We start from the raw sequence: 72089 nt of genomic DNA, 5'->3' as shown, positions 1-72089 counted from the left end.
AGAGAAAACAAGAGAGACTGAGAGAGAGAGACAGATCCTATTGGTTCTGTTTTTCAGTAGAACTCAGACTAACACCACTACAAACTGGCTGTGTAACTTCTCTGTGCCTCAGTTTCCTCATCTCTAAAATGGGAGAAGTGATAATCCTCTACTAAACGTTAGTACTATTATTATTTTATCATTACAACACAAGGACTGCAGAACACTATTGGGGGGAAAATACACTGTGCAGGCATGTACAGGAGGACACTTCAGATTCAGTTTCCAGCCTTGCTCAGCCCTCAGCTCACAGCGCAGCCCTTTTACACATCTCTGATCATCCCCCCTTCCTGCTCCCCTCAGCAGCCCACGTGCTTCAAACCCACATGTCTACCTCCTCATGGCCCCTAAATTAGCCCAGTCCCCTTGGATTAGACCCTGCCTTCTATTTCAGAGAGAAAATTATGGCTTTCAGGCATGAACTTGTTAAAGCAATAATTAATTATTAATATTAAAATAATTTTGTTTCATCCACTCATGCTTTTGATCTGTGCCCTCTCTCTCCTTGGGGACATTCTCTCCGCATTAACTTTTCTCTCTTTCTTGGGTTCATAGGCTCTCCCTTTCCCACAGCTCTTTCTACTTTAACCAAAAAAATCATGCCTGGGGCCATTTTATTGTTAAAAGCTTCCCTCCATCGTGTCTCTTCCTAGAACCCCGGGGTCCTCTCTCCTCTCTGCCAGGCTTCCTCCAGATGTGTCTGCTTCTAGTGTTCATGTACCTATTACCACTCCCTCCAGAGCTGCACTGGAAAGGGAATGAGCCATGCAGATTGCTGGGGGAAGGATGTCCAGACAGAGGATGAGAGGGTACAGGCTCTGATGGGCGTGGAGTGACATGCTGGGACAGGTTGAGGAGCAACAAGGCCACTGGGGAACAGAGTGAGCAACGGGGTGAGTGGTCAAATGTGAAATCAGAACAGAAGCTCTGGTCCAAGTGCGCTGGGGACTTGGCTTTGACTCTGAGTGGGGTGGGGAGCCATCAGGACATTTTGAGCAGAGAAGTGATGTACTCTGACTTCCACTTGAGAAGCCTCCTTTTGCAGAGAAGCAAGAACAGAAAGAGGGAGCCCCGCTGGAAGTCATTGACTATCATCCTGGAAGAGAAATTCGAGGCCCCACCAGAATGGAAGCCCCGGGGGCAGTGGGAGACACTGTCACACTCTGGACGTGTTTAGTGTTCAGAAGTGCAACCCCTAGATCACAGGGTAGTTCTTTCCTTCATTTTTCCAGCTGTAGTGTATACAGAAGCAGAAATATAATGTACCTATGAAACATATAGTGTTATAAACCAATGTTAACTCAAATATGTTTATATATACATATATATACACGTACATATGAATAAAACAACCAAACACAACCCTCTGGCTGTATCTTGAAGGCAGAGCCAAGAGAATCTGCCAGTGCTTCAGATGTGAACTGGAAGAGAAAAAGAAGCAGACCTCTCGGTGGCTCAGTGATAAAGAATCTGCCTGCCAATGCAGGAGACACAGGTTCAATCCCTGATCCAGGAAGACCCCACGTGCCACAGAGCAGCTAAACCCGTGTGTGACAGTTACTGAGCCTGTCCTCTAGAGCCCAGGAACCACAACTACCGAAACCCATGCAGCCTAGAGCCTGCGTTCTGCAACAAGAGAAGCCACTGCAATGGCCCGAGCACCACAACTAGAGAGCAGCCCCCGCTCTCTGAAAATAAAGAAAGCCCACGCAGCAACAAAGACCCAACGCAGCCAAAAATAAGCAAATGAAATGTTTTTAAAAAGGTCGTCCCCAAAGCTCTGTCCATTCACTCCTTCCGTGGCCTCTTGATCTCCTTCCAGGATTGTCAGAGGCCTCACATCTATGAGGGCTTCAAATTTTAAATTGTGGCCTCGATTTATTCCTAAAATTGCCAAGGGAAACACACACATATATAAGAAGATAATTGTAACAGGAAGATGGACAGAGAAGAAGGGATGCCGTGAAACATGAGTTAAATTCCTGTCCTTCAGCACTGGCAGTTAGGAAAAGGGTCTACAGTGGATAAACCAAGAAATGGCCATTTTTGCTTGTTATTTAGAGAAATGGAGGCGGCCATTAGAAGAAATAGTTGTCTGTGTATTTGTGTTAATCACTCAGTCGTGTCCGACTCTTTGTGATTCCATGGACTGCAGCCTGAGGCTCTTCTGTCCACGGAACTCTCCAGGCAAGAATACTGGAGTGGGTAGCCATGCCCTTCTCCAAGGGGTCTTCCTCACCCAGGTGTCCTGCTTTGCAGGCAGATTCTTTACTGTCTGAGCCACAAGGGAAGCCCAGAAGAAACAGTTACAAAGAGTTAAAATTGGTTGCCTCTGAGAAATAAGATTGAGAGTGGGAAGGGGTAGGGCACAAATATCATTTATCATTAAAAGCTATTCTGCATCCTTTGTTTCCTTGTTTTTCTTTTCTTTTTTCATTTCAAAATAATGAGCATGTAGTATTTTCATCAAAATTATTTTAAGAGGCTCTTCTTCTGTACCAGTAAATCTGTAGCATAGAACTTGTCACAGTCTCTTATGTTCAACTGGTGGTTACATTTCTTTACTTGTTTGGGTTTTTAAAAATTCCCTTTATTGGCATTATAATGTTGATCTTGCTATAAATTTTTTAAAGGGCTTCAGCGAAACAGAAATGCTTTAGCTCCCAAATGACACTGCCTGCAAACACCGTTTTTAAACTTGTTTCCCGTAACGCATTTTGAATGAAATTGCTGAGTGCTTCAGATCGAATGAGCCATTTGCATGTTTGGGTTTTCTCTGACATGGAGCATGGCACTTCTGTGAAATGTATAGCTGTTATAGGGAGGCTATGGCAGAGAGCTGCTTGGCATTATTTCCAATGTTAATCCACTTGTTAAATATTCATGCAAAACAAAACCGGTTTTGGTTGGCTCCGCGTTGCCCAGAGTTCAGGGTGTGAACTAAATGGCTTTTACCATGGACATAAAATCTTTCCTGTGTTTCTTCCTACAACTCCCACACACCCCATCACACCCTCTGCCTCCAGTCCTGCTGGTACCCTTGAGATCCCTGCCGCTCTGGACAGCAAGCACGCACCTCCAAGCCCTTGTCTGTGCAGGCTTTTCTGCCTGGTGACCTCTTCTTTTAAGGACTAAGTAAAACCTCATCTGGTCTACCGTTCAGCCAGATGCCACTGTCCCTAGCCCAGACTGGTTCCCTGAGCTTTTCCTCTGTGGAGCTTCAGACTCTTGGAAAACATTGCAACTGTCACCCAGCCACCTCCCCCCGAAGGCTGCCCGATGAATGGGGAACTCAGAGCTCTCCCTTTCTGCGCTGCCCGGAAGGTACGCGTTCACTCACTCATTCATTCATCCATTTTGCAAATCTTCACGGGCATCTTCACAGGCAGGCAGCAGGCACTGTGCTAAGTGTGAGGAATACACAGTGAGCGGGGTTCCTGAGGCACGGTCTCATGGGTAAAGTGGGTCACGAAACAAGAAGAGTCAACAGTGGCATGGGTACCTGAAGAGAGGATTCACAATGTGGAGAGAGTCTGTGAATAAGATGACTAAACACGGCCGCAGAGAGAGTTAAAAGAAAGCGGCATTTTGCTGGTACCTCAACGCTGCGTAGGAGTTTGTGAGGCACGAGAAAAGCGTGTCCCAGCCGAGACAACGGCGTGTGCAGGAGTCCAGGATGGCCCCGGGGTGGGGGAGTGCACGACCGGAATGGCCGTGGGATGAAGGGCAGGGCACAGCAGAGGACAGAGGGGTAGGCAAAGCCAGCTCACTGAAGGCCTTGTGAATCTGCTGAGGGAGTTTGGACTTGATTCTACAGCAATAGGGAGAGATGGAAGGATTCTAAGCAGGGGAGTGGCCTGATCAAAGTTGTGCTTTCTCAATATTACTATTTTTAGGCCTTTGCCTAAAATAGTCAGGACACAAAAAAGATAACAAGCATGAAAAGGTTGAAGTTGTAAAATCTTTACAAAATATTTCCAGAAATGTTTCCTGACCCCTGAGCGCCGAAAAATTGATGCTTTTGAAATGTGGTGTTGGAGAAGACTCTTGAGAGTCCCTTGGACTGCAAGGAGATCCAACCAGTCCATCCTAAAGGGGATCAATCCTGGGTGCTCATTGGAAGGGCTGATGCTGAAGCTGAAACTCCAGTACTTTGGCCACCTCATGCAAAGAGTTGACTCACTGGAAAAGACCCTGATGCTGAGAGAGATTGGGGGCAGGAGGAGAAGAGGACGACAGAGGATGAGATGGCTGGATGGCATCACCGACTCAATGGGCATGAGTTTGAGTAAACTCCGGGAGCTGGTGATGAACAGGGAGGCCTGGCATGCTGCAATTCATGGGGTCGCAAAGAGTCGGACACCACTGAGCGACTGAACTGAACTGAACTGAACTGAATACTTCTCTATAGGTACTCCTATTTAAATAATCTTAATTACAAAGTAACATGTAGATTTAACATCATGTGCGTATAATAATACAATGTAGATACAATAACAGAATATAGATATAATAAACATGTAATGTAACAAATATACACAATGTAGATACTATAACAGGAAATGTTATTAATTTTAAAAATTTATTAGAACATTAATTTTAGTTATTGTACCCAAATATACAGAAAAAGAATATCAGAATCTTTCCTAGACTCACCAGCTAGAGATAACCACTGTTTTTTCCTGTGCACGGATGCGCAGACCTATAAATTACTATAAGCATGGTACCATTTCATATGTAACAAATTTTACAATCTACTTTTCTCACTTAACAAATATCATCATCATTTTCTGTGCTATTGAGCATGTTATTCAAAACTTCACGTTGGGAACGTTCATACTGAGTTATATTTATTGTGGGCTTTTTTATTCCTCAAGTAATAATTTTTCATGCAGACACTTCAGAAAGAAAGAAAAACACAAAAGGTCAATTGTAACCAGGTAAACATTTTAGTGAAAGCCCTTGCAATCTTTTATTTTCTATACATCTGTTTATTTCTAAGAAAAACTCATTTTTTAGAAAGGGAAAGAAAAACACATTTTTCTTATAAAGAAACACTGTACGTATCATTTTCTAGCCAGATTTTCATTTAGCAACATGTTGTGAACATTTTTCCACATTTGATAAATATTTTTATGTGGAGCCAGAAGCCCCTTTGGACATCTGACCTTATTTATTTCAATAAAATGAAGAAGTTTTCATTTTATTGAGGGCGGGACTTATCAAACCTCTCTCATTGTTCTTCCTTACCTCAAGAGCTCTTACTTTTAAGAAAAGTACTCTGTCTAGGTCTTGAGCCTGTAATAAGGTAAAAATCCCCTTTGTTTTAAGTAGCATCTTAAGAACTCCAAAATGGTTACCTTGTTTCCTCGGCTCCACCTGATTTTAAGGCTCTCTGTCCATCTCCCTGTGAAACCCTCGTAATGTCTCTCCTGGGAATAGCTTATTTCTCCCTTCACTCTGCATTTAGGTTCACATATTTCTCCAGTCTATACTTACTATACTGTGTAGAAGTTAGTTTTGTCTCTTTCCTTAGTTATCACTATTAAAAAATTTTTTTTCATTTATTTTTATTAGTTGGAGGCTAATTACTTTACAATATTGTAGTGGGTTTTGTCATACATTGACATGAATCAGCCATGGATTTAACCCCTTTCTAGCCACACTACTAAGACCACTGTGCAGGCTGCTATACAAATAATTAAGTTATAGTCTCAACACTCTACAGACTCAAGGAGGATACAGAGAAGTGTAGACGATGTAACATACCATCCATTCTACATGTGGCCTTGGATAGGGCTTGAGCGATAACTCTGCACAGCCCCTGAATGGTGGGTACCATGCGCATAGTCTGCAATGAGAATGAGACCCTCGACAGTTGAACAGTGCCCCACCTAAACATCCGTACATGGCAGTCCACTGGACTCCATGCAGGGCTAAGAAAGTGATAGGCTGGAACTGATCAGCCCTGATGGCCCCCTTTGGTGGTTTCCCTGGTGGTCATTCTCTGCTTGGATCAGCAGGTTGGACATGCATTATATTTCCCCACTTTGACCATAGATTCCTTTAGGAGTTGAGTTCTGAAAATACCAGTCTCCTCTTAATAAGAAAGGAGAAACAAAGCCCCAGGGCTTTGGGACCCAATATTTAACCTTCTCTATTTTTGTTAGGGTCTCCAGGAGATGTAAAACACCAAGATAAAAGAATTTCTTCACCTTCCAGTCTAGACCCAAGGTGGCAAGCAGGTGGACTGCAGCGTTTATGTCCCATGTCACCTGCAGAGGTGTTGCAAATTTATCTGCCAACTAATTCCATGTAAAAATCCAGATGCTCAGCCTCTTTCAGAAAAGCTGGAAGACAGGGCAACGCTGAGCCCATATTCCCACCTGGTAGAAGTCAGCCAGAGGTGAGCAGTAGCCGTCCCCTGACACAGGGCCCTGGTTTTCTAATTCTTCTCGGCCCCAATTCTGTCTCCCGCCTCCCTGCCCCGCCTGGCCTCCTTCTGTCACTTCCCTGACCCCTTAGTCAGTCATATTAACTTCAACTCTGAAAATATTTTCATCCAGAAATGAATTACCAATCATTTCACTGATTTGCAGCGTTCATTCACTTATTGAATTTTCTAATGATAACAAATCTTGGCTTTAGAATAAATAATGAAAAGCTAGAACCGATTTCAAGAGCTATTTTTCTCATTGCACACAAACAACCAATTAGTCCTGAGGAAGTCCTCCGTCCCCTCCCTCACTTCTCCCACGACAGCCATGCAGCGATGAATACGTTTTCAGAAATCATCTCTGATCTACCTTGAAATGAGCTCAGAGATCTCCCAGAGCCAGTATAATTAGTTGTATTTCCAAGGCAGGGCTCCCCTGCGGAGGGTGGGGAGGGAGGGTGGGGGACATCAGGCCACTTTAAATTAACCCTTTGTGACCTGAACAGACATCAGAGAAAGAGGAAATGCAATTCATAAGTGAGCTCACAAAAGAATAGCAAATCCACACATTTTCCTCCAAAAGCGTGGCAGATATTTTAAAAAAAATACCCAGTGAAGAAACAGAGCTGGCATGCTTGTTACTGTTTTCAGCTATGTAAAATGACTTCCCAGGTGGCTCAGTGGAGGAATCTGCCTACCAATGCAGGAGACATGGGTTCTATCCTTGAGTCGGGAAGATCACCTGGAGAAGGAAATGGCAACCCACTCCAGTATTCTTGCCTGGAGAATCCCACGGACAGAGGAGCCTGGTGGGTTATGGGGTCACAAAGAGTTGGACATGTCTGAGAATGCACGAATGCAAACAGGTTTACTCCTTAGGAAATGTTATTTAGACAAATGTCTCAAGAGAAATAATTTTTGTGTTCAAAATTCTCAATGTTGAGTACAGCTTTCCAGCTTCTCCACTCACCAGTGCCTAAGAGAGGATACAGGCAGGGTACAATTGACATGCCAGGAGCTTCAAAAATGCATGCCTAGTAGAGCATGGACAAGACCAGATAAAAAGAATTCTTCGAGACCTGACATGGGATTACCCTCCTTGCAGAGGTGTTCTGTTGGAGCAGTGAAGGGGAGAACCTGGTAGAACCTCCCCCTGACCCCGTGTACCCTAAGCCAGAAGGGTATGGGCTCCAGGCACCATAGGCTGAGAGGCATGGACTCCTGGTCCCTTCCTGGAGGGCTGAGGAAGCCCTGAACAGCCTGCAAGATGGGCTTCCATCAAGACCAACCCGGTGGGCTCACCTCCATAGGTTCCATCAGGGGAGGTCATCTTCCACACCTTATGAAGGAGGATTGGATCAGTAAGCCTCAGCAAAGTAACTGATTTCCCCCCACCTGTCCTCACACACACTGGGACAAACCATCTGACACAGGTAGCTTTTCACACAGGAAAAACAAAAACCCTTCAAGAGCAGGCACATCCTCCATAGGCACCCCTACAGGCAAACAGCAAGATTATCTCTCAGGCCCCAATGGATCTTTACCCCCTCCTACTAGTCCTCCCCCAGCCTGGAGATTCTCTACTTCTGGAGTTCCTTTTCCAAAAGGCAAATCTGATCTTGTCATTACCCTTTCCAGCTCTATTCTCCAAAGAAATTCTCCCAGGGCTCTCCTTGCCCTTAACTCTGCCCTTAACAACTCCTCTGATCCCCCCGGTACCATTCCCCAGCCCCCACCCCTCCTGCTCACACTCCACATTCACACAGAAGCAGTTTTTTTCATATTCCTTCCACACAAAGCTTTGCACAGGCTCCCTCTGCCTGGCCTGCTCTTCCAATTGCTCCCACTTTGGTTTTCTTCATCCCCATCCATCTTTCACATCACAGCTCAAATGCCACTTCCTCCAGGAAGCCACCCTTGACCTCCCTTCCCATTCCCAGTTACACACTCTCAGTTTGTGATTACATGTCCCTTGCACCTATTAGTATGATTGTTGGATTAACATCCAATAACTATGCTATAGCCCATAGGTTACAAATTCCATGAGAGCAAAGACTATGTTTTCCTCAGCATTGCAACCCAGCACCCAGAGCAGTGTAACTGAACCCATTTTCAAACTATAAATTAAGGGAAGACCAAGCTTAGAACCAATCTTCCTAGTTAAGGTAGGAATGGGAGGGTGTATTTAAAAACTCAAAACTTCTTAGCCAAACCAATTCTCAACTGGTGATGGATAGAGTAAAACCATCCACTTGTAGATAGATGTTTGGTGAGATCATACGTTTGTGGAAATAAACTTCTACTTTCCCTTACACATTGTATAGCTGAGTCCGGGGTGTGCCAGAGTCCCTAGGTTTTGTTTCTAGGGTCTGTGATAAAGCCTCCTGAGGAGGCTACACACACACATGCTTCTGGATCCCTAAACTTGGCCATGACTGATAATCTTTTAGCTTTCTTTACTTTTTCTCCTAAAGTATAGACCTGTAGGTCCTTCTTTATAAAAATTCAGGCAAATATGACAAGCAACATCATGTCTATGCAAATTGTCTGCAGTTCAAAGGAAGGAAGCTTACTCCAAAGTCAGAGGAAGTTCATTTATAACCAGACAAAAATACAAAGAAGAAAAAGAAAGAAGAGGAAAAGGAAGACAATGAGAGGAAGGAAGACAGGGAGAAAATGTTTCTTACATACCTAATCTGTGATCTCAGCAAGATCCCAAAAGTCTTTTTAGTCTATAAAATGGGAACAAGAGGTCACAATGAGGAATTAATTTTGGATTAAGAAGGATTATCTAAAGACGGAAAGCACAATAACTAAATTAGAAGCCACACATAGGAGATAAGGCCATGTGGAAGAAAGACTCGCAAAGTGGAAGAAAAACTTGCCTCCCTCACCCACTACACTCAGAGGAAATGGTAACATGATAAAAAAGCATGAGAAGAAACAAAAGTAGAAATCTCCAAGGAGCAGACACACTATGAAATAATAGAAGGGAAATTCTGTCTTTAAATAAAGATAATTTAAGAATAGAGACTGGACTTTTGTTTAGACAAATAAGAAGATCCACAGGTAGAAATACTGGGGGCAATTTTTTTTTTAATTTCTATAAGTATCCAAGGGAAATATGTTGGCTTCAGACCTGCACTTTACAATACTAAATGGTAGCAAACAATGGAACGTCATTTACAAAGCACTAATAGCCTACATCCAACCAAGTTGTCATCTGGGGGAAATCACCAAAAAGATTTTCTCGAACATGCAAAGACCCATCCTGAATAAAACATTTGAAGACTCATGCCAAAAAATGAATTAGGAATCAGAGGTAAATGCTCAAGAATAAGGAAATGTGGCTAGCAAACATGTGCTTTTCTGTTGAAGCCAGTTAAATAGAATAGAAATAATAACTCTAAAGCATTGTTGTAGTATGGCTACTAGGTTGATCGTACTCCAATAGGTTTTATTATAATTACAACAGTGACAGGGCTAAATTCACAAGGAAAAAATCCTCAAAAGTTCTCATCTTCCACAAAAAGGAGCCCCCCAAAATTGCATTTCTGTAATGGATTTTGATCATTTATTAACAAATATAGATTTAAGAATTTCTTTTAGAATATATATGTGTGCTATATGTATACACACACACACACACACACACATATATATGAATCACTAGGCTGTATACCAGAAACTAACACAACATTGTAAATTGACTATACTGCAATTAAAAAAAAATGAATTTTCTTTAAAATCTCTGAGGTTGCTACTAATAGAATTTAAATCAAGGTGTCTGCCTTTCAGGTTTTCACAAAAGATGAGAGACATCAAAACCATTTGTAAAGGGAAAAAGGACAATTAAAAAGAAAGAAAACAGGAGCTTCCTTGGTGGCTCAGTGATAAAGAATCCGCCTGCCAATGCAGGAAGCATGCGTTTGATCCCTAGTCTGGGAAGATCCCACATGCCGCAGAGCAGCTAAGCCCAGGCATCACAACTATTGAGCCTGTGCTCCAGAGCCCAGGAGTCACAACCACTGAAATCCACCCACCTAGAGCCGGTGCTCGCAGCAGGAGAAGCCACCGCAATGAGAAGCCCGTGCACCACAAGAGAGTAGCCCCTGATGTCTGCAACTAGAGAAAAGTCTGCACAGCAAGAAAAACCCAGCAGAGTCACAAATACATAAAAACTTTTTTTTTTTAAAAAGAATGGAAACAAAAGCAAGATGACAAAAACCGAGCCAGATCACTAGTTGGAAAGCGGCTGCTACAGTAGTCACAGAATCGTCTGAGGACTTCACTAGGCTGGCAGCGGCAGGGACGCAGCCAGCGCCAGGTCTGGGGACTCTTTAAGAAATGGCATCTGATGCTTCTGATGACCAGTTGGACACGAGGGTGGGGACTAAAAGGGAGGACCCTAGGTTCATGGTCTGGGCGACTGGAAGCATGCTGGTGCCACAAACTGAAGAAGGAGACTCAGAATAAGTGTCAGTCTGGCTTTGGGCATGCTCATCTCATGGGCCTGAGACACCTCAGTGGGCCGATGAAGTAGGCCATGTAGATATACAGCGTGGGCGACAGAGTTTTCACTGCAGTAGCAGGACAGAATCCGCCCTGCCAAGGGTTTCTCCAATTACTGCACCTAGATGGAATTTTCAGCTCAAGACTTTATGAAGACCACAAAAAGATTTATTTAGAATTATATAGCCCCCACCAAGGAATGGGAACTATATACATTTCACTCCAAATGGAGGAATAACTTGAATCAACAAAGCATGAATGATTTACACCTGCAGTTCTGGTTTTAGTTTCTATAAAGGAAAATAGTAAGGGCTACAATGGCATTCATCCTCAGTCTTCAGGCTTATTCAGTCTGACTCGACTACCTATTAGCTCTTGTGCTTCGGTTTCCTCACTAATACGATGGGGAAAACATTATACCTGTGTCATCGGGTTGTTATGAGGCTCATAGGGCTCATATGTTAAAGGCATATATGGTGCCTGGCTCTCAATATTACCTGTTGTTGTTATAACTGAGGTTCAGTCTAGATTCTGTTTGTTGCATAGGCTAAGTTTTCTTCGTCCTCAACTTGCTGCTTAAGGTGGGTGCCATGTTTAAGACTTTATTAAGGCTTAAACTTTTCGGCTTTACAGATATTTGCAACAATTTTTATTTCTTGTCTATGCACTTGCTTAAAGGTCTGGTCATGGTATAGTGAAGTGTTACCTCCCTCCCAAAGGGTCCCAGAAAGTTTCAACAAAATACTAGACATACTTGGTTTACAGATGTATTGATCAAAATATCTAATTACATATTTAAATGTGTGTGTATGTGTATAGTGTTTTCCATTTATTTCTCCCCAATTACCAGACTTTGGGGTTCAAAACCTGACACCAGTAAGGCTACCCTCCAAAATGTTCTATTGAATGCTACTGCCTGCTTTATCTTTTAGTCTGCAAATGACTCCACCAGGTTAGAGCGTCCAGAAACCACTCCCTAGCCTGTAGGTTAAGTATGCTTGTTGACTCTTTTTGTAAGGTACAGTTCAGGCGAGGCAGAAAAGGAAAGATGACCTCAACAGAAGCAGGTTACCTTTATTCAGGCAAGGAGGGGCGACAGTCGGCCTAACGACCAGGCTGAGCGCCTAGAGGGATCAGGGAGGCTTCATGCTTATAGGGAGGTTTGTGGAAGCGATAAGGGAAACATTGATCAGACGGGATATTTTGAGAATTCTTTTGTTGAGATGACATTTGTAGTTGGGCAGGGGGTGATAAGTCTTCTGGGCAGGTGTAGGGGGTGGAAAGTTTCCGGACAGGGGGTGATAAGTCTTGTGGGCAGGCGTAGGGGGTGGAAGGTTTCTGGACAGGGGTTGATAAGTCCCAGATAGATGCAAGCAGCCTGGAGCATCAGGGTGGAACTAAAGTTCTGTTTCGTTTCCTCCGAAGTTAGATGATTCAGCAAGGGGCCTTTGAGACTGTTGTTCTCTTTTCTAGGCCCAGAAGACTCCTTCACTTTTGCTACACAGAAGCAATGTTCTCAGATTTGAGTTGGGTGAGATACTTCTCAATGAAATCCAGGGGACAATGAACTTCCCTCACTGGAATTCAGTTCTGACACTAACCACCCAGAGTTGGTGCAGACACCACAGGTCAAGGTCTTAGTCACGCAGGGCTGCCACCACTTCAGATTCCATTCCCAAGAAGTGGGGTCCCCAGATTGCCTATATTTTTGTTCAAGCTGGCTACAAACCAGGGGTTCCCAAGCCTCCCTCCTTGAGTTCAATAAATTGCTTTCATGGTTCATAGAACCCAGGGAAACACTTCACTTACTATTTGCAGTTTATTATTAATATAAATATATTGTAAAGGATTCCAATGAGCAGCTAGGTGAAGAGGTACATAAGATGGGGTCCAGAAGGGTTCAAGCGCAGGACTTTCTGTCCCCATGGGGATCGGGCACACCACCCTTGCAGCATGCAGATGAAAGCCAGTCAAGTCTCCTTCCAGCCCCTCCCCACAGACACACACACTCCTCTTCCCCGAGGTCAGTGGATGCAGCTGAAAGTGCCAGCTTTCAGATCACTTGGTTTTGTTGGTGACCAGCTCCACTCTACATCGCCTCATTAGGAAAACTCAGGGGTCATCTAAAGGGCACCCTTATGAATAACAAAAGACACTTACCACTCAGGAAATTCCAAGGTTAGGAGTTCTGCACTAGGAAACTGTGTTAGTCACTCAGTCACGTCCAATTCTTTGTGACCTCATGGACTGCAGCCCTCCAGGCTCCTCTGTCCATGGAGTGGTTGCCATTCCCTTCTCCAGGGGAGCTTCCCAGCCCAGGGATTGAACCTGGGTCTCCTGCATGGTCGGCAGACTCTTTAGCATCTGAGCTACCCCAGGAGCTGGGGATTTATTATATCACACCTGCAAAACTAAATCAGTCACCATGACCTAGGCTGCAGGACCTCATGGGACTTCCCACTCCAGCCCCACCCAGCACCTCCCCTCCTTCCACTTCTCTTTCAGGGCAAAAAATGAGAATCTGGATACTTTCTTATTGGTTTTCTTTTTTAGCTAAAATTCTTTGAGCAAGAACACAGTGCCAGACAATTGCACTTCTAAAGGTCTAATCTTATGAAACCTCAAAATTAGATGCTATTATTAATCTCCATTTTCAAGTTGGTAAAACTAAGGCACAGAGGGATCAAGTAACTTGTCCAAGGTCATACAGTCTATTGTTCTAAGCAGTGAAGCCAGGAATCCAAGCCAGTTGTCCTGCTCCATCATCAATGTCAGTATATTCAGCTTTCACCCTCCCTGCCATCCGACCTGTAAACCCACCTGACTTTTCAAAAGGCCCTCCTCCACCTTGAGAAACAGGGTACACGTCGTATCCAGGACACAATAGCACTTAAGGCACCCGAATACAGTGTCTAAGTGCTCCTGGCTTCCTCTGAGATCTTAATTGGCCACAGGCATTCCTCAGTGTATGTGGGCTTGTTTTACACACATTTGGAATGATGAAGACTTTCTATTTAGGGCTTCTCCAGTACTAAACCCAATGCTCTTAATCATTTCCATAATATTTGGAGATGAGCTCCAAACAAGAATCTCCTGGGTTGGAGATCATCTGGCAGGACACTGAGGGTGAGTGGGGCTGCGGGTGCATTGTACACGCACAGGGGATGCACGTGGGTGGCACTTGGCCGTGTGGCATGCCGTGATATATAGTGTCATTGAAGCAGAGTCGACAAGGCCTTTGCAGGCAAGACAGGACACACCTTCTTGCCCTTGCCCCGAGCTCTGCTGGGAACCTCATTGTTTACTAGTCGCTGAACTGGAGGCCTTACCTGTAACTTAGCTGCACCCATCTCTGACCAGCAGCCACCAAAATCGGGGTGTCTGCCAAGCAGCAATGTCCGTCCTGCAGTCCCCTCGCACAGGACAAGGACCTTTAGGCATCACAATCAAAGCAGTTATTTTTTAATGTGTTCTTGGCTCTAACCGGGCATTGCACGACAGGGGCCCAGGGTGGCATCTTTAACAGATGACTCAAGCGCTCTATTTCAATCTGTTCCAAGTTCTGCGGTGACAGTCGATTTTTTAAGCCTTGTCATCCTTCAGAGCCATTAAGTCAGCAGGCGCAGTTGTCTGGCACCGAGACTCAGCTACAGCTTCACAGGTTTAGCAGACGATCCATAAAAGGCATTTCTCTCCACTTTGCACCCACCCACCTCCCACCCCCATCTCTTCACACACACAAAAAAGAAAAACACAGTATTGCCTCCCAAAAAATAAAGAAAAAGCATACCTTCGATACCCTTAATGTGGTACTGCACAAAGAATCTGCAAAGACATCCCAGTTATTCTTAGGGTTTTAATTCAAAGGTGGCAGTTCGGGCACTCAGTCGTGTCTGACTCTTTGCGACCCCATGGACTGCAGCACACTAGGCTTCCCTGTCCATCACCAACTCCTGGAGCTTGCTCAAACTCATGTCCATTTAGTTGGTGATACCATCCAACAGTCTCATCCTCTGTCGTCCCTTTCTCCTCCTACCTTCAATCTTTCCCAACCTCAGGGTCTTTACCAAGGAGTCAGTTCTTTGCATCAGGTGGCCAAAGTATCAGAGCTTCAGCTTTAGCATCAGTCCTCTCAATGAATACTCAGGACTGATCTCCTTTAGGACTGACTGGTTGGATCTCTTTGCAATTCAAGCGACTCTCAAGAGTCTTCTCCAACACCACAGTTCAAAAGCATTAGTTCTTCGGCACTCAGCTTTCTTCATGGTCCAACTCTCACATCCAAACATGACTACTGGAAAAACCATAGCCTTGACTGGACAGACCTTTGTCGGCAAAGTAATGTCTCTGCTTTTTAATACACTGTCTAGGTTTGTCATAGCTTTTCTTCCAAAGGAGGCAGTAGATGGTAATGTTTCATCATGTGCACTGAAGGTGTCAAATTGCCTGGGTCCAGATCCCAGCCCTTCCTCTTATAAGTAACATGATCTCAGGAAGCGAGTTGGCTTCTTCGAGCCTCGGTTTCCTCATCTATGACATTCATGGAAAAACAGTCACCTTTGTACATTTTCAAATAAATGACATGATGTGTGTAGAGTGTCTGGCTATTGTTAGGAAAAAAACAGAGAGAGAAAGAAATTAACTGGATGAAAATCCTCAGCAAACATCCAAATTCTCAAAAGAAAGAAAGTGGAGTCAAGGTTAAGGATCTGGGATAGACTGAAGGGTGCAGCTTCTGACAACTGGATTCCCCAAGGTTGCCAAGAAACCTTTGGTGTAAGTTCTTGCATGTTTGAAAAGATAAAAATGAAAAGGGAGTGGGTTTCTTGCCTACTTCACAGCAAGGCAAGAAGATCAAACTCTTCGCTGTGGAGTTGAGTGAGTTCTCTAGAGAAAGGTATTGCCTAAACAAAAGTTATTTTTTAATCTTTTTATAGGCAGTGAAGGTAAAAGACTTTCTTTGAAATTAATTACAGAGTCAGAACTGGCCCTGTTTCCAAGTCCCTCTTTGGCCTTATAAAAATGGAAGTCAGATTTCCCAGCAGGGCAGGAGAAAGAAATGTTTCTTTTGCAGGGGACCGCGGGCCATTTCTCATTCAGCCTCCTCTGGGCAAAAATCCCAGGTACTCAGACCTCCATTTAGAAAGCCTCAATGGGGAAATAACAATAATATATTCCTGTTTCTCCAAGATTTTTGAGTGTCATGTAGATATTAACTAATTAATTCTCCGAAGTCAGCAGAGAAAATTGCTTTCAAAGGTTTCTGAGCACTCTTGAAATGTAAATTAAGTCTCAACCCGGACTGTCCCTCCCACGCCGAGAGTGGTCCAACAGCATCCATGTACCTGGAGGAAGGGCTGTCAGTGGGCTCTGGCTGCTCCTCTGATTGGCTCCAGCTCTCCTCACCTTAAGGCCTTTGAACCTGCAGTTCCCTCTGCCTGGAACTCTGTTCTCCTGCCTTTGGACCTGCGTCTCCTCACCCTGCAGGTTTCATCTCAGATGTTGTGTTCTCAGAGAGACCTCCCACTCGCTTGAGCACACTAGCCCCCTCTCTATCCTATTTTCCATTAAATTCCCTTATGTGTTTACTGGTTTATTGGCCTACTTGTTTATTTGTTTACCCCAGCTAGAATGTGAGCCCCAAGAGGACTTCTGTTCCCTGCTATATCACCAGCAGCTTTCACCATGCCTGGCACATAATAGGCACTCATAAAGTTTATTGGCAAGCAAATAAATGAAGATAAGAGCAATCTGACTCATTTACCCATGCTTAAATTCAGAGTAATAAGATGACATTTTATGAATAGAAGGCCCATCTGTAAGATGCTTCAAACTCTTAAAGACATTTCCCCGGTGCTGATCCTGCCCCCAAAGCCTTCTTTGTTTGGTTTGACTAAAAAAAAGAATATCCTCAGGATGTCAAATCCCTGCCCTCTAAGGACAAACTGCTGTCCCCAAGGACAACATGTTCTCAGCCTGGCCCCCAGTACTCAGCCTGCTTTGGAGATTGATGTTATGTCTCCATTTGACAGCATGAAAAGTTGGGGGTGTGACCAATGTTCATAGCAGCACTATTTACAGTAACCAAGATATGGAAGCAACTCAAATGCTGATCAACAGAGGAATGGATGAAGAAGATTTGGTATATATACATGAATATCACTTAGCCATAAAAAAATGAAGTTCTGCCATTTGCAACAACATGGATGGACCATGAGAATGTTATGCTTAGTGGTTTCATCCAGACAAAGGCAAATACTGTATGGTATCACTTACATGTGGAATCTAAAAAATAATGCAAATAAATGTTTCCGATTCAAAGATGAAGGAAAGAAACTAGTGGTTACCAAAGGGAAGAGAGAAGAGGTCAGGGGCAAATTAGGAGTAAGAGATTAAGAGATACAAGCAACTATGTATAAATCAGATAAGCAACAGGGATATATTGTATAGCACAGGAAATTATAGCTATTATCCCGTAATAACTTTCACTGAAGTATAATCTGTGAAAGGGGCTTCCCTGGTGGCTCAGTGGTAAAGAATCCACCTGCAATGTAGGAGATTCAAGAGACATAGGTTCTATCCCTGGGTTGGGAAGATCCCCTGGAGGAGAGCATGGCAACCCACTCTACTATTCTTGCCTGGAGAATCCCATGCACAGAGGAGCCTGGTGGGCTACAGTTCAGTTCATGGTAACAGAGAGTCAGACACGACTGAAGTGACTGAGCACGCACACACACAATCTATAGAAAATACTGAATCACTATGCTATACACCTGAAACTAATATACTATTGCAAATCAACCAGAAGATAAGTTGGAGATGTGAGATCATGGGTTGCCAGGTTCTCAGGGCTGGAGCCTTGGAGGTCTATTCCAACTCCCTTGATGGTAAGGAACCAAAGTTGTGAGTAGAAAGGACTCACAAAAAGACAAATCCTAGTGAATCATAATTAGAGTTCATGTTCCTCTTATTCTAATGGTCCAAGAGATTCCCCAGGTAAGGAGACCCAACAGCTATGAACCACCTACTATGTGTTAGATACCACATATTTCAACTTGCTTAATCCGCTCAACATTCAAGTGAGGCATTATTGTGCCCATATTACAAATAAATACACCGAGGCTCAGAGAGTGTAAGTTCATTTGTCCCAGGTCATTGACACGTCAAGGTAGGAGACCATATTTTGAATTCAAGTCTATCAGCCTTCAAATACTCTATGATTTCAGCTCTCATAACTCTTTCCTCTCTCAGTGATATGTTAACATTACCTTAAACACAGTGTGAATTAACATTGCTCACAAAAGCAAGTATATCTTTGACAGTAATATTAAAACAAAATATAATTACTTTATGTCAGAGCCTGAATTGTATATTACCTCAATTAATTCTCTGAACAGGAGGTTGAGGTGGGCTGGATTTACATCAAAACCCCTACCAACTCAATGAGTTTAGTCAGGCACTCTCTTTCTGTCCCTCAGTTTCCTTATCAGTAAAATAGGAGTAACAATATCTTCTGCATGAGGGCATCATAAGTATAAATTAGTTATTATACATAAAGTACTTAGAGCTTCACCTGGCACACAGTAGGCATCAATAACCATTATCTGTTATTACTCATCATCCTTAAACAGAGAATGAAACCAAGGATTGAGGGGGCATACATGGTTTCCATGTGGGTGACTTGAGGGTACCTCAAACTCGGGATATTGCATTGGAACTCCTTGGGTACTTCCCTGGCAGGCCAGTGGTTAAGACTTCACTTTCAATGCAGGGGGTGTGGGTTCGATCCCTGGTGTGGGAGCTAAGATCTCACATGCTTTGCATCAAATAAGTAAATAAAACAGAAGCAATATTGTAACAAATTCAATAAAGACTTTTAAAATGGTGCACATAAAAAAAAAAATTCTTTTTTAAAGAAAGAAATGGAGCTCCTCACTCTCACTCCTTCCCCTCCCTGACTGGATTTGGCACAGTTGCCCCAACTCAAAACCTCCAATATCCTCTCTTCCTGCTCACTCTCTACATTCCAGTGGTTACCCAGATCTTGGCACGTCCTTTGAACCCACCCCTTCTCTCCACCTCTATTACCTTTGCCTGAGCTCAGATTCTCATCACGGACTCTTTAGGATCCTGTGGTCATTTCCTATCTGGCCTCCCTAACTTAACACAGATGCTGGTGCCTGCCCTTCCTTAATACAGATGCTACTGCAGTCTCTCTAGGAAACAGAATTGCTTGTGTGGCCAATCACGTCCTATTTGCCCACAGATCCACTCTTGCACTTCTACAAGCTGTGTTTCTCAGGCTTCCTTGCTATCTGACTTCAGACAGGTTTAGCCAGTGGGAAGCATTGGTGGGAGATCTAGGGTGGGACAGCAAGAAGTCAGGGTACTTTGCTCCCAGCCTCTGCCTCATGCAGTTGGCTTTGGCAGCTTCTGCATCTCTCCCATGGCTTGAACTTGGCGAGACAGCCCCTGCTGTGGAACTACTTTCTATTGAACAACTCCAGCTTCTGGATTCTGGTACCTCCTCCTTGCCATGTTCCCCAACCTAGAGAGTGGTACTGGCTTCTGGTGTTGATAAAATGTGAGCTGCTTTTTCATCCCTTGGTTCATTTCTCAGCACTTCCCTGTATTAAATTACTTCTGTGTGAGATACCTAGAAGGGTTCATGTTTGGATCTTACTGAAACTTTCTATCATTCCCCTGCTTAAACATCTTTCCAAAAACTTTCTCCATGATAAAATCTGAACACCCTGTCATGTCCTTCAGACCTTCAAAATCTGGGCCCCAGTCACATTTGCACACACATCTTTCTCCAAGCAAGCTAGGATCCTATAACTCTGAATTGTTTCTGTTCCTCAAAATGAACTACATTCATTCCCAACTCAGTGCCCTTGGCTGCCACTTCCTCCCCCTGAAATGCCCTCTTTTCCTGGCATATTCTGTTCACATGTCCAACCTTGTACCTACAGCTCATTCTCCATATAGTGGTTAAAGTGACTCTCTTATTTAATGATTTATTGATTTTTTATTGAGATGTAACTGATATACAGCATTGTGTTAATTTAAGGTGTTCAACAGAGTAATTTGAAATATGTACATACTGAGAAATGACCACAATAAGTCTAGTTCCCATCCATCACCATATTCATCACCATATATAGTAACAAATTTGTTTTCTTGTGATGAGAATTTGTACAGTCTACTCTCTTAACAGATGACCCAGATAACCATGATGGTGTGATCACTCACCTAGAGTCAGACATCCTGGAGTGTGAAGTCAAGCGGGTCTTAGAAAGCACAGCTACCAACAAAGCCAGTGGACGTGATGGAATTCCAGAAGAGCAATTTAAAATCCTAAATGATGATGCTATTAAAGAGCTGCACTCAATACATCAGCAAATTTGGAAAACCCAGTGGTGGCCACAGGACTGGAAAAGGTCAATCCTCATACCAATTCCCAAGGAGGGCAGTATTAAAGAATGTTCAAATAACCAGACAATTGCACTCACCTCCCATGCTAGTAAAGTTATGTTCAAGATCCTCCAAGCTAGGATTCAGCATTACATGAATCGAGAACTTCCAGATGTTTAAGTTGGGTTTAGAAAAGGAAGAGGAATCAGAGATCAAATTGCCAACATTCACTGGATCATAGAAAAAGCAAGGGAATTCTAGAAAAACATCTACGTTTGTTTCATCGACTACGTGAAAACCTTTGACTGTGTGGATCATAACAAACTGTAGAAAACTCTTAAAGAGATGGGAATACCAGACCATCTTATCTGTCTCCTGAGAAACCTGTATGCAGGTCAAGAAGCACCAATTAGAACCCTGTAGGGAACAACTGACTGGTTCAGGATTAAGAAAAGAGTACCGCAAGGCTGTTTATTATCATCCTATTTATTTAACTTTATTTATTTATTTATTTAAGAGTACATCAAGCAAAATGCCAGGCTGGTTGAGTTACAAGAGGGAATCAAGATTGCTGGGAGAAATATCAACAATCTCAGACATGTGGATGATACCACTTTAATGGCCAAAAGCAAAGAGGAATTAAAGAGCCTCTTGATGAAGGAGGAGAGTGAAAAAGCCAGCTTAAAACTCAATATTAAAAATAAAACTAAGATCATGGCATCTGGTCCCATTACTTCATGGCAAATAGAAGGGGAAAAGGTGGAAGCAGTGACAGATTTCCTCTTCTTGGGCTCTAAAATTACTGGGGATGGTGACTGCAGCCATGAACTTGGAAGACAACTGCTTCTAGGCAGAAAAGCTAAAAAAAAAACCGAGACAGTGTGTTAAAAACCAAAGACATCATTTTGCTGACAGAAGTGCATATAGTTAAGGTCACGGTCTTTCCATAAGTCATGTATGGATGTGAGAGTTGGAACCATAAAAAGGATGAGCACTGAGGAATTAACGCTTTCAAACTGTGGTGCTACAGAAGACTCTTGAGAGTCCCTTGGAAAGGAAGGGGATCAAACCAGTCAATCTTAAAGGAAATCAATCCAGATTACTCTTTGGAAGAACTGGTGCTGAAGTAGAAGCGCCGATACTTTGGCCACCTGATGTGAACTGCTGACTCATTGGAAAAGACTCTGATGCTAGGAAAGACTGAAGGCAGAAGGAGAGGAGGGCAACAAAGGATAAGATGGTTGGATGGCATCATTGATTCAATGGACATGAACTTGGACAAATTCTGGGAAATGCTGAGGGACAGGGAAGCCTGGAATGCTGCAGTCCATGAGGTCACAAAGAGTTAGATACAACTTGGCGACTAAACAACAACAAGGATATTTCTATGTTCAAATGTTTGAAGAACCTTCATAGTTTTCCACAGAGTGACCCTTTCAAAATCAGATCAGCCCCTTCTCAAAATCTTCCAACACCTACAAATAAGATCCAAAACCCTTGCCATCACTTAAAGAACCCCGTATGATCTGACCTCCTCTCCTACCACCTCCCTTATTGCTCACTCTGCTCTGGCCCACTGGCCTCTTGCCATTCCTGGAACAAACAAAATGGGATTCCTCCTAAGGTCACTGCATCTCCTGTTCTGTCTGCTTGGGAGGCTTTTCTCCAAGATCCTCCCATGGCTCCTTCCTCCTTGCCATGTGGGTCTCAGTCTGAAGGTCCCCTCCTCAAAGCAGCCTTCCCCTGACTACTCAGTTCTAGGTTGCCCCTCCAACACGACTTTTTTTGGTTAAAGAATCCCTCTAGATCTAGTCCAACATCCACTCAGCAGTTTCTTCCTCAAAGTTTCTGCAGAACACTACGTATTTTCACAGTCATTATTATCCTCATCATCATCACCATCGCTAAGTTTTATTGAGCATTGCGTTTATTTTGCATGAGACATTTTCTAAGAGCTTTACATACATTATTTCTTTAAATTCACACAACAACTCCATTACAAGTACTATTATTTTTCCCATTTCACAGAAGGGAAAAACTGAGGCACATCCACCGGTCACCCAGCTGGTGATTAGCAAAACTACAGGATTGTGAATACCCCCGGAGTTAGGGAACATGACCTCATTCCTTGCCTGCCAAGTATTTATTAAGCACCAATAGTGTGCTCTATGCTAAGCATAGTGTCAAAAAAGACAGAGTGGCCTCTGCTCACATGGAACCAGATGCTAGGAGAGGGAATAGACAGTGAGCCATAGTTATCTACATTCTTTAATTACAACTGAGCTATGTGCTGGGAAGGAGAGGTACAGGGTGCCAAGCGTGTGAAGTGCAGAAGTCCTAGAAAGCCAGGAAAGCTTGACTGAGGAAGAGCCTGGATGGGGCAAGAGATAGGAAAGGGTTTTCTAAGACTGAGAACTTCTCCATGCAAAGGCCTTTGAAAGAAGTACCTAGGTGCTTGGAGAAACTCAAAGGAAGCCACTGTATGTCCAGAGGGAAGGGGTGGGAGAGAGAAAGCTGGAAGGAAAAGTCATAGGTGATTACAGGCCTATCGAGCTCTGGGCTCAGTCATCTCTGTAAACTCAGCCCATGGAACAGGTGGGCACCCGACAATGGTTTATGTTGTTGTTACTTTTTTTTTTTTAATCGCAGGGTAATTGTCTTACAATGTTGCGTTGGTTTCTGCTGCACAACAACCATGAATCAGCCATAAGTATACATACGTCCCCTCGCTCTTGAGCCTCCAGCCCACCCCTCTAGGTCATCACAGAGCACTGAGCTTAATTCCCTGTCCTTTACACTTGCTTTCGTGTTAGACAGCTATTTTACACATGGTAGTGTATGTATATCAATGATACTCCCTCCATTCATCCCACCCTCTTCCTCCCTAACTGTGTCCAGAGTCTGCTCCCGACGTCTGCCTCTCTATTCCTGCCCTGCGTATAGGCTCATCAGTACCATTTTTCTAGCCCCCCCCACCCCCACCATTTTTCTAGATTTCATATATATGAATTAATATACAGTAGTTGTTTTCCTCTTTCTGACTTACTTCACTCTGTGTTCATCCACCTCACTACAACTGACTCAACGTTGTTCCTTTTTATAAATGAACAAATAAACGACTGAAAGAATGAAGACGTGGTTCTGTGCCTTCTGGCTGCCAACAGGTGTTCTGTCCACCAATTTCCCAAGTCAGAAATATCTAAAGGAGAAAAAGACAGTTACCGTTAGACATGGAGAAGAAAAATCCCACCAGGGAGAAATTGGATTTTGAAACAAAAGAGGCTAGTCTCTTTGTACTGGGAAGGGTTTATACTTTCACTTTTGGTGTTTGGACAATGGTTATTAAAATCATAGGAAGAGCTAACATGAATCTATAGCTATGTTGTTGTGGGTTTTTTGTTTTTGTTTTTTTTTGTATTATTATTCTTACTTTTTACTGAACCTAAGCCCAAGAGATTGATGTTCATTACATGCAGGAGTCTATGGTTGGGGGTGGAGGAGGAATATTTTGTTTTTAGCTGTCTAGAATTCAAAATAGGTTATGTGATTTGTGAGACAGTTGTTTAAAGAAATAACTACGTGGGGCTTCCCTCATGGTCTGGTGGTTAGGAATCCACTTGCCAATGCAGGGGACACAGGTTCAATCCCTGGTCCAGGAAGATTGCGTGTGCATGCGCCACACCTACTGAGCACACGTACCACAACCACCGACGCCCGTGCACCTAGAGCCCACGCTCCACAACTAGAGAGGCCGCTACAGTGAGAAGCTCCCACGCCACAGCTAGAGAATAGCCCCCAGTCTTTGCAGCTAGAGAAAGCCCACACACAGCAATGGAGACCCAGCACAGCCAAAAATAAATGAATAAATCTACTGATAAAATAAATGCTTAAAAAAAGAAAGAAAGAACTCCAATAACGCAAGGAAGTTTGCATTAATACAAGGGTTTTCTAAGAACAAGAACCTCTCTACCCAAAGGCCTTGGGATAAAGCACCTAGGTGTTTGGAGGAACTCAAAGGAGGCCAGTGTATCTCCAGAGGGAAGGGGTGGGAGAGAGAGGGCTGGGCCAAGTTTGTATAGCTTGGGGCCCCAGAAAATGATGGGGATTAAGTGGGACTTGCAGTATACGAAGATTCTATTTCTGGGCTGCAGATGCATGGCTGAAGCCCAGGTTGCCAGTGGAGCCTCCCCCTGCCTGGGAGGAATAAGGGAACCTCCACACCAGTTACTAGCCAAGCCCCTTGGCCACACATCTTACCCAGCCCTCCCCCTTCAGAGTTAAGCTACTGTAGTCAGTACTCTTATCTACAGGAAGAAGAATGATCATAAATACAAAGATAATGCTAATATAAATTGCATAACAGCTAACTATTACTGAGTATTTTTCAAGGACGTACACCAGCCTAAGTGTTACCATTTCCACAACCACCTGTGGCCAAGTGTTCATTATAACCCCTATTTCACTCAGATGAGGAAACTGAGGCACTACAAGTTCCCCCACAACACACAGCCAATCAAAAGGGGATCTGAGGTACTGAATCCCAGGGAGTCTGGCCCCAGAGCCCTGCTCTCAATCAACAATCACCAAACAAAAAGAAAATTTACATGAAATGAAAGACACACCCAGAAGGAACAAAATCCATCTAGTGGGAGTTCCAGGGAGGAGAAGAGAGAGAAATGAATGGAGGCACTAATCAACATGATAGAAAAAAAGCTCACAGACAGAATTCAGAGTCTTCAGGTTGAAAGGAGACACTGAATGATAAGCAGCATAAATTGTCAAGTGAATTTTCAGAATATCTGAGCACCAAGGATAACTAGGAAAAAGCACAAAGGCCAGGGGAATGTGATGGACAGAATAATGTCCCCCTGCCCCTTACAAAGATGTCCACATCCTTATCCTCAGAACCTATGAATTTGGCAAAGGGGAATTATGTTTGCAGATGGAATGAAGTCTGCTAATCAACTGATCTTAAAATAAAAAGCTCACCCTGGATTAGCCAAGTGGATCCAGTGTAATCACAAACATCCTTTTAAAGAGGCAGAAGGAGATTTGACTAAAGAAGAAATTGGAGTGGTGCAATGGGAAAAAGACTCACATTACTGTCTTTGAAGACAAAGAAAGAGGATCGTGAGCCATGGAATATGAGCAGCCTCTAGAACTTGTGAAGGTTTAAGGAATTTATACAGATAAAGTATTCAGAACATGTTTGGTAGATAACAGGCCCATATGTGTATGTTTGACATTATTACTTTTATTAAATTAGAATCACCTTATCAGTTAAATCTAACAAAGAAAACATAAAAAAGTAAAGCAATGCACAAATATATTTATAAATACAGATGCACAATTTTAAATGAATTATTAGAAAATTAAGTCCATCGGTTTATCATATGAATAATACATCTATGTTTGGAACAGAAGGATGGCTTAACACCACAATATCTGTTACTATAATCCATAACATGAGTTAAAGAGGAAACTGCATGTTGTGTGGTTACAAGATAAATCTACAAAAGTCAAGAGTTTTTTCTATACTGGTAATTACTAAGTATTATTTTTAAAAAAATTTTAAACTTAGAAAAGTGAATAGAAGAAGATCATGAATATGGGGAATATGAGAAGATCACGGAATGCCAGTCCAAAAAATCTGCAGTATGTTGTTGGTTGAGTCATGTCCAACTCTTTGTGACCCCACAGACTGTAGCCCCCCAGGTTCCTCTGTCCATGGATCTCCCAGACAAGAGTAATAGAGTGGGTTGCCATTTCTTTCTCCAGGGGATCTTCGAAACCCAGAGATGGAACCTGCATCTCCTACATTGACAGGCGGATTCTTTACTGCTGATCCACCAGTGAAACCCCATTTGTGAACTATACAATGGGGAAAACTCAAGCTGGAAATAACAAAAGTGGATCTATTTTGTGGAGACGAGTAGCAGAGAGACCTTACTAGTCAACAGAAATGAGAGACTGAGCTGGAACCAGGGTCTTTCCAGAAGAATTACTTATATTTGGGAGAAATCAACAGAATTTGGTTACTTAATTAATTTTGGTAACTAAAGTCCAGACTGGGTAGATGGTTCTTCTACTAGGCTATGTAGTGAAGAATGATGGAAATATTTCAGGAACAATGCTATTGAGTTTAGCCAAGCTGATTTTGAAGTCCCTCCAGAATCCCCAAGTGGTAGGAAATACGAATCAGAAGCTTCAAGTAAAAAGTAGAGTTAAAAACATTAATAGAGAAGTCATTCATAGAGCAATGATATTTGGAGCTACAAGAGTCAGTGAAATCACCTAGGGAGAATGTGTAGTCTGCAAAGATGGCCAAGCTAGAACGTTAGAAAATGCTGACATTTAAGGGATGGAATGAGGACAAGAAGTCAGTAAGATGCTTGAGTAATTGTTGGAGAGAAAGGAATGTGCAGAGTCACATAAGCCAGGGAAGAGTTCCAAAAAAGATTACTCGCCAGCAGTCTGCAATGCTAGAAGGTCACGTGGGAGGAGCATTCTGCAACTCAGCCTCCGGGTCATGGGGAAAACAAGTTCAGTGAAATGGTCTGGGTTGAAGAAGCATCTTGCAGTCTACTGAGTATGCAGAGCTGAGGAATAGATGGATTCCAAGAATCTAAATCACTTTTCAATAAATGTAAGTAAGAGCTTAAACTTGGGGTGATACTAGTACATAGTTTCATAGAAGTTATTTCATAGATACAGTTTCATAGAAGTTATTGTGATAATTGACACAATTGATTTCAGAGGCTTAAATGGCACCTAGCCCATGGTAAGCAGTCAGTAACTTTTGGGTATTGTTATTTAAATCAAAGAGATAAGACTATCTGTTGAGAAAAGGTAAGACACAGGAGTAAAAGCAGAAAAAACTATTACGTGTATTTAAATGATCCCAGCCCACACTTCAAAAAAAAAGGATGACCAGGCAGCAGTAAGTGGCCAGTTGAATCATGCTCTGATGAACTTGTAATAAATTCAACCAATGCACAGTCAGGCCAGTCTTTCCTGCAACACTCCACATTGAACAACGGGGGGCAGGGGGGGAGTGGAACAGATGATTTGTTGGGAGCATTTTGGTTTTAGGAATTCAGTTCAGTTCAGTCACTCAGTCATGCCCGACTCTTTGTGATCCCATGAACTGCAGCACGCCAGGCTTTCCTGTCCATCACCAACTCCCGGAGCTTGCTCAAACTCAAGTCCATCAAGTCAGGGATGCCATCCAACCATCTCATCCTCTGTCATCCCCTTCTCCTCCTGCCTTCAATCTTGAGCATCAAGGTCTTTTCCAATGAGTCAGTTCTTCGCATCAGGCAGCCAAAGTATTAGAGCTTCAGCTTCAGCATCAGTCCTTCCAGTGAATATTCAGGACTGATTTCCTTTAGGGTTGACTGGTTTGATTTCCTTGCAGTCCAAGGGACTCTCAAGAGTTTTCTCCAACACCACAGTTCAAAAGCATCAATTCTTCAGTGCTCAGCTTTCTTTATGGTCCAAATCTCACATCCACACATGACTACTGGAAAAACCATAGCTTTGACTAGATGGACCTTTGTCGGCAAAGTAATGTCTCTGCTTTTTAATATGCTGTCTAGGTTTTGTCATAGCTTTTCTTCCAAGGAGCAAGCATCTTTTCATTTCATGGCTGCAGTCACCATCTGCAGTGTTTAAGGAATGGCAAGGGTTAAAACAATCTGGTGTGGGAAAGGGACAGGCTCTGAGCAAAGTAAGGAGACCCTGCTAGACTTGGAGGATGGGGCAGAGTTATGGCAGTGGAGGGTCAGATTAGGACAAAGATCAAGTTAACTGTTAGGAGGAAAGAAAAAGGTTTAGAAATGACTAACTTCAATCAGAGGGAGAGACCTGAGCATCTCACCAGCCATATTCTTCTATGTCTATTTCGTTTATTCTATTTCTTCTATTTTCCCTCCCTTACCTGTGTACCTCTAGTACATTCAATAATCATTTCTAAATAACAATGCTAATTATAACTAACATTTTTAGAGTCAGGCAGATGCCATGTTAAGCACAGTCCCCAAAATACTACTATGGATCGGAAAGCTTTTTTAAAAAACTAATTTTTATTAAAGTATAAGGCTTTACAATGCTGTGTTAGTTTCTATTGCACAGCTAAGAGAATCAGCCATACATATACATGTATCCTGTCTCATTTTGGTCATCCCATTTAAGTCACCACAGAGCCCTGAGTTCCCTGGGCTATATAGTAGGTTCTCATTAGTTTCCTATTTGATATATAGTATCAGTAGTGTATATATGACGATCTCAATCTCCCAATTCATCCCAACCCCACTTTCCTCCTTAGTGTCCATATGTTCGTTCTCTATGCCTGTGTCTCTATTTCTGTTTTGCAAATAATGGATCAGAAGTCCTCTGATGCCCGTCCCTGTTGACTAAATTTGCAGAGCAAGTGGCAGAACTGGGGTTTGAACATGGATAATCTGAATCTCAAGGCTGAGCAAGTACGCACAGTACATACTGCAACCTGAGCATCACGTAGGCCATCTCAGTGATGGTCCAATTAAGCCCTGCTCCCTGGCAGTCTCACCCTTGTATATTTCCCTTCCCTTGCATGTGGCTTGTATTTAGTGCTGGCTTCCAGCAAATAGAATGCAGCAGAAGAGAGGAAGTTACTTCTGGGATCAGGTTACAAAGAGGCTGTCTTCTGTCCAGAGCGCTCTTGCTTACTCACTCTACCATGTTTGAGTTGTCCATGAGAGACCTATGTGGCAAAGAACTTAAGAAGTCCTCTGGCCAAGAGTCAGCAAGGAACTGAGCCTCCCAGTTCCAAAAGGCTACAACTAACTGAATCCTGCCAACAACCATGTAAGTGAGTTTAGAAGCAGATTCTCCCCTGTCAAGACTTCACATGAAACCACAGCCCCAGCCTATGCTCTGAACACAGCCTCATGAGAGACCCTGAGCCAAAAGCACTCAGCTAAGCCATGCCCAGATTAGACTACAGAAATTAAGAGATAATAAGTGTACTTTGTCAAAAACTGCTAAGTTTTTTATTAAATTATGCTACAATAGATCAAAGCTATGGTTTTTCCAGTAATCATGTACAGATGTGAGAACTGGACCATAAAGAAGGCTGAGCGCCAAAGAATTGATGCTTTTGAACTGTGGTGGTAGAGAATACTCTTGAGAGTCTCTTGGTCAGCAGGAAGATTAAACTACTCAATCCTAAAGGAAATCAACCCTGAAATTCATTGGAAGAACTGATGCTGAAGCTCTAGTACTTTGGCTACCAGATACATTGGAAAAGACTCTGATACTGGGAAAGATTGAGTAGAAGAAGAGTAGAAGAGGGTGGCAGAGGATGAGATGGTTAGATGGCATCACTGACTCAATGGACATGAGTTTGAGCAAATTCTGGGAGCTGGTGAAGGACACGGAAGCCTGGCATGCTGCAGTTCATGCAGTCACAAAGAGTCAGACATGACTCAGCCATTAAACAACAGTAACTAACTAGTGTAAACATCTACTCTGTACCTGACCCTTTATGGATGTTTGGAATATAGAATTATGTAAGACTCAGTCCCTGACATCTGAGCACTTCTAGGGGAAACAAGGATATGAACAAGTGATTCCAACATAACATGGTCCAAGCATGGGGCACCTGGACTAGGGCTTGGCTCTAATTGAGGGGAACCAGAAAACCTTCACAAAGAAGGTGAAGCTTGATTTGGGTCTTGAAGGATGATTCAAAGTTAGTCAGATGGGCAGTTAGGGAATGAATAGTTTCATACAGAGAGAACAGATATGTGCCAAGTATGGAAGATGAAACATCAATTAAATATTTGTGATTGAGTGTGGCTGATATTACAGACAACTAAATAATAGAAAGTCTTATATGCTGTGCAAGAACTTCCAAACATTCAAAAGACCATCATATACAATACATATTTGATTTATTCAAGAACCTGAAGTCATTTTTAGGTTAGAAGTCTCAAATAGCACCCCATTAGGAATATGGCCTACACACAGGCCTGTTTGGCTCTCAATAGTATTTTATTGGTTTGAATTAGTTGTTAATATTGAACAAATAAGAGGTTTGCAATAAAACAGCCAGATGCCCAGCTTTGATAAAGATATCAGAAAAACTTGCATTTCCATTTAACAACAGTTGGCTGCCCCTTTAGAAAGAACACACACTCCAGCTTATCACAGTTCCCAACTGACCCACTGAAGACCTTTAACTCTGCATCTCCTGCTCTGGAAAGATAAATGTGTGCTCAGTATAAGCATTGCAGACGTCAGGAGATGTGTTGGTGAATTCCCATCAGCTTATCAACCAGGCAAGCACTTGGAAAGATCAAGCAGAAAAAGTATTGATTTAAGACAGTGTTTCTTACACTTTAATGTGCAGACAAATCACCTCGGTTTTTGTTAAATATGAATTCTGATTCAGTAGGTCTGTTGGGGAGCCTGAGATTGTGCATTTCTCACAAGCTCCCACGTGATAGTGATGCTGCTGGTCCAAGGACCACACTTTGACTGGCAAGAGGAGAAAGAGGACCACAGCATTGCCCTTCTAGCCTTGAGAGCCAGAGTTTTCTGATACTGTAGCTTGTCCTCTCTGCTGAAAAAGGCTGTTCTAATTGGAGCCAGCCCTGAATTTTAGCTGGATTGGGGATGGAAGCTGAGAAAACAAAATAATCAGTGTGTTGAAAAGATTATTCCTTCCAGAGTTTTATAGGACTTGTGGAAGCTAAGGTAGCACTTTTTGACATTCTTCCATGTGCCCCAGATTATCTCATTTAATCCTCGCCCAAAACACACACCACAACAACAAATTATAAGGCAAATGTGCAGGATAATGGGTAAAAAGTGGGCTCTGAAGCCAATCTGCCTAGGTTCATAGCCAACTTCTGCCACTTATTAGATATGCAGCTTTGGGCAAGTTACTAACCTCTCTCTGCTTCGGTTTTGCATCAGTAAAACTGGAGATTATAATAGTACCTACCTTACAAGATGCTGTGAGGATTAAATGAGTGAATATGTGGATTGTTCTCAAGACAGTGTCTGGCACATAAAATTATTTGTTATTATTATTATCTCTTCCTTATGAATGAGGAAATGAAGGCTATGCAAACTTCATTTGGTCACAGATCAAATGATAGGCCCAGCTTTCTTTTCAAAGACCTTAGAGAGTAAGGGAGGAGAAAAACCCCAGGTGAGTGAGGCCATGTCTGAAGAGGAAAACGGTACACGGCCTCCCCACTGGTCCTTTTCTGTCCTAATCCACAGCTCAGTCTTGTTCAGGAGATGTATGTGTGTGTGTGAAAGTCGCTCATTTGTGTCTGACTCTTTGCGACCCCATGGACTGCATAGTCCATGGAATTCTCCAGGCCAGAATACTGGAGTGGGGAGCTGTTCCCATGTAGACACGTGGTAATAATAATAAGCAAAGTGTACTGAATATGTACATCATCTCATTTAATCCTCACAACAAATGTATGATGTAGGTACCTTTGCATTGTTATTCCTCCACTTTGCAAATGGGTGTTTGGAGATCCCCAAGCTCACATATTTAGTAAGTTTTAGTAACCGGGATTCAAACCAAGGCAGTCTATGTTCAGAATTTGGAGAACTATACTGACTGAATAAAAATTTTATATATAAATGGCTTCATGATGAATTCAAAAAACATCTTAGGAAGACATAATACCAGTTTTGTATAAACTCTTTTGGAAAACAGCAAAGTGAGAAATACTTTCCAAGTGATTTTATAAGACCAACATTACCCTACTGTCAAGATCAGATAAAGATATTACGAGAAAACTACAGACCAAAACCTCCCAATTATACATGCAAAATTGCCAAATAAATATTCACATATGGAATCTAACAATATACAAAAAGGATAATACATTATGACATCTAAGGTTTACTTCAGGAATCTAAGGTTGGTTTACTAATCAAAATAAATCAGGTAATTCATCATATTAACAAACTAAAAAAGAAAAAATATGATCATCTCAATAGATGCAGAAAACATTTACAAAAATCCAACAACATACACTTCTAATAAAAACTCTCAGCAATGTAGGAACAGAAGGGAGCTTCTTTAACCTAGTAAAGAACATATATAAACTACAGCATACTTCATGATGAAAGAATGAATGCTTTTCCCCAAGGATAAAAAACAAGACAAGAATGTCCTATCCAGACAGAAACAAAAGAAGTAAAACAATCTTTATTTGCAGATAACATTATTTTCTATGCAGAAGATCTGATGGAATCAACAGACCTACTAGAACCAATAAGTTAGTTTAGTGAAGTTGCAGGATACAATTTTAATATACAATAATCAACCAGATGTCTATATAATAGCAGCAAACACTCAGAACTTTAAAATAATAAAACACTGTGTGGATCACAACAAACTGGAGAATTCTTAAAGAGATAGGAATACCAGACCATCTTACCTGCCTCCTGAGAAATCTGTATGCAGGTCAAGAAGCAACAGTTAGAACCAGACATGATTCCAAACTGGTAAAGGAGTATGTCAAGGCTGTATATTGTCACCTTGTTTATTTAACTTATATGCAGAATGTATTATGTGAAATGCCAGGCTGGATGAAGCACAAGCTGAAATCAAAACTGCTGGGAGAGATACCAATAACTTCAGATATGCAGATGACACCACCTTTATGGCAGAAAGTGAAGAGGAACTGAAGAGCCTCTTGATGAAAGTGAAACAGAAGAGTGAAAAAGCTGGCTTAAAACTCAACATTCAAAATCCAAAGATCATGGCATCTGGTCCCATCACTTCATGGCAAATAGACGGGGAAACAATGGAAACAGTGACAGACTCTCTTTTCTTGAGCTCCAAAATCACTGCAGATGGTGACTGCAGCCATGAAGTTAAAAGACACTTGCTCCTTGGAAGAAAAGCTCTGACCAACCTAGACAGCATATAAAAAGCAGAGACATTCCTTTGCCAACAAAGATCCATCCAGTCAAAGCTATGGTTTTTCTAGTAGTCATGTATGGATGTGAGAGTTGGACCAAAAAGAAGCGCCTAAGAATTCATGCTTTTGAACTGTGATGCTGGAGGAGACTCTTGAGAGTCCGTTGGACTTCAAGGAGACCAAACCAGTCAATACTAAAGGAAATCAATCCTGAATATACATTGGAAGGACTGATGCTGAAGCTGAAGCTCCAATACTTTGGCCACCTGATGCGAAGAACTGACTTATTGGAAAAGACCCTGATGCTGGGCAAGATTGCAGGAGGAGAAGGGAGCAACAGAGGATGAGATGGTTGGATGGTATCCCCAACTCGACGGGCATAAGTGTAAGCAAGTTCCAGGAGTTGGTGATGGACAGGGTAGCCTGGCATGCTGCAGTCCCTGGGGTCGCAAAGAGTCAGATACAACTGAGTGACTGAACTGAACTGATTCATAATAGCATCAAAAATTGAAATACTTAGAGATAAATCTGACAAAAGATGTGAAAGACTTATACACTGAAAATAAAACATTGCTAAAAGAAGTCTTAAAAGACCTAAATAAAGGGAGACGATATACTAGGTTCATGGACTAATGAAGATTCAATATTGTTAAGATGATGAAAATTCTCCCAACTTAAAACATAGATCCCATGAAATCCAACAAGCAGGCTTTTTTGTGGAAATTGACAAGCTGATTTTAAAATGTTTTTGGAAATACAAAGGACCTAAAATAGCCAAAATACCATGAGAGAAAAAAAGACAAAGTACTAATACTATCTGATTTCAAGACTTATTATAAGGCTGTAGTAATCAGGACAGTGTGGATTGGCATAAAGATAAACAAATAGATCAATGAAACAGAATAGATCCCATAAATAGAACTACAATATACAAATAACTGGTTTTTTAAGAAAAGTCCAAGTCAATTCAGTAGAGAAAGGATAATCCCTTCAATAAATGGTACTGGAACAATGAGATAGCCATCTGCAAAAAAGAAAATGAACCTCCATCCATATCTCACCTCAATATATAAATATTAACTCAAAATATATCATAGATCTAAATATAAAACTTACAACTATAAAACATCTAGAACGTAGAAGAAAACCTTTGTAAGTATGATCTGAGTCAGGGGTTCCCAACCTCTGGGATCTAATGCCTGATGATTTTAGGTGAAGCTGATGTAATATTAATAGAAATAAAGTACACAATAAATGTAATGTGCTTAAATCATCCTGAAACCATTCCAACCTCCAGGTCCATGGAAAAATTGTCTTCCATGAAACCAGTCCTTCAGCCAAGAAGGTTGAGGACCTTTGATCTAGACAAAGATTCTTTCGATTTCTCATCAAAAGCATGATCTAAAAAAGAATGAACTGATAAGCTGGACTTTATCAAACTAAAAATTTTTGCTTTTCAAAAAGACATTTTTAAGAGAATAAAAAACTAGCTGTATACTGAGAGAATCATATAATTGATAAATCAAATAGTTGGTAAGGGACCTATATCCTGAATGTATTAAGAACTCACAAAACTCAATAATAAGAAAACAAGCCAATAAAAATGGTCAAAATACTTGATAGAAAAGACCTGCACCAAAGACATACAATTGGTAAATAAGCACAGGAAAAATTCAGTCATTAATCAGTCTTTACAGAAATGTAAGTTAAAATCACATACCACTACAATACCTATTAGAATGGCTAAAACTTCAAAGATTGACCATACCAAGTGTTGGTGAGGATGTGGTGAAAATACACTGCTGCTGAGAATGTAAAATTTCAGTCACTTTAGAAAACAGCTTGTCAGTTTCTTTAAAAGTTTAAAATGTACCTACCATATGAACCTACCATTCTACTTCTAGGAATTTACCCAGAAACAAATAAAAGTATATATTCATACAAAAATATGTACATGAATATTCATAGCAGCTTTATTTTTAATAGTTTAAAACTATAAACAACCCAAATATTCATCAACAGGTGAATTAAACCAACTGTGGTATGTCCATGCAATGGAATAATACTCAACAATAAAAAAGAATAAAATACTGATACATGCTCAGTTCAGTTCAGTCACCCAGTCGTGTCCGACTCTTTGCAACCCCATGAATCGCAGCATGCCAAGCCTCCCTGTCCATCACAAACTCCCAGAGTTTACTCAAACTCATGCCCATCGAGTCTGTGATGCCATCCAGCCATCTCATATTCTGTTGTTCCCTTCTCCTCCTGCCCCCAATCCCTCCTAGCATCAGGGTCTTTTCCAATGAGTCAACTCTTCGCATGAGGTGGCCAAAGTATTGGAGTTTCAGCTTCAGCATCAGTCCTTCCAATGAACACCCAGGACTGATCTCCTTCAGGATGGACTGGTTGGATCTCCTTGCAGTCCAAGGGACTCTCAAGAGTCTTCTCCAACACCACAGTTCAAAAGCATCAATTCTTCAGCGCTCAGCTTTCTTCACAGTCCAACTCTCACATCCACATGTGACCACTGGAAAAACCATAGCCTTGACTAGACGGACCTTTGTTGGCAAAGTAATGTCTCTGCTTTTTAATATACTATCTAGGTTGGTCATAACTTTCCTTCCAAGGAGTAAGCATCTTTTAATTTCATGGCTGCAGTCACCATCTTCAGTGATTTTGGAGCCCCAAAAAATAAAGTCTGACACTATTTCCACTGTCTCCCCATCTATTTCCCATGAGGTGATGGGACCAGATGCCATGATCTTACATGCTACAACATGATAAATCTCAATGATGCTGAGTGAAAGAAACCAGACCCCCCAAAAGTACATACTATATTATCCCATTTTTATAAAACTATAGGAAATGTAAACTAATGTGCACTGACAGAAGCAGAATCAGTGGTTGTCTGGGAAGGTGCATGCGAAGACCTACAAGGAAGCACAGGAAACTTTTGAGGATGATGAACACAACTATTATCTCAATTGTGATGATTTCACTGGTATAATTCCAGGTCAAAACTTATCAAATTACACACTTTAACTATGTGCAGTTTTTTCTATGTCAATTATACCTCAAAAGATTAAGTATGATAAAAAATATTTAACTGGATGTATAGATGGATGGATAGACGAGTGGGTGGATGGGTGGATGAATAAATGGAGTCATCTTTACTTCACTTGTAGCCTAGAAAGCAGGACATTTCCCCACCAAATTTTTTCAGCAAGCCTTTCCTATCCTGTTGGGGGCTCATCTGTCTCCCTATTCATACTACATTGCCTGTCCCAACTCCTGCCACCTTCAGGACCAAACCCTTGATCACTAATCACATTGTCATTAGATTAGTCTCCCTTCTAGGACTGTATAAGCTTTATTAGTTCAGAGCTTTTATTTCCTTTTCTCACCACAATCACAGGACTGGCCCTAGCACACAAAAACAGGTATTCAATAAAGATTTTCTGGTAATTGATTTACTGATTAGTTAATTGGAAAAGCTATAAATTCTATAAGGTGTTCATTGTTTTCACCATCCAATGAGATTTGGGGAATTGGGTTTTTACTAGACTGCTTACCTTCAAAAAAAGTATGGGACCTTTGACTTCCAACTTTCTCATAATTGCCACACAATGCTTTGATAATCAGAAAACTGGCTCCAAAAATAACTAAATGAGTACCCATACCACTTAAATTTTAAAAACAACAGCCCATCAGATTCAGTGGCAACTCTAGCCAAATTAGACTGGTCCTTTCACTGTCTGTTATGATGGAGATTGCCATCCCACCCTCCTCTCTCCTCTTTAAGCAGTGGTTCTGGAAGATTCTAGCAGAAACCACAGAGCAAATTGAAACAATGGATTCATGGAACAGAACAATCAAGAAAGGAGCCAAGGCCAATCAAACTGGTCTGCTTAGACAAAAACCGTGATCTAGCAAATTTCTCAGAAAGAAATATTTATAGCTTTGGAAAGCTTTGAGGAACACGGAACACTTCAGGCTGGTGGAACCCTGGCTTTAAATGGTAGGGGGAACAAAGTGTTCCCTTCTGGCTTAGATTCCACAGAGCTGAGCGTTTGGTTTCTGAGTCCTTCCTGACCTCAAAGAAGACATTCGGCCTTTCTGCACCTCTGTTTCTTGCTTTGTTTAGTGAAATTTATTTTGCCCTACTTGACTCATAAAGCACACAATAATAACAGCCATTGTTTATCTAGTACTTATTATGTCTGAGACAGCGGACTAAGAGTTCTTTCATTTTTACAAACAGGGTTGTTCTAATGCTCATTCTACAGATGATGTAACTGAGGTGCATGAAGTTTAAGTAATTTACCCAAGATTCATACTGCCAGGTAAGTGGTAGATCAAGGATTTGAACTTGGGTCTACCTGGCTCCAGGGAAGGCAATGGCACCCCACTCCAGTACTCTTTTGCCTGGAAAATCCCATGGATGGAGGAACCTGGCAGGCTTCAATCCATGGGGTTGCTAAGAGTCAGACCCAACTGAGTGACTTCACTTTCCCTTTTCACTTTTATGCATTGGAGAAGGAAATGGCAACCCACTCCAGTGTTCTTGCCTGGAGAATCCCAGGGACGGGGGAGCCTGGTGGGCTGCTGTCTTTGGGGTTGCATAGAGTTGAACACTGAAGCAGCAGCAGCAGCTACCTGGCTCAAGAGCCCTAGGTCTCAACCTCTGAATTGATGTGGGGTTCAGATTAAATGCAATCAAGTATACACAGGTAAATGAAGGGAAAACTTACTGAGCCTCTATTATGAACCTCATAACATCTTGACAGATATCACAATATGAATTGCTCTCAAGTTGAAAGGTGAAAGTAATATTATGGCCCTGCCAGGGTGGCATCTCTTTAGAGACAACCTCCAGGCACTGCTTTTAAGCAAATCCCTCTGAAGACCCTTCCCAGACAACTGAGATCCAACAGCCTAGGATCTCAAGTACAGATATACTTCGGAGGTATTATGGGTTCAGTCCAGACCTCCAAAATAAAACAGATATCTCAATAAAGTTAATCACACAATATTTTTGGTTTCCCAGTACATACAAAAAGTTATATTTACACTATACCGAAGTCTGTTAAGTGTGCAACAGCATTATGTCTAAAGAAAACAATGTATATAACCTAATTTAAAAGTGTTTTATTGGCTCTAGACTGTTACTCCCAGCTTTGGGAAATTTTCACGTGGAAAGCCATTTTAAAGTTAAATAAAACTATTTTATCAGTTGTTGTTGTTGTTCAGTTGCTAAGTCACGTCCAACTCTTTGCAGATTCATGGATTGCAGCACGCTAGGCTTCTGAATGAGCTAAAAAATGTTTTATTGCTAAAAATGCTAACCATTATCTGAGCCTTCAGCGAATCATGGTCACCAATCACAGATCACCATGACAAACATAATATCAATGAAAAAGTTTGAAATGTTGGGAGAATTCCCTAAATGTGACACAGAGACTTGAAGTGAGCAAATGCTGTCGGGAAAATGGTGTTGATAGATTTGCTCAACACAGAGTTGTCACAAATCTTGAATTTGTTAAAAAATGAAAAAAGAAAAACACTATCTGCAAAGGGCAATAAGGCAAAACACAATAAAATGAGATCTGCCTGTATAAACTTAAAGGACACAAAGACCCACTTATCCTCCAGGGCAAGAGAAGAAAAAGAACATACCATCCTTTTCTGATGAGCCCCCAGCTGAGAAACAAGATGCAATTCATTCTTGGACAGGCTATTTTGCCATTTAAATTCCTAATGAATTGGACTGCTGCAGCTACATTATCTCATTTAATCCTCACACCAGCTCCAGGGTGGTTTTTCTTTGGAGGTTTGAGCAGCGGCGCCATCACTTTGCTGCACTCTATCCAAGAGGGCTCCTCCTCTGGGCGGAATCAGAGCAGGAGGGTCATCAGCTAAGGTCAGATACAGTTTTAAGAGGAAGGTAACACATAAGAGAGAGGAAAGGGGAGTCTTCTCCAGCAACATTCAGATCTGCCTAACCACCCCTCCACACCCTAGGGGTGGTGAGAGGCATACTTTTCAGGTAGGAACTATGGTCACCGTTAATACTTATTAAGTACTTATCATGCGTGTGTGCTTGCTGCTCAGTAGAGTCCGACTCTTTGCAACCCCATGGACTGTAGCCTGCCAGGCTCCTCTGTCCATAGAATTTTCCAGGCAAGAATACTGAAGTGGGTTGCCACGCCCTCCTCCAGGGGATCCTCCCGACCCAGGGATCAAACTCACATCTCCTGCATTGGCAAACGGAATCTTTACCATTAGTGCCACCTGGGAAACCCAAGCACTTATGATATCCAGGTAAACATGCTTAAGCATACTAGTCCACTCCTCATAACAACCAAGAGAAGTGTCATTATCCTAGTTTTGCAGGTAAGAAAACGAAAGCTAACAGAAATAAAGATTTTTTTTTTCCTAAAAGATTGGAGCCAGCAAGTGCTAGAGGTAAGATATGAACCCAGGCAATCAGATTCCAAAGGTTGTACTGGCTCTCACAGAACCTTTAGAACTAAATCCATGAGGCAGCTGTTATTACCCTCTTTTGACAGGTGAGCAAGCAAAGAGTTGAAAAGGTGAAATAATATCCTCAAATTAGTAGGTAACAGAGCCAGAAGCCCACCCTTCATCAAGGTCAGCTTGTTAGAATCTCTGCCCACTGTAAAAGAAAATACTTGAAAAGCTAAGGAAAATGTGCAAACCTAAACCTCACTTTTCTCCAAAATTTGAGTTTATCCTTGCCCCAAGGGGAGAGTTAGTAAGTCTGTTCTTAGGCTGTTGTATCATGGGATCTGGAAAAGAAGAAAGGCTTGTGGTTCCTCAGAGGACTCCACTCATACACCCTTTGATCTGTGCTGGCAAATTTTGTGGAAAACCTATGAAAAAATAATAGCCAGTTTTTAATGTGGTGCTTACGATGTGCCAGTCCTTGTTCAAAGCAGTTATAAACATATTAACTAGCTAATACTCTAGGCAATTTTATTAGGTCAATACTAGTGGTGTGCTCTGAAAATTTTAACAACCAGTTCCCAGGGGAAACATTTGCCCATGTGCCTGGTATAAACATTCGCTCCACGGCCAGTTTCACAATACCAGTACAGGGGCCCTGGACCTCAGAGTTGGAAAGAGATGCCCAGTGGCATGTCCTATTGCTGCCCCCAACCAGATGCAACACACAAAAATCGCCTCAAGGGCATATATAATAGTAAAATGAAGTCAAATGATTAGGAATTGATGAGTTTTGAGGTCTTATTGCTTTGGTTTTAATATAATTTAACTCCAAGTTTATAGAATTTAATTTTTAATACTGGCTTTTTTTTTTTTTTTAACAACTAGCTCGCAACAGCCCTGATAATTCAACAGTTGGCTGTCATGCGCTTGCGCTGGCCTCAGCCTCTCTCTAGTCAGCACCATTACTGTTATTTGGGGTGAAGAGGCACACACACAAAAAAGGCTAATTTGCGCACAACTTGGAAATGGCAAAGCCAGAATTCAACCTGGGCAGTCTGGCTCCATTATCATCTCACTAACCGCTTCTCTCGCAAAAACTGGGTGTCTTTCTGTCTAGATCAGCAACGCATAGGCCTTTTTTTTCCTGCTTGTCTCCGGACAAACATCCACTGCATTTGGCCGGTGACTCACAGAAGAGCTCCGTGTTTAAGTGAGGCTCCTTCCCAGGACCTCAGAAACAAGCTGAAGGCCTCCATCTGCCTGCACACCCAAGGGTCTCCAGCGCGGCAATGAGCTGCGCAGGACCACACCTGGCCATGCGCCGCATTCGGCCAGGCGGGGCGCTGCCCTCGAGGCCCGACTGCGCCTGCGTCCAACCGCACATCCATTATGGAAAGGAGGGTCCCTTAATGTAGCGCAAATTATAGCTGGAACACAAGCAAATTGCCGGCTTTTACTAGCACATAAACTGAGCGGAACCTTTGAGATGGATCCGCATTACCCTAAACGGCATCCATAATTCATACCTGCAGCAGCAATGCCTCCCTCTCGGAGGGCCGGAGCCCATCTATTATTGATGGGCCCCTTGGAAGGCCGCGACAGAGTGTTTCTCATGCTCCAGCCATCTGCCGGCGTGGTCAATTCCTCAGGCGGCGGCAGCACATTTATTCATCAGAATCAACTCCCAATTAGTTTCCTAGCAGGACCCCGGGGGGGATTTATTTGAGGAATCAAAGTGAGTGTTTCTAGAACAGTACCCCATTCCCACCCCCGCGACGCTAATCAATACACACAGAACCAGACAGCAGCAGGCAAGCGTTCGTTTTCGCTTAGAAATGCTGCTGCCTTTGGAAATCACGGGGAGCAACGCTAAAAAGCAATACTCGTTTCTCCCGGCGGTGGAGGGTCTGGATGGCTGGGGGCTTCTTGCGATCTATGGGGAGGTTCCTGAATCTGGAGGTCCCAGAGCACAGATATCTGGGTGATCTTTACATCACGTAGACTTTATGAAGTGTCCATTATATTCTAAGTTCTTTGTAAAAGGCCTTGTAACAATTCTTTGAGATGGTTTACTTATTATCCCACCCACTCCCCTTTTTTATAGCGGGGAAACTGAGTTTAAATAACTCACCCAAGGGCACGCCGCTAGGAAGCGGCAATGCTAAGATTTGAGCCCAGGAAAGCTGATTCCAAAATCCAGGGGTTTAACCATTACTCCATGCTGCCACCTGGAGGAAGAGGGAAGGGAACCCACAAGTGATTTCCTGTGGGTCACAAATCCCTAGTGAAACTGGGATATTTAGCTAAAATAGCACTACAATCAGGCTGACCAAAACCAACAGACTGGTTGAGTATGGAGGTAAATGCTGGGTATGTGTGCGTGCTCTTTCGTGGTGTGATTTATTGTCTTATTGAATGCCTGATTTTTAAACGGCTAAATAAATTAATGGCTGTTAATAAAGAAAGGGCTTTAAAAGACTAGATCCTTTAAGTGAGTCTCTGGGGAGGGGATATGGAGGATGAATTGGGTACCCAGAATTTAGAAGGCTGAGATCCACTGGACAAATAAAAAACCATTAGAGTTTAGAGCTGGAAGGAAAATAGTCATCAAACACTCAGGTCCATTAAACAGCTGCCCAGGTACCAGGCTTTGTGTCTGGCTCTGGGGATACAAGAATCAATAAGATGTGGATTCTAATGTCCCCAACAGACTAATCAGGTAGATTAAATAGACAAGTAAATAACTGTAACATGTGGCAGAATAACACAGGGCTGGGTATAAACACAGTCTCCCCACAACCACGCCTTCTCCTTCCCTCCACAAGGCAGGCTCAACGCAGGTGGAGGGAATCACACCATGGTGTGTTCTGGTCAGACTGTGAGCTCTGCAGGGCTCTTACCTGGTCCGGCTATCCTTTTACCTGTCCCTGGCCAGTTTCTAAAACCTCATGTCTTCCTTCTAGAAAGTTGTGGCCTGCAGTAAAAGGGCTTAACGCTTCTACCACTTCACCAGCAAACTTCTCTACATCTGTGTCTCCCAACCTCTGTGTCTCGTCTCCATCCTCTCCACCTATGGACCACACCACAGAAATGGTCCAGTTGGTGTGAGGTTCATGATGGGCCCTCGGCCATGGAGCTGCCCCTGAACAGAAACGGAGATGGTGTCCAGAGCTGAGAGTGGAACAGAGGGGGAGACTGTGGTACCAAGGGGAGGGTTTGCATAACCAGGGGAGATCAACTTCAAAGTCCAAAGGAGTTGCCCAGATGAGGAGACTTTCCAACACATAAAACCAGGGATGGAAAACCCAAAGATAGACGAGCTGGATGATGGGTCAAGCAGGCTAGTGACTGTTTACAATACTTCAATGCCCCTATCTCCCCTGACCTATCGGAGAAAGTCCAGAATGGGAAAGAGTGGTATGAAGGTAGGAAATGGAAATATCCCAAGAGCCCTAAATATTTCCCCACTGCTTTTTTTTTTCCTGCCAGATAGATTATAAATAGCAGTGACTGCAGATGTTGAGAAGCAATGTGAGTGAGGGGCTGCCATGTTGATTGTGTCTGGCCCAGCCTGCTCAGGAGGCCAACACCCCATCATTCCCCAATAAATCAGCAGGTCATTTTTCACTGAACTGAAGCTCAATACTCCCATCGTTTTCTCCCCTAACCAGCCCTGAGATTGCTCTGTGCTCTTTATTACCTTTCAATGACTTAAGCCCCTGAACTGAATAACTTCATCAAGGTGTCAACCTAAACAGATTTTCCCCATAATGGCCCAACTCTCACAGGTTCTTAATGAAAAATATTGATTCCCAAGGATTAGTTGCAGATTTATGTGTTGGGATGTTGATCTCTCTGTCACCTGGCACCTTATCAGGAGATGAAAGAACCTAGGTCCCCTTCGTGGTTTTAAAAAAGCAATCACTGGCTATGTCAGGGGGCAGCTTCGGTCCAGGAAAACAAATAAAATTCTGTGTCTGGATCCCATGGAAAACTAACAGATAGCGAAGGGAGTGGGAGGGCCTGGCACCAACACACCTGTCTCTCTTTCCTCATTAAGCATCTTCACTGGTTGGGTTCTGGGGAGACCAGGCATGGAGGAGCTGGGAGCAAATGTGACAAGCAGCCGTTCTGGTATGACTGATCTCTGGGACACAGTCTGGAGGCTGGAGTACACCCTGTCTGGGGCTGGAGACACTAACTGGAAGGAATTCAGCAGCTGCTGTCTCCAAATGGCATTCAGTCAGCATCAGCCTAAGTTGGCTCTGCCAGCTCACTCTGTTAAACATGATCCTCAAGGGATGAAGTTGAGACTCTGGCACCTAAAACCTCAGAATCTCTCCCATCACCCAGAGGTGGCTGGGATGATATGATTCATCCTTTATCTATTTGATAAATATTTATGGAGGGTCTACTATGTGCCAGGCACTGTGCAAAGCATTGGGGACACGGTAGTCAGCAGAGTCAGATATGGGTTCCTCCTCTCAAGGAAAAGGCCCCCCCCCCACAAAAAAAACCCACATAAATAAATGTAAAACTGCAGCTGTGATGAGACAAGGTCCCACATAGGGATGAATATAGGGCTGCAATAACCTGAAATGAGAGGCCCTACCTTGTGAGAGAGGTCAAGAGAGATTCTCCAAGGAAGTGATGGTCAAGGTAACACCAGAAGAACAGGGAGTGTTTTGGAAAAGAAGGAAGGCTGGGGAGCACTTGGGCAGAGAAATGGTGTCCGCATAACCTCTTTGGGGTCATTATCCTAAGAACAATAATAAGCCACTGAAGGATTTTAAACAGGAGGGTGACCTGACCTGATCTTTACAAAGATCACTTTGGCTGCTCTGTGAAGAACAGATGGAAACAGCTTTAGAGCAAAAACAGAAAGAAGAGGAAGGCTTAGGAGGGTGGTCTAGGCAAGAGACAGAGAAGGCAATGGCACTCCACTCCAGTACTCTTGCCTGGAAAATCCCATGGACGGAGGAGCCTGGTGGGCTGCAGTCCCTGGGGTCACAAAGAGTCGGACATGACTGAGCAACTCCACTTTCACTTTTCACTTTCATGCATCAGAGAAGGAAATGGCAACCCACTCCAGTGTTCTTGCCTGGAGAATCCCAGGGACGGTGGAGCCTGGTGGGCTGCCGTCTGTGGGGTCGTGAAGAGTCGGACACGACTGAAGCGACTTAGCAGCAGCAGCAGCTAGGCAAGAGACAAAGCAATGATGAAGATGGAGAAAGTGGACAGAATGGAGATTTGGGAGGAAAAATCTACAGGCATGATGCCGAATTGAATGTGGGGCAGGGATAGGCTGAGGGGAAGGAGAACAAGGATAATTCCCACAGTTCCTGACTGAGCCATTGCTTCTCTGAAGTGATGGCCTCTCACTAGGGGCCACCGTGAGGTTCCCTAACCACTGGGAACCACCGCAGAGCAATGTGCTCATGACCTTTTCACCTCTTAGAGCAGGGATGGCAAAAGTCTTCTGTAAACAGCCAGGTAGAAAATACGTGTGGCTTTGAAAGCCATCCTTTCTCTGTTATTCAACTCTGCTGTTGTAAAGCGAAAGCAGCCACAGGCTATATGTAACACATGGGTGTGGCTGTGTTCCAATAAAACTTTATTTACAAAAACAAAAGGCCAACAGGGTTGACCTCTGCCCAAGAGGACCTGGATGAATGGGATGAATGTGAAAACTCAGCTGACGCCAGGAGTTCCCAGTCTCAGTAAGCTGGAGTATTCCATTGAAACAGGGCATTCATTCCCAGGCCTGGAAACTTTGGACCTGCCCAGGAAAATGAAGCGGAACACTGAGGACTCTGAGGGCCCAGGTCCCCACAAAAGACTTCAGGTCAGGGGAAGATTCACAGAGCTTGAGCTGGGCTCATAAAATAGACCTTCAGCTTCTTCAGGCCTCCTCGGGGGCCCCCAACACCTTCCAGAGAGGAACCCAGGACAAGTCTTTCCCATACATATCCATCTATATTTATAACAGAATTTTTTTTTTAAACACCAGAAGGGTACATACGCAAGAAACTAGTAAGTGCTTATCTATAGGCCTAGGAGTGGTAAAGAGACTCTCACATGTATACATTTGTATATCATTTTAGGTTTTGAACCGTAGGAATAATATTACTCAAGCATTGACTACTTGAAAAAATTCATAAATATGTTTGTTCATAAAACACCCTCTGTTTCTATAATAGATAGAAATGTATCTAGTTGCCTACCATCAGAATTTTTTAACTACTGAAAAATACTCATATTTATCTGAAAAAACACAACCTAAAATTAGGCCTGGGCCACAGCTTCGCGAACATCCCTGTAAAACTGGGCTGTAGGAATGAGGGGCACAGCCAGCTGCTGGGGTGCAGGGCTGACTGTGTAACACGACGGGCTTCAGAGCCCCAGGCGACCAGGAATTCCTGGAGGGCAAGGTGTTGTCCCACTCCCACTGTGCCCTCCCCCAGCCCTGGATTGAGGTGAATCGAGGACGGGCTGCTCTCCACTTCCCTGCTCGCACTTCGCCCTCTCGCCTCCAGCCCTGGCTCCTCCACCCACCCTGTTCCTGGTGGATCTGGTGGGCCGACTTGTGGCCCAGGCTCTGGACTACCACATGTGCACCTACAGTGGGGAGAACTGCTTCAAGCCCATGCGCTGCCTGGCCGTGGTCACCTACGGCACAACTATACAGACTTACTACACCCCAATCAGGATGAAGGTGAGCGAGTCTTGTGTGCCCAGCTGCTTTGAGACCATGTACAATGGTCGCTCCAAGCTCGTATGCACCACATCCTGCTGCCAGTACAACCTCTTTATGGCTCTGGCCTCTTGGCTCCCTGGACCCTGGCCCTGGCCCTCATACTCCTGGCCCCCCTCGGGGGTCTGCTCTAAAGCCCTGTTGCACTGGCTACAGACTCACTGGAGGGCAGAGCACAGAGCAGCGTGGCCCCACCCTCTCCCACTGCACTCCCCACCCACGCTTCCCCTCCCCAGACCTCCCCAGCCACACTCAGGACTATCTGCAAGGACTCTTGACCTCCCCCAGCCAGCCACCCTGGAGTCTGCTTCCAGGTCATGACCTGTTGTTTTTCTAAAGGCTGATGTGGAACCACAACATAAAGAGATTAAAAATAAAATTAGGCATGGGGCAGATTTTAAGCACAGCTCCAATGTACACAGAACTGCAGATTATCCGGTGAAAGGTGAACAAAAGCTCTGTTTTCTGGTTTGGTTCTCAGGTTTGCTCTCTCAGTTAGTAGAATCCTGCTTCCAACTTCTCCCCTTGTGTTTTCAACAACTTTCTGTCTTCAGGTAAGAGCATCCACTTTTACTTAGGGAACTTACCCTGGTGCACTGAAGATTGTTGGCCAGGACTGTCAATAGAGAGGTTGCTGCCCTTCTAGTGTTGGTCATGTGACCCAGGTGAAGCCAATCAGATTATTCCTCCCTGGACTACAGCTTGAGGTGGTCCTTGCAGAGAAAGAAAAATAGTGAAGATGCTTTGAGGGGTTTTCTGTTACTTCTTGTTACCTAGATCTTTGGGGCAAATCTTTCAAAGATATGATTGTTTGACTTCTGTTTCAATTTTAATTGATTTTTTTTTTTTTAGCCTAGGTTGGCCAAAATCCATTCTTGTGGCTTAGTACTGGTGAGGGTATCCTGTTTAAAAATATCCAATATCTCCCTGTGGCCTGCAACACAGAGGGCAGACAGGACATACAAGTCCCAACAACCACTAGTGTGGCACATTCTCCCCCCCACCCCATACCAGACACCCTCTGCTTCAGCACCACTAGAATTTCTGCTTTCTCCAAATGCATCCATATGTAAATCAGTGCTGCATTCCCACTTTGTCACCTGGGGGAGGGGGGAAAGTCCCTACTCATCATTTGAGGCAGCATTTGGTGGCAGATCAGGGCGCCAATCCTGATGTAGACAGGACTGTTGGCCAGCAGTGGCTTTTTGATAAGCCCTGTTCTCCAAATGTGAGATTAGCCAGGCTCTCTTCCCTTGAGAAACACATCAGAATCTACCAAGCTCTGAGATCCCCCTAAACCCATTTCAGAGATCCAAAATGATAGCATTGTCATTATGACAGCTCTGAATTTAAGCGTTTCTACCAGCCAACCTCTATTCCTTCAAGGTCTTGATTTTCTTGTCTGTAACATAAGGATATGAATTCTATCTACATGTTAGAGTTTATTCATATATTTAACAAACACTCTGCACCAGACACTGTTCTGAATGCTTTACATATATTAATTCATTTAATACTCATAACAACACAATAAGGCAAGTATTTTGCAGATGAGGAAACTGAGGCATAGAGAGGTTAAGTAACTCATCCAAGGTTACAATGGCATGGGGATAAAATGGAAGATTGCATGGGAGTTGCTTAGCACAGGGCCCAGGAGATAATACATGGTTCATAGGTAGCTATTTGTTATGGACTGAATTGTGTCTCCCCCTCTCTGAATTCATATGCTGAAATCTTAACCCCCAATGTGACTATATTTGGAGCTAGGGCATTTAAGAAGTAACTAAGGCAGATGGGGTCATAAGTGAGGGTTCCTAATTCGATATGACTGGTGTCCTTTGAAGGAGAAGGAGAGACACCGGGGTGGGCATCTCAGAACAAAGGCCGTGTGAGGACATAGCAAGACAGCCATCTGCAACCCAAGAAGACAGGCCTCCAGAGAAACCAGGCTTGTCAACAACTTGATCTTGGACCTCCAGTCCCCAGAACCGTGAGAGGTAAGTTTCTCTTGTTTAAGCCACCTAGTCTGTGGTATTTTATTATGGGAGCCCTAGTGGACGGACACACTACTGAAGAACCCACCTTATGGTGGAAATCACAGCTGCATTTTCAGTCTTAATCCAACAGCATTACCTCAGGGTCTAACCTCCTTCAGAGTCCCTGTCCCACCCAGGATAGAGTAAAACATCCTGTGCAAGATTTATGCATGAGCGTTAAGTCACTTCAGTCATGTCCAACTCTTTGTGATCCTGTGGACCGTAGCCCCCAGGCTCCTCTGTCCATGGGATTCTCCATGGGTTGCCATGCGCTCCTGCAAGGGATCTTCCTGACCCAGGAGTCAAACCTGCATCTCTTAGGTCTCCTGCATGGGTAGGCGGGTTCTTTACCACTAGCGCCGCCTGGAAGCCCACATGATATATAGGGCCCTTGAAAATACCAGATTCATCTGTCACCCATCCACTCTTACCCTCCATTCAACCACAACAAACTTCACACTTCCCTGAACATGGCAGACCCTTGTGTATATACTATTGCCACCTCGTATGTCCTCCTCCTCTTATGCTTTCACCCATCCCCCTTTGCTGGCAAATTCGTATGCATGCTGCAAGACCTAGCCTCAGTATTCCCCCTGGAGCTTTCATCGAACTTCTCAGGCAGAGCTGTATATTTCCATTCCTGTGCCACGACCACACCTTGTACACATGCCATGCGGTTGTGCTTAGTCACTCAGTCATGTCCAGCTCTTTGTGACCCCATGAACTGTAGCCTGCCAGGCTCCTCTGTCCATGGGGATGCTCCAGGCAAGAATACTGGAGTGGGTAGCCTTTTCCTTCTCCAGGGGATCTTCTTGACCCTGGAATCGAACCAGGGTCTCCTTCATTGCAGGCGGATTCTTTACCAGCTGAGCTACCAGGGAAGCCCTACCTTGTACATAGTTCTGTTATAATTGTTTTATCTCATGTCTCTCTCTGCCATTAGAATTTTGAACCCCTTGAGGTCTTAGGCATCTCTAGCATAGTGCCTGACACAGGGTAGATGTTCAGTAGATGTCTAATGATGCAGTAAATGAAAGAGCACCGGAATCCAGGTTAGTTTATTCTCCTTCCCATGAGAAGTTACAAAGCCAATCTTGATCCATCTCAAATAAGACTACTGCTGGGAAGGTTCTAAGAAATTCTTCAGGATTAAAGAGAGTAGACATCTCTCTAAGGAATTTTATGAAAAACTCATTCTCTTTATTTTGGCTTCCTTGGGTGGTACATCCTCACCTAACTTTGGTTCCCACAAGACTGTCACGGTGGCATATACAGCCTCTAAGAGTGTCCCCAGTGTTCCCCCTCCAAATATTCATGCCTTATTTTTATCCCTTCCCTTTGAGTGTGGGTTGGATTTACTAACTGACTTCTTACAAATAGAAATGCATAAGTGATGCCATATCACATCTGAGATACAGTTATAAAAAGACTCTACTAGGCATATACCCTGAGGAAACCAAAATTGAAAAAGATACATATACCCCAATGTTCACTGCAGCACTATTTACAATAGAACACAAAAGCAACCTAGATGTCCATCGACAGATGAGTGGATAAAGAAACTGTGTTCATATATATAATGGAGTATTAGTCAGCCATGAAAAGGAATTCAAGTTAGTTCTAATGAGGTGGATGAACCTAGAGCTTATTATACAGAGTGAAGAAAGTCAGAAAGAGAAAAACAAATATCTTATACTAATGCATATACATGGAATCTAGAAAGATGATGCTGATGAAATTATTTGCAGGGCAGCAGTGGAGACACTGCTTCCCTTATAGCTCAGTTGGTAAAGAATCTGCCTGCAGTGCAGAAGACCTGGGTTCAATCCCTGGGTTGGGAAGATCCCCTGGAGAAGGAAATGGCAACCCACTCCAGTATCCTTGCCTGGAAAATCTCATGGACAGAGGAGCCTGGTGGGCTGCAGTCCATGGGGTCGCAAAGAGTTGGGCATGACTGAGCAACTAACTCTTAGTGGAGACACAGACATAGAGAACAGACTTATGGCCAGGGTATAGGGGGAGGAAGGAGAGGGTGGGGTGTATGGAGAGAATAACAAGGAAACTTACATTACCATATGAAAGAATAGATAGCCAATGGGAATTTGCTCTATGACTCTGAGAACTCAAACTGGGGCTCTGTAACAACTTAAAGGGGTGGGATGGGAAGGGAGATGGAAGGGAGCCTCCAGACTATACTGATTCAAATTTGACTTCCTGGTTCAAATCATAGCCTTGCTACATACTGGTTTTGAGGTTGGGCGATTTACTTAGAACCAATCACTTCTAGATGTACAAGCTGGATTTAGAAAAGGCAGAGGAACCAGAGATCAAATTGCCAATATCTGCTGGACCATAGAAAAATAAAAGGAATTCCAAAAAAAATCTACTTCTGCTTCACCAACTATGCTAAAGCTTTTCACAGTATGGATCACAACAAACTGTGGAAAATTCTTAAAGAGATATGAATACCAGACCACCTTACCTGTCTCCTAAGACCTGTATGCAGGACAAGAAGCAACAGTTACGACTGGTTCAAAACTGGGAAAGGAGTACATCAAGAGCTATCACCCTGTTGTTTAACTTATATGCAGAGTACATCATGCGAATTGCTGGGCTGGATGAAGCACAAGCTGGAATCAAGAATGCCAGGAGAAATATCAACCTCAGATGTGCAGATGATACCACCCTAATGGCAGAAAGTGAAGAACTAAACAGCCTCTTGATGAAGATGAAAGAGAGAGTGAAAAAGCTGGCTTAAAACTCAGCATTCTGAAAACAAAGATCATGACATCTGGTCCCATCACTTCATGGCAAATAGATTTGGGGGAAAAGTGGAAACAGTGACAGATTTTATTTTCTTGGGCTCCAAAATCACTGCAGATGGTGACTGCAGCCATGAAATTAAAAGATCCTTGCTCCTTGGAAAAAAGCTATAACAAACTTAGACAGCATATTAAAAAGCAGAGACATTACTTTGCCGACAAAGGTCCATGTAGTCCAAACTATGGTTTTACCAGTAGTCATGTATGGATGTGAGAGTTGGAGCCATAAAGAAGGCTGAGCACTGAGGAATTGATGCTTTCAAACTGTGGTGCTGGAGAAGACTTTTGAGAGTCCCTTTTGGACAGCAAGGAGATCCAACCTGTTAATCCTAAAGGAAATCAACCCTGAATAGTCATTGGAAGGACTATGCTGAAGTTGAATCTCCAATCCTTCGCCTGATGCGAAGAGCTGATTTGTTAGAAAAGACCCTGATGCTGGGAAAGATTGAGGGCAAGAGGAGAAGGGGGCAATAGAGGATGAGATTGTTGGATGGCATCACCGACTCAAGGGACATGAGTTTGAGCAAACTCAGGGAGATAATGAAGGACAGGTAAGCCTGGCATGCTGCAGTTCATGGAGTCACAAAGAGTTAGACATGACTTAGTGACTGAACAACCACAACAAAGTTACTTAGACTCTGCCTGCTTTGGTTTTCCCAACTATAAAATGAGTTCAATAGTAGTCTGTGGCTTACAGCTTTGGTGTAAGGATTTATGAGTTTATATAACTAGTGTTTAGGATAATGCCGGGCACTTAGTAAGGCTTCCCAGGTGGTGGTAGTGAAAAAGAACCCACCTGCCAGTGCAAGAGATGTAAAAGACACAGGTTCAATCCCTGGGTCAGGGAGGTCCCCTGGAGGAGGGCATAGCAACCCAGTCCAGTATTCCCACCTGGAGAATCCCTGTGGACAGAGGAGCCTGGTGGGCTACAATCCATAGGGTCGCAAAGAGTCAGATATGACTGAAGCAACTTAGCACTTACACATGGGCTACATTAAGTGCTACGTGGATTGCTCATTCTTATTATTGGGAGTCTTGTGGAATGAGTCTGGGTAGGAAACTATCATTAAAGCTAAATGTAACTGCACACCACTCAGTTAGTTGGTCTTGCTTCTCAGGATTCAAATCCTTGATAGAAAGCATCAGAGGATCCCAGCTTGGTTCCTACGCCCACTCTATTACTGTCCCACAAACATTTATCAAATGGGAGAAAGATCATTCCTCAAAAGAAGAAATCAATTCAGTTCAGTTCAGTCACTCAGTCGTGTCCGACTCTTTGCAATCCCATGAACCGCAGCATGCTAGGCCTCCCTGTCCATCACCTACTCCCGGAGTCCACCCAAACCCATGTCCATCGAATTGGTGATGCCATCCAACCATCTCATCCTTTGTCGTCCCCTTCTCCTCCCACCCTCAACCTTTCCCAGCATCAGGGTCTTTTCAAATGAGTCAGCTCTTTGCGTCAGGTGGCCAAAGTACTGGAGTTTAAACCTGCACATAAATGGTCAAATGATTTTCAACAAAGGACCAAAGTAATTCAGTGAGGAAAGGATAATTTTGCAACAAATCGTGCAAGAACAATTGAATATTCTTATGTTAGAAAATGAACTTAGGCCCTTACTTCACACTACACACAAACATTAACTCAAAATGGATCATAATCTAAATATAAGAGCCAAAATTTCTAGCAGAAAACATAAGAGAGAGTTTTGTGACCTTGGGGCTAGATGAACATTTTTAGATATGACATTAAAAGTACAATCCATAAAAGAAAAGATTGACAAATTATACTTCATCAACATTTTAAACTTTTGCTCTTTAAAAGATACCACTAAGAAAAATTAAAAGGTAAGCCACAGGCTGAAAGACAATGTTTGCAAAACACGTATCTGAAAAAGGACTTGTATCCAGAAAAACGAATGCTTATGATTCAGTAGGAAGAAGACAATCCAATTTTTTTTAATGGACAAAAGATTTAAATGCACCCTTCACCAAAAAACATATACCAATGGATAATCAGTGTATGAAAATGTGCTCAACACCATCAGCCATGACAGAGATGGAAGTTTAAACCATAACATGCCCTTTAGAATAATTAAGTAAAAAAGACTGACAAATCAAGTGCTAGTGAGAATGTACGAAGCAACTGCAATCTTCATATTGATGGTGGAAATGTTAAATGGTATAACCACTTCAGAAAACAATTTGGTAGCTTCCTAAAAAGTTACTTACCATACAACCCAGCAATTCTACTCCTAGATGTCTATTCAAGAGAGATGAAAATACGTGTCCACACAAAGACACCCATACAATTGTTCACAGCAATTCATAACAGCCAAAAACTACACAATCCAAATTACTTATGAACAGGTAAACAAAACGTGATGTTTCCATACTAGCAACAAAAGAAAACAAGCTATTGCTAAGCAGTGACACAGATCTCAAAAAGAGTGTGCTAAGTGAAAGAAGTCAAACTCATAGACCACATACTATATGATTCTATTTACATGAAACTTCTAGAACAGAGATGGAAAATACATCCATAGTTGCCTTGAACTGGAGGTGGGAACTGGAATCGACTATAAATGGGTGTGAGGCTCTTTCTTGCAGACCAGTCTCTATCTCTCCATACAGAGCTCTTATTCAGACCTCACGTTGTCCTTCATGCTCCGACTGAGTGCCCGTTTCTTCCTCCCCATCAGACTATTTATGCCAGAAACAACAAATTTCCTGTGAGCAGCCAATGTTGGTGGTCCTTGCATTCCTTTGGGGGTTGGGGGGTGGTGGTGCAAATATGGTTGGGATTCAAGAAAACCCAGGCAACTGGACTTATACATCCTCTTGAATCATAACCGTTGGTCAGGATTCCCTGGAAAAATCTGGATGCCTAAGATGAACACTCATAACCAATGTGGCTTCTCCATGGCTGAGGTGTCTGCTTGACCTGCTGCCAGGGCCATTTGGAGTGGGGGTGAACATCTCTATGAAACCCCAGGTCTTCAGTTGTAAAGAAGAAATTATTTGGAAAAGCTTCCTTGAATCATTGTCATAGAGTGGAGTAGACCATTCTTAGCTTCTACATCGAATATTCTGGCAGAGGGAAGAATGTGATGAGATGGAAAAGAAATTAAGTGGATTTCCATGGAGGCATTTTTAAAGGCATCTTCTTAGAAGGACAGTGTAATGAGATCAAGCCCTGAGCCTTTAGAGTGGGAGCACTGACTCCAAGACCCTAGACTACCAGAGAATTAACCCTAGGGAGTATTAAATAGTGAGAACTCACACAAAGGAAATCACTGGAACACAAGACCCGGCATCACCCAACCACCAGTAGCACCCTGTGCAGGACGCCTCATCTAAACAACAAACAAAGCAAAAATACAAACCCGATCATCAGCAGACAAGATCACCACCTCACTCAGCCTTGCCCATCAGAGGAAAAACAAACAAACAAAAAGTCAGCACAAATCTCACCCTATATGAAGCTTACACAAACCACTGGACCAACCTTCAGAGGGCAGAAACCAAAAGGAAGAAAGAATTCAACCTTGAAGACTGGGGAAAGGAGACCTCAAACACAGTAAGTTTAAAAAACAAAATGAAAAGGCAGAGAAATACTACACAAGTGAAGGAACAAACTAGACACACAGAAGTCCAAATAAATGAGGAAGAAACAGGCAAACTACGTGAAAAATAATTCAGAATATTGATAGCAAAGATGATCAAAAACCTTGAAAACAAAATGGAGAAAATGCAAGAATCAATTAACAAAGACCTGGAAGAATTAAAGAATAAACATACAGAGACAAACAATACAATTACTGAAATTAAAAAAATACTCTATAAGGAATCAATAGCAGAATATCTGAAGCAGAAGAATGAATCAGTGAGCTGGAAGATAAACTGGTGGAAATAATTTCTGAAGAGCAGAATAAAGTAAAAAGAATGAAAAGAACTGAAGACAGTCTCAGAGACCTCTGGGACAATATCAAATGCACCAACATTCAAAGTATAGGGGTCCCAGAAGAAGAAGAGAAAAAGAGAGGGTATGAGAAAATGTTTGAAGCAATTATAGTTGAAAATTTCCCCAACATGGAAAAGGAAATAGTCAGTCAAGTCCAAGAGGCACAAAGAGTCCCATACAGAGTAAACCCAAGGAGAAACACTCCAAGACACACACTAATCAAACTAACAAAGACTAAACACAAAGAAAGAATATTAAAAACAGCAAGGGAGAAGCAACAAGTAACACACAAGGGAAACCCCATATGCTTAACAGCTGATCTTTCAGCAGAAACTCTGCAGGGCAGAAGGGAAAGGCAGGACATATTTAACATAGTGAAAAGGAAAAATCTACAACCAAGATTACTGTACCCGGCAAGGATCTCATTCAAAATTGAGGAGAAATAAAAAGCTTTTCAGATGAGCAAAAGTTAAGAGAATTCAGTACCACCAAACCAGCTTTACAGCAAATACTAAAGGGACTTAAATAGTGAAAAAATACCAGAGAAGAAAAAAGATCTACAAAATCAACCCCAAACAATTAAGAAAATGGCAATAGGAACATACATATCAATAATTACTTTAAGTGTAAATGGATTAAATGCCCCAACCAGAAGACACAGACTGGCTGAATGGATACAAAAACAAGATCCATATATATGCTGTCTACAAGAAACCCACTTCAGACCTCAAGACACATATAGACTGAAAGTGAAAGGATGGAAAAATATACTCCATGCAAAAGGGAAGCAAAAGAAAGCTGGAGTAGCAATCCTCATATCAGACAAAATAGACCTTAAAATAAAGAATATTACAAGAGATAAGGAGGAACACTACATAATGATCAAGGGATCAATCCAAGAGGAAGACATAACAATTGTAAATATCTATGCACCCAACATAGGAGCACTTCAATACATAAGACAAACACCAACAGACATAAAAGAAGAAATTGACAGTAACACAATAATAGTAGGAGACTTTAACACCCCACTCACACCAATGGACAGATTATCAAAGCAGAAAATTAATAAGGAAACAAAGTCTTAAATGATACATTAGATGAGATGGATCTCACTGATATCTTTAGGACATTCCATCCAAATGCAGAAGAATACGCCTTCTTCTCAAGTGCACAGGGAACATTCTCCAGGATAGACCACATCTTGGGTCACAAATCAAACCTCAGTAAATTTATGAAAATTGAAATGGCATCAAGCATCTTCTCTGATGACAATGTTATGAGACTAGATATCAATTACAAGAAAAAAAAAACTAAGAAACACAAACACATGGAGATTAAACAACATGTTTCTAAATAACCAGCAGGTTACTGAAGAAATCAAAAGGGAAATAAAAAAATTTCTAGAAACAAATGACAATGAAAATACAACAACTCAAAACCTATGGGATGAGCAAAAGCAGTTCTAAGAGGGAAGTTTATAGCAATACAATCCTACCTCAAGAAACAAGAAAAACATTGAATAGACAACCTAACTTTACAACTAAAACAATTGGTAAAAGAAGAACAAAAAAAAAAAAAAAAACCAAAGATAATAGAAGGAAAGAAATCATAAAGATCTGAGCATAAAGAAATAATAGTAAAGATTAATAAAACTAAAAGATAGTTCCTTGAGAAGATAAACAAAATTGACAAGCCTTTAGCCAGACTCATCAAGAAAAAAAGAGAGAAGAATCAAATCAACAAAATTATAATGAAAAACGAGAGGTCACAACAGACAAGGCAGAAATACAAAGGATTATAAGAGGCTACTATGAACAACTATATGGCAATAAAACGGATAACCTGAAAGAAATTGACAGATTCTTAGAAAAGCTCAATCTTCCAAGACAGAACCAGGAAGAATTAGAAATTATGAACAACCCAATTATAAGCACTGAAATTGAAGCTGTGATCAAAAATCTCCCCCAAAAATAAAAGCCCAGGACCAGATGGCTTCACAGGAGAATTCTATCAAACATTTAGAGAAGAGCTAATGCCTGTACTTCTAAAACTCTTCCAAAAAATTTCAGAGGAAGGAACACTTCCAAGCTCATCCTATGAGGCCACCATCACCCTGATACCAAAACCAGACAAAGACAACACACAAAAAAGAAAACTACAGACCAATATCACTGATGAACATAGATGCAAAAATCCTCAACAGAATTTTAGCAAACAGAATTCACTAACACATCAAAAAACTTGTATACCATGATCAAGTTCGGTTTATTCCAGGAATGCAAGGACTCTTCAATATATGCAAATCAATCAATGTGATACACCATAGTAACAAATTGAAAGAAAAAAACCATATGATAATCTCAATAGATGCAGAAAAAAAACTTTGACAAAATTCAGCACTGATTTATGATTAAAACTCTTTCAAAAATGGGCATAGAAGGAACCTACCCCAACACAGTAAAGGCCATATAGCAAACATTATTCTCAATGGTGAAAAACTGAAAGCATTCCCCCTAAGATCAGGAACAAGACAAGGATGTCCACTTTCACCACTATTATTCAACATAGTTCTGAAAGTCTTAGCTACAGCAATCAGAGAAGAAAAAGAAATAAAAGGAATCCAGATTGGTAAAGAAATAAAGTTCTCACTGTTTGCAGATGATATGATACTGTACATAGAGAACCCTAAAGATAGTATCAGAAAATTACTAGAGCTAATCAGTGAATTTAGCAAAGTTGCAGGATACAAAATCAATACACTGAAATCACTTGCATTTCTATATACTAACAAAGAAAAATCAGAAAGAGAAATTAAGGAATCAATCCCATTCACCATTGCAACAAAAAGAATTAAATATCTAAGAATAAACTTACCTAAGGAGACAAAAGAACTGTACATAGAAAATTATAAGACATTGATGAAAGAAATCAAAGATGACATAAAGAGATGGAGAGATATTCCATGTTCCTGGGTAGGAAGAATCAATATTGTGAAAATGACTATACTACCAAATGCAATCTACAGATTCAATGCAACCCCTATCAAATTACCAATGGCATTTTTCACATAACTAGAACAAAAACTTTCACAATTCATATGGAAACAAAAAAGACCCCAAGTAGCCAAAGCAGACCTGAGAAAGAAGAATGGAGCTGGAGGAATCAACCTTCCTGACTTCAGATTATACTATAAAGCTACAGTCATCCAGACAGTATGGTACTGACACAAAAACAGAATCATAGATCAATGGAACAAGATAGAAAGCCCAGAAATAAACCCATGTACCTATGGGTACCTTATTTTCAACAAAGGAGGCAAGAATATACAATGGGGCACAGACAGTCTCTTCAATAAATGGTGCTGGGAAAACTGGACAGCTACATGTAAAAGATTGAAATTAGAACACTTCCTAACACCATACACAAAGATAAACTCAAAATGGATTAAAGACCTAAGTGTAAGAACAGAAACTGTAAAACTCTTAGAGGAAAACATAAGCAGAACACTCGATAACATAAATCAAAGCAAAATCCTCTATGACACACCTCCTAGAATAACAGGAATAAAAGTAAGCAAGTGGGACCTCACTAAACTTAAAAACTTTTTCGCAGCAAAGGAAACTATAAGCAAGGTGAAAAGACAACCCTCAGAATGGGAGAAAATAACAGGAAATGGAACAACTGACAAAGGATTAATTTCCAAAATATATAAGCAGCTCATACAACTCAAAGCCAGAAAAACAAACAACTGAATCATAAAAGAAGTTGTGGTACATATACACGAAGGAATATTACTCAGCCATAAAAAGGAATACATTTGAGTCAGTTCTGCTGAGGTGGATGAACCTAGAACCTATTATACAGAGTGAAGTGAGTTAGAATGAGAAAGATAAATATCATATTCTAATGCATATATACAGAATCTAGAAAAAACTGGTACTGAAGAATTTACTTACAGGAGGGCAATGGAGGAATCAGAGATCAAATTGCCAACATCCGCTGGATCATCAAAAAAGCAAGAGAGTTTCAGAAAAACATCTATTTCTGCTTTATTGACTATACCAAAGCCTTTGACTATGTGGATCACAATAAACTGGAAAATTCTGAAAGAGATGGGAATACCAGACCTCCTGACCTGCCTCTTGAGAAATCTGTATGCAGGTCAAGAAGCAACATTTAGAACTAGACATAGAACAACAGACTGGTTCCAAATAGGAAAAGGAGCACATCAAGGCTATATATTGTCACCCTGCTTATTTAATTTATATGCAGAGTACATCATGAGAAACGCTGGGCTGGAGGAAGCACAAACTGGAATCAAGATTGCCGGGAGACATATCAATAACTTCAAATATGCAGATGACACCACCCTTATGGGAGAAAGTGAAGAAGAACTAAAGAGCCTCTTGATGAAAGTGAAAGAGGAGAGGGAAAAAGTTGGCTTAAAGCTCAGCATTCAGAAAACTAAGATCATGGCATCCAGTCCCATCACTTCATGGCAAATAGATGGGGAAACAGTGGAAACAGTGGCTGACTTTATTTTTGGGGGTTCCAAAATCACTGCAGATGGTGACTGCAGCCATGAAATTAAAAGACGCTTACTCCTTGGAAGGAAAGTTATGACCAACCTAGACAGCATATTAAAAAGCAGAGACATTACTTTGCCAACAAAGGTCCATCTAGTCAAGGCTATGGTTTTTCCAGTAGTCATGTATGGATGTGAGGGTTGGACTATAAAGAAAGCTGAGCACCGAAGAATTGATGCTTTTGAACTGTGGTGTTGGAGAAGACTCTTGAGAGTCCCTTGGACTGCAAGGAGATCCAACCAGTCCATCCTGAAGGAGATCAGTCCTGGGTGTTCATTGGAAGGACTGATGCTGAAGCTGAAACTCCAATACTTTGGCCATCTCATGTGAAGAGTTGACTCTTTGGAAAAGACCATGATGCTGGGAGGGATTGGAGGCAGGAGGAGAAGGGGACAACAGAGGATGAGATGGCTGGATGGCATCACTGACTCCATGGACATGAGTTTGAGTAAACTCCAGGAGTTGGTGATGGACAGGGAGGCCTGCCGTGCTGTGGTCCATGGGGTCGCGAAGAGTTGGACATGACTGAGCGACTGAACTGAACTGAACTGAATGGAGAAACAAACATAGAAAACAGACTTATGGACATGGGGAGAGGAGAGGAGAGGGTGAGATGTATGGAAAAGGTAACATGGAAATTTACATTACCATATGTAAATAGATAGCTAATGGGAATTTGCTGTATGGCTCAGGAAACTCAAACAGGGACTCTGTATCAATCTATAGGGTGGGAGATGGGAGGGAGGTTCAAAAGGGAGTGGATATATGTATCAATTCAATTAGTTCAGTCGCTCAGTCCTGTCCAACTTTTTGCGACCCCATGAATCGCAGCACGCCGGGCCTCCCTGTCCATCACAAACTCCTGGAGTTTACTCAAACTCATGTCCATCAAGTCGGTGATGACATCCAGCCATCTCATCCTCTGTTATCCCCTTCTCCTCCTGCCCCCAGTCCCTCCCAGCATCAGGGTCTTTTCCAATGAGTCAACTCTTCGCATGAGGTGGCCAAAGTATTGGAGTTTCAGCTTCAGCATCAATCCTTCCAATGAACACCCAGGACTGATCTCCTTTAGGATGGACTGGTTGGATCTGCTTGCAGTCCAAGGGACTCTCAAGAGTCTTCTCCAACACCACAGTTCAAAAGCATCAATTTTTTCGGCGCTCAGCTTTCTTCACAGTCCAACCCTCACATCCATGCATGACCACTGGAAAAACCATAGCCTTGACTAGACGGACCTTTGTTGGCAAAGTAATGTCTCTGCTTTTTAATATGCTATCTCGATTGGTCATAGCTTTCCTTCCAAGGAGTAAGCGTCTTTTAATTTCATGGCTGCAGTCACCATCTGCAGTTATTTTGGAGCCCCCAAAAATAAAGTCTGACACTATTTCCACTGTTTCACCATCTATTTCCCATGAAGTGATGGGGCCAGATGCCATGATCTTAGTTTTCTGAATGTTGAGCTTTAAGCCAATTTTTTCGTTCTCCCCTTTCACTTTCATCAAGAGGCTTTTTAGTTCCTCTTCACTTTCTGCCATAAGGGTGGTGTCATCTGCATATCTGAGGTTATTGATATTTCTCCCGGCAATCTTGATTCCAGCTTGTGCTTCTTCCAGCCCAGCATTTCTCATGTATACATATGGCTGATTCATCTTGAGGTTTGATGGAAAACAACAAAATTCTGAAAGCAAATATCTTTCAATAAAAAATAAATTAAAATAAGTAAATAAATGAGAGTGAGGAAACTGTGGGGAGTGATGGAAGGATTCTAAAACTGGATTGTGGAGATATTAATGATTGCACCATTATATAAATTTGCTAAAAACTCATCAAACTGTACATTTAAATGGGTGAATTTTAATGTATGTAAATTGTACCTCAATAAAGCCTTTAAAAATTAATGATAGACCATGAAAAAGGAAAGAAGATAAAACTAATGTTGTGGGGGAAAGGGTGCTTGGCTAGGAGAGAGAAATACACATGTATTATTCCATTAGGAAAATTAGGAACAATGACTTCCCTGATGTTGCTCAACTAGTAAGCTGCAGGAACTACATGCAAACCTCAACTCTTTGGCCCCAGTCCCAAGCTCCTGATCCCTCCACAAAGCCAACTTTCTTTCCTTATCATATTACCTGTCTTCAGTCAACACCCGCTCACCTCACCATGTGACCAGAACGCTCGTCCAAATAGCATGTAAGCAAGAGACACTCCAAGGCTGATGTTCTTGGACAGTTCATTTAGGTTGCCATTGTTACTTTCCCACGAGCTCGGTGTGATCCGGTTGATTTGGTGCTTTTTTTATATTGCTCATCTGGCACAAAATTACTGCTCTGCTCTACAAGTTCCCACAGATGGCTTTATTTTCCATTGCTATTAAATTGGTTTTGAACAAGACATAATTCTTCAAGTGCCTGGTGAGCTCTCTGGGTTTGCTCAGGCAAGATTCCATAAAAATGTAAATAATCGGAACACTTCTGGGATTATTTATCACAACTGACTTGCGGCTGTAAATTTATGTATTAATTTCAGCTATAAGCTTCAGTGGGGAAAAGATGAACAGTTGAAAATAGACTCTCCCACCTAACATCCTCTTTATGTCCCCATTTCCCCTCAGCTTCCAGGGAGCATATTGTAGAATGCGCCACAGATCTGAGTCTGGAAGATATTGGACAGAACTGAAAGGAAATCAGGCAGGAAAGAATCATCCATAGACCACAGGCTCATCTCTTATCACCCCCCCCTTACTCTTGGTACTCCCAACATACTAGCCTTCTTTCTGTTCCTCCTGCTGATTCCTGCCTCAGGACCCTTGATCATGCTCCCTTGGCTTATAATGTTTTTTTCTCTCCTGTTTGCCTGGTTCGGTGTCATCATCCTTCAACTCTAAGCTCAGCATCATTTATTCAGAGGAACCTTCCATGCCCAACCACTCACCAGACTTAACGTCTGTCTCTCCTACTAGACCATAAACTTCATGAGGGCTAGGACCATGTCTTCATGACCTGCATCTCCAGAGTCTGGCACAGAGTGGAAGATGGATAAATACGTATTGAAAGAACTAATGGGTCCACGTGGAGCTGGAGAACATAGCAGGGCTCTCGATGCCTTGCCCATGTGCCCTCAGATCCCTTTGCCATTTCTGCACATAAGCACAGGTGTGCAGACCCAGATCCCTCCACTGCTGTCTGCACACAAGTACAGGCATGCTTTTCCGCAGCCAGGACCTGCATTGCACTGTCAAGGACTGCTGTCACTGTCTGTTTGTGCAAAGAGCCTGCAGTGCCTAGGTGCCCTGGAGAGGAAAGCACGTAACCAATTAGTGATGGGTGAAAGTGAAAGTCGCTCAGTCATGTCCAACTCTTTGAGAGCCCACGGACTCTACAGTCCATGGAATTCTCCAGGCCAGGATACTGGAGTGGGTAGCCTTTCCCTTCTCCAGGGGATCTTCCCAACCCAGGGATCGAACCCACATTGCAGGTCTTCCTCATTGCAGGTGGACTCTGTACCAGCTGAGCCACAAGGGAAACCCAAGAGTACTGGAGTGGGTAGCCTATCCCTTCTCCAGTGGATCTTCCCAACCCAGGAATTGAACCGGGGTCTGCTGCATTGCAGGCAGATTCTTGACCAGGCTTATAAACTTGCCTGCTCTCTTGTCTTGATGGGACTACTGTGAGATACAACCTTGCTCCCCTCAGGGCTCTCCTGTGGGACTAAGCCAAGCTGATCATCCATTTGTCCTGGTTTGACGACATCACACTTCCCTGGCCTCTGCCAGTCCCCACCCTACTTACCCACTCCTACCAGTATTCCCTGAGAACTCCTCCTAATAAATCACTTTTATATGCAGCCTCAACTCAGGGTCTACTTCTGGGAAACCCACCCTAAAACAGAGAGCCTTTAGCTGGAAAATGTTCTCACTGAGCTGTGATTAATATCATAAATTTTAGTGCATGAAAGCATTCCAACCAGACAGACCATTTGCTGGTTCACATGAGGATAGGTCCTGCCAGTAGCTCTCTAACTGGCGAGGGGGAGGAGGGAGAGTTAACCCCTTCCACATTTGGATCTTCACCACCCCCACCATGGCCCAGTGCCCCACTGGAAAGGGATCAGCAGCCTGGGCCCCTGGCATCCAAAACATTCTGGACATGAGAGCCTGTTGGCAAGACTGATTTGGGTGGAAGCCAAGATCAAATCCACCTGCTTCTTCTCCAGGATTTCAGCTGAGGCCAGGGTGGGGCAAGATCAGACTTATATGTGGGGAGAAGGGGGCCCCCCTGGCCAGAGAATCTTTGGAGGACACAGGTGCAGGTTATTAAGGCCTATGCTAAGAATGCCTTCAGTTTTAAGGAACAGAATATCCAATTAAAAGAGGCTTAAATAAGGGGGCATAGTTTATGAGGAATTTGCTATAAAGAAAAGTAATGGTGTCATGAGAGAGAAAATTTGAAGAATCCAATATAGATGGAGTGGGCAGAAAGCCCTCTCTGAGGAGGTACATTAAATTTAAGGCCAGAGATGGAAAGGGATCAGCTCCACAAGGAAGAGTAGCATGGTCATCCAGAATATAACAAGATGTCCTGATCCCCAGACCCTGTTACCTTACATGGGAGAAGGCACTTAGCAGATGTGATTAAGTCCAGGACAGTGAGGTGAACAAATTATCCTGTATATACACCTGGGCTTGCTGTAACAACAGTCCTTATGAAGGAAAGTGGGAGGCAGGAGAACCCAAAGAGATGTGACATTGAAAGCCAAGGTCAGCATGATATGCCCATGAGCCAAGGAAAGCACGCAGCCCCTACTTCTGGAAAAGGCAAGGAAACAGATTCTCCCCTTAGGGCCTCTAGAAGGAACACACCTTGACCCTAAGAGACCTATTTTGGACTCATGGCCTCCAGAACTGTTGGAGAAGAAATGTGTGTTGTTTTAAGCCAGGAAGTTTGTGGTAATTTGTTACAGCAGCAAGAGGAAGCTAATACAGATGTTGTCACAGAGGGAAGTTGGTCCTGAGGCAGGAGGGATTTTAGTGTATTTGAGAAATATGAAGTGACTGAACCAAGTAGGCCAGGCAACGCAGTGAGGTGAGAGAGGTGGGCAGGGTCTGGTAGACCACCATAAGGAGTCTGGATTTTATTCTAAGATTGATGAAAAGCCATTAAAACATTTTCTTATAATCTACTCTCCATTTTTCCAAGATCACTCTGGCTGCTGTGTAGACAAATGGATGGGGGCTCTGTGGTGAGGAATTGTAAGAGCAAAAGCATAGATACCAGTCAGGAAGCTGGTCTCATAATCCAGAAGTGAGATGATGGTGTCCCCCTACCAAGGCAGTGGGAATGCACATAGGAGATGGCTGTAAGATATATTTCAAGAGACACTGATTTATTGCCTCTGAAAAAAAATCAAATAAAATAATTTGGACATCTTAATGCCAGAGGCCCTTTGATCAAATTAAAGCCAGCTTTTCAGAGACCACATGTTGTCTCCTGACAGTGACAAAACAATGTCGCCACAGAAGTAGTCCCCAGAGGAGGGATTTGGGGATGCTCTGATACAGCAGAGAGGGTAGAAGGAAAATATATGTCTTCCTAAATGTTCAGAGCAACAAATGACTGTGTGGTGAGAAAGAAATTTAGCCAAAGTGCAGAAGGATGGTTTGGCCATATTATGGACACTTGAAAAGTCAGAATGTTATTTATGGGGACAATGACTTGTATTTCCTAAACAACAAAAAAGTCCTGACGTGAATTCTGTGAAAACCTCTAGTTCAGCCTCCGATTTGAAGGTTCAAAAATGATCATAGATCCTTCAGGAATTTAGATTTGATGCAAAGTGCAGCCAAAGACCTGCCAACAGATGTTACAGAGTTTTAGAAATGTTAAAGACTCATGTCTACTGACAAAAGTGTTAAGTAGAATTGGTGTTCTGATTTTATTTTTAATCCAGGAGAGAGACAGTGTTTGTTCTGGGATGACCTTCCTGAGTGCCTTCTTCTCCTCACAAGAAACAATATTCATAATGATGACTCTGACAACAAAGCGACAAGAAAGCTGGCTTTCTTGAGCACTAACTATGTGCAACAATCCTAAAGACTAGGAGTCCCCAGTCCTGAGGACAGGTAGCAGTCCATGGCCTGTTAGGAACCAGGTTTCACAGCAGGAGGTGAGTGGTAGGTGAGTGAGTGAAACTTCATCTGTATTTACAGCCACTCACTATCTCTCATATTACAGCCTGAGCTCCACCTCCTGCTCAGTGAACTCAAGAAATGTAATGAGCTTGAATCACCCTGTAACCATCTCCCACAACCCCTAGTCCATGGGAAAAAAATGTCTTCCATGAAACCTGTCCCTGGTGCCAAAAAGATTGGGGACCACTGCTACAGACCTATCATTACCCCGTAATAGACATGAGGAAACAAACTCAAGGAATAATGTGATTTGCCAGTGTCATACAAGACACAGCAAAGCTGTGGAGATGGGTTTAACTGCAAACTCAAGGTCTAAACCAGGGATCTGCAAACTACAGCCTGAGGGCCAAACCTCCCTTGCCACTTGTTTTTGTAAATAAAGTTTTATTGGAACACACATTTGCTTCCCTACCACCCATGGCTGTTTTCACAGTCCAAGGGCAGAGCTGAGCTGAGTAATTGCAACCCTGTGATCCACAGAGCCTGAAATATTTACTTTCTGGCCCCTTCCAGAAAACATTTGCCAATTCCTATTCTAGATCATGCGTTATACGGGGAGCGTTCCCTCAGAACTCACCATCCTACCCCTTCATGCCATTTCCACAGCATCCATCCCACTCACAACTTAGAGTCTATTCCAGATCATTGAATGAGACAACCAACTTCCTCCCACTTCCCAGATGCCTCCCACTCCCAGTTAGCCTTGTAAGACCCCTGCCATCCCTCCTCCTCAGGCTGCTCTGTGGTTGAGAGGACAGGTGAGGTGAGTCCCCTGTGCCTCCAAGGCCTATGCTACACCTGAAAGCATGAGCCAGAGACTTACTTGGGGGGACACACACCCCCACCCAGGCATGACTTACTGTTCCCGCCTACCATAAAGACCTGACCCAGCTGAGCTGGATGAAACACATCCCAAGTACGATTTCTATTCCATGAAGTCTGTCCACTGGGGGACCCTCATAGAAACTCCACACAGCCATAGGGAAGGGCAACAATGATTAGGGTGATTCTGGCCATCTTGCAGCCCCGCTCCAAAGCAAACAGAAATAGATGGAAGAGGAAGATGGTGGCCAGAATCAGGCCCTGTGGTTGCCTCTGACTGGTTGATGACTGTACCCCTGCTCTATTCTGGCCTTACTTGCTCTACATTATTCCTCTACTCCAACTTCCACTCCTCTTTGATTTTTAAAAGATTACCTTTCATCATTTGTTTTCCACTTACCACTTTGGATAACTGTTCAAGCATCTGACCCACTTACCTGATTCTGAACTCTTGAGCCATGCCATCCTGTTTCATTACTAGGGCTTTGTAATAAGTTATCAGATCTGGCATTTCAAGTCCTCCGTTATGACTCTTCTCTCAAACTGCCCTAACTGAACCATAGAATTATTTTATTAAGCTACTAAAAAATGTAAATTCCAGGGGTTAAGTCTGTAAGCTAATTTTAGAGGAATTTAAATCTCTGAATGCGTTAGGTTCCCATTCAAGCAATTAATGCAATTCTTTATTTATTTTAACCATCTGTATTGCTCAGTAAATTTTTATAGTTTTCTTCATGCACATCTCCCATTACAAGCAGTCTGGTTATTTTATATTCTGTTGCTATTGCAAATAAGACATTTAATAATAGTTTGCTTACTGATTATTGAGTTTTAGATGCTTATCTGATAACGACTTCTGTTACCAGACAAACTGTCCTACTGACGCTGCTATAGTTCTTATCATATATCACTCATAAATAATGCACTGGTCTCTTTCTTTCTCATAGTTGTGTCTCATTTCTCTGTTACACCATATGGTCATTGGTCAAATATGTCACAACACACCCATATAATATTGGTAAAGGTGAGTGTATTAGTTTAGTAGGGCTGACATCACAAATTAATGAAATTAAAAGACGCTTGCTCCTTGGAAGAAAAGTTATGACCAATGTAGACAGCATATTAAAAAGCAGAGACATTACATTGCCAACAAAGTTTCATCAAAGCTAGTCAAAGCTTTGGTTTTTCCAGTAGTCATGTATGGATGTGAGAGTTGGACTATAAAGAAAGCTGAGCACTGAAGAATTGATGCTTTTGAACTGTGGTGTTGGAGAAGATTCTTGAGAGTCCCTTGGACTGCAAGGAGATTCAACCAGTCAATCCTAAAGGAGATCAGTCCTGGGTGTTCATTGGAAGGACTGATGCTGAAACTCCAATACTTTGGCCACCTGCTGTGAAGAACTGATTCATTTGAAAAGACCCTGATGCTGGGAAAGATTGAAGACTGGAGGAGAAGGGGACAACAGAGGATGAGATGGCTGGATGGCATCACCAACTCAATGGACATGAGTTTGAGTAGGCTCTGGGAGTTGCTGATGGACAGGGAAACCTGGCGTGCTACAGTCCATGGGGTTGCGAAGAGTCAGACACAACTGAGCAATGAACTCAAATGACTGACATCACAAAGTCCCACAGACTGGGTGGCCTTAATAACAGACATTTATTTTCTCACATTTCAGGAGGCTACAAGTCTAAGACTAAGATGTTGGCAGGGTTGGTTTCTTCCGAGGCCTCTCTCCTTGGCTTGTAGATGGCTGTCTTCTCCCTCTGTCCTCACATGGTCAGCTCCCTGTGTCCCCTTCTTATAACAATATTAGCCATATTGGATTAGGGCCCATCCTAGTGACTTCATTTTAAATTATGCATGCACCTCTTCAAAGACTGTACCTCCAAACACAGTCACATTCTGTGGTACTAGGGGTTAGGACTTGACCATATGAATTTGAGTAGCAGTGGGGGTGTGGGGGTGTGGGGGGGGTAACAATTCAGCCCATAACAGTAAGCATCCTTACCTCTAATGGGAATGCATTTGATGTCTCAACAGCAAGTCTAATGTACACCTTGTTTAAAAGAGGTACTTTTCTTGTGCTTTTATTCTTAAATTTTCAAAGAGGTTTTTACCAGGAATACGTCTCAAGTTCTAGAGAAAAATGTCTTTTGGGTACCTATTGACATGTCACATGGGGTATTTTTTTTAATCTATTTCTGTGATGTAATATATTAAAAGACACTTACTCCTTGGAAGGAAAGTGATGACCAACCTAGATAGCATATTAAAAAGCAGAGACATTACTTTGCCAACAAAGGTCCGTCTAGTCAAAGCTATGGTTTTTCCAGTGGTCATGTATGGATGTGAGAGTTGGACTGTGAAGAAAGCTGAGCGCTGAAAAATTGATGCTTTTGAACTACGGTGTTGGAGAAGATTCTTGAGAGTCCCTTGGACTGCAAGGAGATCCAACCAGTCCATCCTGAAGGAGATCAGTCCTGGGTGTTCATTGGAAGGACTGATGCTAAAGCTGAAACTCCAGTACTTTGGCCACCTCATGCGAAGAGTTGACTCATTGCAAAAAGCCCTGATGTTGGGAGGGATTGGGGGCAGTAGGAAAAGGGGATGACAGAGGATAAGATGGTTGGATAGCATCACCAACTCAATGGACATGGGTATGAGTAAACTCCGGGAGTTGGTGATGGACAGGAAGGCCTGGCGTGCTGCAATTCATGGGGGTCTCAAAGAGTCAGACACGACTGAGCAACTGAACTGAACTGACTGAATATATTAATAGATTTTCTGTTATTAAATAGTTCTGGATCAGCATCCAGAATATATAAAGAAAGCCTAAAACTTATTAGGAAAAGGATTTTTTAAATCTAGTATAAATTAGGCAAAGGGGAATCCCCTGGCGGTCCAGTGGTTAAGACTCCTCACTTTTACTGCCGGGGCCCAGGTTCAACCTTTGGTCAGGGAACTAAGATCCCACAAGCCTTGTAGCATGCCCCACTCCCCTCCACCAAAAAAATTGACAAAGGATATAAACAGATAATTCAGAGAGAAGAATGTACTTGTGATCAATGAACATTGGAAAAACCTCCACCTTGCTAGTAATCAGGGAGACGCAAATTAAAACGGAAATAAAAGCTCATCCCATACAAGGGTTAGCAAGGATGTGGAAAACTGAACTCATACCCTGAAGACAGGAGAGGAGACCACTACAACAGGCAAGTGGGGAAGGGTACACAATGTTTGTTGTATTATTGTTGACAATGGCCACCCAAAGAAGGGAATAACCTAAATGTGCAGGTGCAAAAAATAATAGTTAAAATACGGTGCATTTATCCAATGAATGAGCAAGTCCTGCTTGTATCAGCATGGATACATCTTAAGAAAGTGATGCCAAGCAAGTTCCAGTGGGACACATTTAGAATAAAACCAGTTATGGGATTTTGAGGACAGAGTAATATGTAGCTAAATATTTGTAGACACATAAAAGTTGTGGAGATTCCAAATCCAGATTAGAAGGATAAATACCAACTCCAAAATAGTTTTTATCACTGTTTAAAAGGGGTGAGGGATGGAAGGAGGGTGGGGACAATGGAGGAACAGGATGGAGTCCAGAAGAGACACAAAAAGGGCTGCTCAACTAGTTGAAACAGTTTATTTTATTTCTTTTTAAATAAAATGCTCTGAAAAACAAAAGTCTGTGCATTCTGGGGCTGAATCTGACGGGGTCATGGCGAATGATTCTATTAATGTATTATTGAGTTCTGTTTGCTATTATTTTATTTATAGTTTTTCATCTAGTTCCTTGGTCTTCTGTTCTCTCCTTTTTTTCCACTAACTTCTTCAAGATTGGATTTCAGGGTTGCTTTATCCTCATAAAATGAATTAGAGAATTTTCCATGCTTTTTTATAATCTGAACCATTTGTCAAGTGCAGGAATAATCTGTTACTGGAAAATATGAAAATAACACATTAGAAAAATTTCTGTTCAAGGAGGTTATTTTAGAGCTACCAGTTAGTAACACTTTAACTTTTTTATTTTTAATATGGTTATTTTCTCTTTAGATGTTACTTTTTCATGAGTCAATTTTTATAATTCATACTTCACTAAGAATTTGCAGCACTGAGTTTTTTTTCATTTCTTTACAAAGAGTTGTACATTGTAATATCTTGGTTTTAAGAGTTCCTCATCATTTAAAATTTTATTTTGTTTTTTCCACTCATCAGTCAATTTGCCAGAGGTTTATCCATATTATTGGTTTTCTTCCAAGAGTCACCTCTTGGATGCATTTATCCTAGCTTGAGCGTGTGTGTTTTCAAACCCATGAATTTCTGCTTTGTTCTTGAAAGGATTTATTTTTCTTCACTTCCTTAAAATTTTGTGCTAATTTTCATACTTCTTTTAAAGCTAACTTTATTCATTTTTATTTTCAACAATAAAAAGCAAATTAAGAGCTCTGGCTACATCCTATAAGTTTTCATATGTATTATTCACATTCTCATTATTCTCTAAATGGTCTTTGATTATATATTTTATTTCTCCTTTGACTCAATTATTACTTAGGAGACTGTTCTTTTTTCCTCATTTCCATATAGTAATAGCTGTTCAGTATTAATGTGGAAAACACAGACCACAAGGTCAATGGCGTGCCTAGCACAGGCCTAACACATCAAGAACATTTGCTAGAAGGATGTGCTGACTAGTGGGGAGACAAACATAAATCCCCAAGAATAATATCAACTCCCTGGTTATGTCTCACAATATTGTTGTTATTATTGAAATAAGAATAACAATGGGGACTTCCCTGGTCGTCTGGTGGTTAAGAATCCACCTTTCAATGCAGGGGTCGCAGGTTGGATCCCCGGTGAGAGAACTAAGATCCCATATGCTGCAAAGAAAGATTGCATGTGCTGCAACTAAGACCCGACAGCCAAAAATAAACAAATAAATAATAACAATGAAATGAAAGGGAAAATAAGCCGAGTCAAAAGTCCTCTGCCCTTTAATCCATTACTCAGTTTGAATACCAGGCCTCCAAGCATGATCTATGGACAACATTAACTAACAACAGAAGCCTTCACACAACCAAATAAAATCACA

At 42.3% G+C, this 72089-nt stretch overlaps 1 pseudogene; it reads left to right on the top strand.

The window, feature by feature from the left end:
- The first annotated feature begins 41102 nt into the window (after nucleotides 1-41102).
- Nucleotides 41103-46701, top strand: LOC122702004 (annotated as a pseudogene).
- The last annotated feature ends 25388 nt before the right edge of the window (nucleotides 46702-72089 follow it).

This window comes from Cervus elaphus, chromosome 10 (genome assembly GCF_910594005.1).
Source record: "Cervus elaphus chromosome 10, mCerEla1.1, whole genome shotgun sequence".
In the NCBI taxonomy this organism is placed as follows: Eukaryota; Metazoa; Chordata; class Mammalia; order Artiodactyla; family Cervidae; genus Cervus; species Cervus elaphus.
This window is presented reverse-complemented; position numbering and strand designations above follow the sequence as displayed.